This window comes from Macaca nemestrina, chromosome 3 (assembly GCF_043159975.1).
Source record: "Macaca nemestrina isolate mMacNem1 chromosome 3, mMacNem.hap1, whole genome shotgun sequence".
Classification (NCBI taxonomy): domain Eukaryota; kingdom Metazoa; phylum Chordata; class Mammalia; order Primates; family Cercopithecidae; genus Macaca; species Macaca nemestrina.
Window position 1 is genome coordinate 120397274 of NC_092127.1, and position 72089 is coordinate 120469362.

Below are 72089 nucleotides of genomic sequence, written 5' to 3' on the forward strand. Positions count from 1 at the left end.
GAAAGCACCTCTTCTTATGTGATTTTTAAAAAAATTTGTCTATCACTTTTGGCAGGTGCATTTTTCACAGACATGAGTAAAGATGGTTAAGACATATCAGTCAGTATATATTTTTGTAAATGCGTTTATTCAAAAAGATGCATTGTTTTCCCCCAATGCAACATCTCTGGCTTTGTATAAATCAAAGTTGACTTGTATGCTATTGACTTTGTTGGCTGCTGGAGATTTCAATGGACCTGTAAGCCCTGTTGGGTTCATCTTCTCATGTTTAAAAAAGGAGAGAGAAAGAAGGAAACCTGTTTGATCTCTACCTTACCTGGGGAGAGGAGAATGAAAGAGAAGTAGAAGTAGAGGGCTAAATTTGCCTTTCAAGAAATGTAAGCAATAGAAAACGTTAGATGTGGCTCCAAGCCTCGCAGAATCACTGGTTTCTACTGTGGATGGGCTAGGGAAAGAGAAAAAAATGGTTTACTCAGTTGCTTTCACAGGTCTGCTTTCCTTGGCACTCTTTCTCTGGGGATTCAAATGTTTTGTCACATATGGAAGTGCAAGTGCCATCCTGGGTGTGTGTTGAGGCAGAATTAGTCACACTCCTTGTCCAGTGGCCCCGGTCTCAACTAATCAGGCTGGATTCAGACCCAAGGGAAGTTACACAGAGCACACTTGAGGGTAAACATGGGAGGCTGCAGGAAGGAGAGCTCTGTCAATGTCAGACGGCATCAACCTAAAAACCCACTGGACTAAAATAAAGCATGAAAACTGGAGCTGATGTTCTTCCTTCAGGCATAATTGCTGTTCACCCAATTCTGAGCTGTCACTGTGTCTGCTGAGTGCATTTCCATTCCCTACTGTGTGGGGTGCTGGCTCATTCTCATTGCAAGTCCATTTTAAAGACAGGTCTTTGCATGACTCTATGTTTCTTGGCTAATTAATAATATTAAAAACATTAATAAGAAAAAAATAATAATGCTTTTAGACACATCACACAGCAGGACATTAACAAGAGGAAGGCTTCATTAGTTGAATTTTTATTTTCATAACATCCATGAATAACTGAACTCAGAATGAAACTACTTTTTCATTATACTCAGAGCTCTGAGGAGATGTAACATGTCCTCCGGGGGAATCTACTCACATTAAACTGCATTTAAAAAAATTCTACTGGTTCTTTTGATCTACATCTTTTGCAAGGAATTTTGAGCTCATTCTTTTCTTTCTTATTCTGGGTTGTGGAGATAGAACACAGTTCTCAAATTCCATCACATGTGACCAGCTCCCATTTTAACCACCTGGAAAATAGTTACTTTGTGGGAATATTCACTGGGACAAACAGGAAATGTAAGATTGACCTCCATTTGCCATAGGGGTGCTGCCACACTCTGTATTCTCTCTGCCATTGTGATTTATCTTCAAGGAAAATGTAAACTGATCTTAATATTAATTGAATAAAAATTATAAGCAGGAAAGTAAATTCTATGCAAATACTAAAATGAATTCCTAAGGGTATATATACAAATTGCATATTTTCAGGAGTTTGGATTAACTAAACCATGATTGCTCTTCCATAGCGCTGAAAAACAGGACACAATTCAATCAATATATATTTAAAATTGAAATGTTTCCAATTTCTTTCCTCAATGACCTAAGTGAGTTGGTATCCTAGCTAGAAGTGCACATTTTAACAAGAGTTAATAAAGTCTGTTGCACTGACACTTTGCATACAGAATTATTGACCCCATTTACTCCCAATGTGTTACTTCAATTTAATTAATTATCTTAGGAAAATTATCCAAACTGAAAAGCTATTTAGAAATCTCTTCACTTGCTGAATTGGTGAGACAACAAAACAAGATAAGATGTGTTTTTATTACGTAAAAAATGACCAAGACAAGAAGACTTCCCTGGATTTCATAGGATCACAATTGTAACTGGTGTTTAATTTTGTGAGTGTGTGAAAACTCACTTGGTCTGATAACTTTGTCATTCTATGCTTAAATTGTTGCAATGGCTCCCATTGCCTGGGATAGGCTGAACTTCCCCTTTTTCATCTGACCCTTGGGCACTGACTTTTTATCATCCTCCTTCTTGCACTTGATATCTTAGCCTCAAGGACCATGTAACATTTGCTAAGTTTACCATTTTTGTTTTGCTCTTGGAGTGTTTTTTTCATCTTAATCCTTTCCTCTAGCCCTAGAATTCCCCGTTTTCTCATTCTATCCACTGAAATTTTACTATATGACCCACCTCAAGTATATACAAAAAAAAAAAAGATCAATTTTCGTACTTGAATTGAATTGTTTTCTTTTCTTCACTCTTTTAGCACAGTGGTTCTCTATCTTGGATGCACGTGAGTATCAATAGGAAGTTGAAAAAAATACTGATGCTTGGGTCTTTCCTCCACACCTCCATTCTGTGCACAGAATTTTCACTTTAATCTGAACAATGACCAGCAATAACTTTCCAAACTCTTTCCAGACACATATGGCTAATATCTCCTTTCAAGCACATCGACGAAGGAACTTGCTGATATATCAAAGGGAGTTTGGATGTAATTGAATGGGGGCAGAACACACCCTTGGATCCAGTGGTGGTGGGAGAAGTCTTCAGTGCAGCTGCCCTCCCTGCCACTGTGGTACCAGCCAGGTGGACTATCCTTGTGTTGTCATCTGTGAGGTGCATGAAATATTCAGGCCACCAGGCAGTAGGATAAGTGGGAAACATGGGAATTAATAGGTAGTTATACATGACAGGTGTGGGAAATCAAGCCTGAGCAGCCCTGCACTAGAGCCTATGGAAATTAGTCTGAAAGCTCTTGCTACAGTGATTTTTGTCATTCACCACCTGTAAGTTAGTGTCTGCGATTATTTTATTTACATTATAATAAGCTCGCTCATGTTTTCTTGTTCATATACAGTGAAGCTCACAATTCTACCACATTGCTTTAGTTGATTTACTCTCCCACTGTTGCTGGTGATTGTTTTACAACATTTCCTTTCTCTTCAAATTTTCATTACTTCCTCCACTCTTCTCACTCATGGTTGATGGTTTTGCTTTCTACTTTCTTGAGAAAGTTTAAGGCAACAGAAAAGGACAACTTCAATCTTTCACCACGTAATTTACCAATCCACTGAATCTGTACTGTGGACTTTGTTTTCTGTCCTGAACCCCTGTCCCATTGAAGGTAAAATCCTTCACTCGTGTGGCTGATTCTGTCCCTCTTTCACCTTTTTAAAGACCCTGCATCTGCCATGGGCCCTCTCTACAGCTTCATATTTATGATCCTCTCTCTAGGTCACCCCAACATTCCACAGACAGGCTGTGTCATCTTTCATCCTACGTAAAAATATTCTCCCTTGACCCTTCATTTTTTCCATTAACATGTTGTGGTGGCCTTCCTGCTAAGGAAAACATCCTACTAAAGGGAGCATTCTTCACCCAGGGCTCCAGCTGCTGTGCTTTGGAATCTATTCTCCCTTTGTACTGAGGCAATGCTTTCCTCGGACTACTCCCTGCCAGTGGCTGAGTTAGGTGGTAATACTAAGACAGAGCCCTTCTTGGGAGACACAGGACTCCTTTGTTGGCTGACTCTGGCTCGAGAACTGATGACTTTGTCAAACTTTCCATGAACTGCATGGCAGTCTAGCCTGCTTCCACTCATTCCTGTCTTCCTTTCTCCTCCACTAAGCCCACTCAGCCTCAGACTTGCATTAGCGTCCGACAGCTCCCCCACCTCTTTTTACATAGGCATTTCCCCGTAATAAAATCTTTACATGTTTAATCCAGGCTTGGAATCTGCTTTGTGAAAGACCTAGACAAACATACCTCTCCAATTTCTTTGCTTTCTTTCATAGCACAATTCCTCTTAGGAGTTGTCTGCCCTTTCTCTACTGCCAAATCTCTCTTAACCCTCTGTCATCAAGCTTTTACCCTCACCACTCAGCAGAACTGCTCTTGTTGAGTCATCAACAACTTCCATGTTTCCAAACCCAACTGTTGGTCCTCACTCTTCATTTTTCTCATGTACCAGCAACTGCTGACATTCCCCTTTTGAAGTACCTTTTCCAGTTTGTTTTCAGGATGCCACCCTTTCCTCCTTTTCCTTCAATCTCATTCTAAAACTCCTTTAATGGCTTCTTCTAATTTCTACCCCTAAGTGCCACAGTGTCCTTCAATAAAGCCTCAGATCTCCCCTCTGTTTACTCTCCCTTGGTGATCCTCACTGAACAGGATAAATGATATGTAAATATCATTTATACATAATTCCAAAATGAATATCTCTAGCTTTAATATTTTCCCTGAAATTCTGGTTTGTGTACCCATCTTCTTTCAGTTGTCTAATATGTGCTTTCAATTTAACATGCATATCTTAAGGTGGCCCTCTGGAAAGTAGAGCTTGAAGCCAGCATAAGATGCTACTGCTTTATTTTAAATGTGCAAGTCCAGGTTGTAGAGGCAAAGATGCAAGGGAAGTGAAACAAGGAAGATGCAGGGCTGGCCATGAGATGCATTTCTGCTTGGTCCTAGTGGTGAACCAAGCTATGAAGAAACACAGCATGTGGCCCTCAGGCTTGTTTACTTCGCACATAGGTTTCCTATAGGATTGTAAGGAAGAGCTGCCCTTTAGAGTAGTCTTAAAGAAAGATAAAGGGAGGGAACTTTATTTGTCCATTTCCCTCCCATTGTGCATTTCTTATTGATCAAGTTTCACCCATGGAGAGCTAACTTCTCCGGCACTTCTGGGTTGTCCTACAGCCTCAGTCATGCCATTTGGGAAAATAGATTTTATTACCCTTAGTGCTGAATTTTACCTAAGTTCTAAAGTGGAGGAACTGCCTGGCATAGGTGGGTTCCAAAGTAGAGAAAAAGAAATAGGCAGTGATGGGGATCTGAGTTGGTATACAGGGGGTGTGATCCCATACATCATCCAAAAGAGAACTTGGATTTCTTTTCCCATCCCCAATTAGTCTCCTTGCTCCCACTTTGCCTTCTGATACTATTCTCCAAATAGCAGCCAGAATGAACTTTAAAAAATCAGATTGTATATTCACTCGCTCTAATCCTCCAATAGTTTCCCATCAATAGCTGTAGATAGAACAAAATCCAAAGTCCTTCAAGTGGTCTACTAGACTCTCTGGCTTCATTTCATGTAGCTCCCCCCACATCCTGCAGTTCCAGTCACCTTCCCACCTGCGCCATCCCTCCAATACACCAAGCTTGCCTCCACCTTAAGGGCAGTGCACATGCTGTTCTCTCTGCCTGGAACTCTCATCCTAGATTTTCCCATGGGTCATTCCCTCACTTCACTTCTTTGTCTCTTTCAGATCACCTCTTTAGTGAGGCTTTTCCTAGCTAACCTATTGAAAGTCAGAGCCATTTCTGTGTCCGTTCTTTCTGCTCTGTGTTTTCTTCTAAACATGTATATACCCAGTATTGTGTTATATATCTTTCTTTGAAGTCTGTCTCTCACTAGAGTGTTAGCTCCGTGGGAGCTGGAACTTTGTCTATTTCATTGCTGTTTCCTCAGTGACCAGAAAAATGCCCAGCATATAGTTAGTATTTGGTATTTATTGAGGGGTTTAATTGTGGAATATGAAGTTTAGGTGCCAGAGGATTAGAGAAAGGGGGAAAGGAAATGGCATTTACCATTTATCAAAATATGTCACCACTTAACTTTCTTCTTTTTCTCTCTTTTGGATTACAAAGATCTACTCACCATAAACAGAAGAATGTTCCACTATACAAAAATGAACTGTATAGTTCTAGCCACATGCTTACAGGGCCATTTTCCCCAGTTCCTCATTAAGCAGCTTTGTGCAGCTCTAGCCTCCTAGGTGCAAAAGGACACCATGAAATTTACTTTGAATAATGTGCAGGAGGGGCTGGGTACTGAGCTTACCTGGCAGTCCAGTTCTTGGATCTTGGTGGGCTGCTTCTGGTCTGGCTTTTTGTGTTGTGTCAGTGACTCAAACCAGAACTCCTTGGTCACCCACAGGTCCTGTAGAATATGGCACACCCAGCCCGAGGTTTCTTAGGCAGTCCTGCTATGTGAGACTGGAGTGTGAGGAACACAGCTTTCTGCTGGCGAATGAAAAGAAAACATTCTAATAAGGACTCACATTTGCAACATCTGTTTCATTTGGGTAATTTTAGATGGCTAAAATCCACATCTCAGAATGATGAGGGCTCTTATCATCTTACAAATGATTGCTTCGACATCTCTAAGCACCCACCGCAGTAATTAATAGACTGTAAGGGCTGAAAAGAAATAGGGCCCTTATTAAGCTCAGGAAACAGCATCCCTCTGGGCAAACTGACATAGAAGAAAACAGCATCATGGTTTCTCTCTCCTAGAAAAGACAAAAAAAAAAAAAAAGTCTCTCTCTCTTTTTTAAAAACATGTAGTAGTGAGTTAAGGATTTTAATATTTTTGTTAACCTTTTCTTATCCAGATAGCATTGCTTAATCAATCCTACCAGCTCTTAAAAGAAAAACAACCTTATTCAAAGAACTTTACAAGGATAAAAATTGAATTTTAAAGGTACCTACCAAATTCTATTGTTACCAAAATATTTTTTTCAAAGATAATAGCAGAAATGATAGCACTTTTATTCATAGTATTTATGGGTGGAAACATGAGAGAGATTAGCAGCTGTTAATTGCATTGCACAGATGATGAAAATGAAGGCCTGTTTAAAAAATATGTTGTCTACTTTTCTATCTCTCACAGCACTTCCTATAGTACTTCCAGCAAGGGCATGACTATAAATGTAGACAGTAATGACAAAATAGGAAATGTACTTTCATTTTATAAGATGTGGATGTCCTTTAATCCAACACATTTTATTCTTTTTAAAATATCAAATAAAGCCCCTCCAACTGAAAGCAAGAAGGCAGAGTAATAACTTTAAAATTTATGTGAAATTAAGTACAATCTAACTGGGCTTTTTGTCGAGCCTAATTCCTATTTGTGTAGCTCTGTGTGCTAAACAGAACACTTTGGCATACATTATCCCATTTGATCTTCAGAATAGTCTCTTCTGAATTGGATCCCAAAAGCCTTCTCAGACTCAGAAAAGGCTTCAAAACACTTTATTACCATCTGGAGGCTGATACCACCCAGCACATTGAGATGAAACATTCTTTGGGAAGAAGCGGTTTGCTCATCATGACCTTCCTGTCAGGTATTGGTCTAGGGTATTCCGTTTGCTAAAATATGTTGAATATATGTCAATACATTGAAGTGTGATACTGCATTGTTATGTTAATCATGATTGGATAAGTTATGCTGTAGTGACAAACAACCCCCATATCTCAGTAGCTTCACAGAAGAAAGGTTTGTTTCTTGATGACAAAGTTGAATAAGTCCAAGTGACTTTCTGGGGATAATAAATGCTCTGTAATTGCTCCATTGGGAACCTGCAGCTCCTTGGTCATCACGCAGGGATGGACTGTGTTAGGGTGTTTATTCCAGCAATTAAATGCTTTGCCCTGGGAGTGACACATATCACTCAATTCTGCTCACTTGGGCATGAAAGTATAATCTTCATATGTGCCAGGAAGGAGAGGAAAACCAGATGTGGGTGACACAGGGATTTCTACTACATGAGATTTTTCTTTTATCAATCGACAAAGACATACTAAGTTTTGGTGATAACCCAGAGTAAACTTAGCCAAACTAGTCAAGGTCAGCGGCCTTCATCCACTAAAAGTATTACAAGTATTACTTTGTAATGGCAGAGGGGATACCTTTTTGGAAAAAATATGTTTGACCTCAAATTTTCCCTAATATAGGGCTATAGTGATCTTAATAGGATGCCAAAGCCATTGAATATGTTCAGTGAATTCAGGGGGAGAGGAAAATTGGCCTGCCAGTTTTGATAGTGTGTAGAATAAACAATGAGCTGATTGTCTGCAATATTCATTTTCCAGTGCATCAGTGAACACTGTGAGAAGTGCGTTTTGGTTACATCGTTTTCTTTCAGCAACTGTAGAAAACAGTTACAGGGATTAGGAAGAAGACAGAAAGGCCGAATGTTGTAGATCATACCGTTGAGGGTTATAACTTTGTGCTTGAGACCAACTAGCCATCTCTTGCAAATGTGATTTTGTCCTCCTCCAGGTTGATCTTACATGGGCTAGAAAACTTGGTTTAAAAAAAAATCACTGGTTACTAAAAGAGAGTGTGTTTTCTCTACCTAAGAGTGAACTCCCTCTTGATTGCCTTAGTCCAAAATACAGGGATGGGGTTTTAAATTTGGTGCTCATCATCATAGCTTGTAAAATTCAAATTCCAGGTCTCTACCCTCAACAATTTTGGATCAGTGTTGTGGAACTTAGGAAATCATGTTTTTAACAGGAATTTCAGTTGACTCTGATGTTTGCTGGCCCACAGACCATGTTTTGAGAAACACTGAACTAAAGAAAGGACATGGATGGCTTGGGAAATGGTCAGAATCTTGTGAATTCTGAGCAGACCTCAAAAATATCCATATTGTCAGGTAATTTGCTCAATATTCTATACAAAGGGCATGGGAAACAGTCTGCATAGTAAATGTACAACAGGCTTTTCAAGATTTGACTGCTAGAGACTGCTGTAAATTTTCCAAATAATCTGTACAATGGTTTTAGGCATTCCTTTTAGTTAATAGTGAGGGCTTTCCACCCACCCCATTTACTAGTGCCCTTTAGGACTGCAGAAAAGAACGCTTGGCCCTCGATGAGGACAATGGAAAGCAAGTTGAATGAATCCCTAAATGGCATATTTTACTTGAAAAACATGCATTATGCTCTTTTCCAAGTAAACTGCACAGAAAAATGTAAATGAAGCATAAAGCTCTTATGAATTAGACCCTAAGCGTTTTTCTTTTTAGCATATAAACTGCCACTAAGGATGTGATAGGAATGCATTTTCTACTATTTTTCAAACTGTAATTACATTTCCCTAGTAAAACTCAAATACTTGATATGGTCCTGTTGCAACTGTACCAGACAGGTAATAATTGGAAAATTTAACATAGAGCTTTATCTCTTAAATGCTAAAAGGTAGGGCTACTCACAGCATACAGAAGAGGTGGCATTAGATTCAAAAGCCGTGAACCTGATGATTCTCTATAATATTAATTTTGCATCTGGAAATATGTTCCAAAGCTGTAGCACCATTTTAAATACATAAGAATCAAAAACAAGTAATTCCTCCTTCAATCTTTACCTAAAATATCCTATAATCTCTATCTAGCTTTCAATAGTTCCACTTTTTGTTCACATCTCCTGTATTTCAGGTTGGAATGTGATGCATCTCAGAGCAGTAAATTAACTTATTTAAGTAGCAATGGAATAAAAGGAAGCAAAAAAGGGGGAAATTCTCTAAGGAGCATCGTTGAATTGTGTATCCAAAGATCATCAGAAAAGGGCACACAGTAAAACTTGTATAGAGAATTAAAGATTTGAGCAATGCTCTTCCCATCTATCAACACAGTAAACATTGTTAGTCAACATTTTAAAAAGTTATTCTTTTTTTTATTCAGCAGCTCTAAGACTTACACTACATTAAGCGTGCATACACCTACATGGAGAACAATGAAAAGCTCTTTCAGACATCTATGTGTTTTGATAATACTTTTCTGGGGACAATGCAAGTTAAATAGTTTCCACATAGGTACATCCTATGCAATTTCTATGGGAAAACTGTGGATTCGCAACTTTAGGACAAAGCCCATCATTGTCTATGATATGATCGTACATAGTAAGATGCTTTGAAGAGCAATGACGTAATTCCTTAGATCTCATGAAATCTTCATCCTGACTTTGCATTCTCAGCTGGGGAAACTTGGATGTTTTTGAATGCTTATGAAACCAAATTCCATGGGCCTTTGACTTACTTGAATTTTTTATAGGTTTCACCCAGACCTGATGCATCTCGTTTTTGTGTCTTTATCAAAAAAAAAATAATTTATTTCCACACGTTTGATTTCACTGTTTATTACTGTGCACATTTGATTACAAGAGATTTGCTGCAGCACAACTTTGCAAGTGTGAATTAAAGTTAAGATTTTTGGAAGGATTTATCAAGTTTGAATGCATAAAAATAGTATAACTAAAAATAGTACAACTTTAATCCCCAAACTAGAGATCACATTCAGTATCCTCCAGTAATTCAGATTGGAAATGGTCTCATACAGTGGAGACATGTAGCTTCTGACAGTTGGAGAAGCAATGGAGCATAAGGATCAATAGCTCAGGTTTTTGAATCAGACAAGTTCTAAATCTCTGCTCTACTATTTACCAGCAGGCTTGACCTTAGGATTACGCTCTCTGAGCTCAGTTTTCTCCATGTGTAAAATGGATAAGAGAATAGTTATAACATTTAGGGTGGGTTAACTGCTATATCAGACTCCTAAGTATATAATGGTTCAAACACAATAGAAATGAGATTTTTCATTAATAGTACTTGGTAGTGACCAAAACGTTTCTTCTCCAGTTAGTCATTCAGAGACTCAAGCTGAAAGAAGTTTTACTATCTTTAATATGTAGTTTTCAGGGTTGCTTTAGAGTAGTAGTTCTCAAATATTTTCTCATTATTTCTCCCCTAAGGAGAAAAATTAAATTAATTAAACCCAATTAATTTAAATTAATTAAACCCAATTAATTTAAATTAATTAAATTTAACTTCTCCCTAATAAGAGAAATTAAATGCTAAGAAATAAGATTTTACTAGGTAGATATGAGCTTTGAAAGGCCACATACCATTGCAATATCAAAGATGTTTTTGCTCCCCCAAGCAACAATGCTCAGTTATTGGGAGCCATATTACCCACACGGAGAATGCATGTGTTGTAAGTTATCTCCATTTTAGCATCTAGAAAGGAAAAAGAGAGTGAAGGAGTACACCTGGGAGATTTTTATGGGCCAGGCCTGGAAGTAGCACCTTTCACTTTTGTTTGTGCTCAATTGGCTAGAACTCAGTCACATGGTCACCCCTAAACGCAAGGAACATTGAGAAATGTGATCTAGTTGTGTTTCAGGAAAAAGAGAAGACGTATTCTTTGGTGAACAGTCAGTGGTTTCTTTTACTATTTTACCTGTTTGTGTGATGTGTGGTGAGAATTTAGTTAACACTTAATAGGAATTAAATGTTTAGCATTATACCTAGTACATTGTTAGTACTGAATAAAAGTTTTTGAATTTGCATAGGAAAAAAGGCAAAACTGAGAAATGTCCTCTCTCCATCATTTAATCTATCAGGAAATGAAAAGAAATAGAGTTGAAAGGAGCCTTAGAAACCATGCAGGCTGATCTTCCATTGACAGATTTCTGTTTGAGCATTTTTTAGTAAAACAGAGGGAGTGCATTTCCTGGTCATAGCTTGAGTTACTTGAAAGTTTTCATTCTAGGCAAAAATCTGTATCCTCAGACCTCCAACTGTCCCACTCTGCCCATTATTTGCTTTGCCCTCTGAAATTGTTTACTCAACAAATGTGTATTGAGTGCTTACTGTATGACTAGTAGCACGCCTGGCTTTGAGGAATCAAAAATAAATTTATGCTCCTTCCTTTTAAAGACTTGAAGCTTTCTATCCTTCAAAAGGCAGGAAATGTGGTCTTAGTCATTACTATGAAATATACCTTCAGCCCCTAGAACAGTGTGGACATTTAGCAGGTGCTCAATAAATAGTTGAAAAAGTGGGTGTGATGGTAAAAATAGATAAGAAAAACAGACAAGGTCAGTATAAGAAAGTGAATTATAATAAGGAGGCAAGGATCTTCTTCTGGGAGAACAGCCAAAAGCATATGAGCAAGGAAGCATATGAGAATTTACCATGTCAAAGAATGGGGGAGGGGGTTTTCTAGAAGAGGAAATAGCATGTTTGAGGCTATTTAAGCATGTAGAGGTGAGGGTTTGTCAAAGTGTGGTAGACCAGTTGAATAGTGCCTTTCAAAAATTCATGTCTACCAAGAACCTAAGAATGTGAGCTTATTTGGAAACAGGGTATTTGCAGATATGATGGTTGGGAACCCAGAAGTTAAAGGAGGCAGGGGAAGATTCTTTCCTGGAGCCTTCGGTGGGAACATAGTCCTGACACTTTGATTTTGGACTTCTGACCTCCAGAATTGTGGGAGAAAAAAAGAATTTGCTGTTTTAAACACCTAGTTTGTGATAAATTGTTATGAAAGTCCTCGGAAACTAATACAGGAGGTTTTTATCAAAGTATAGTCAATGGAGGTTTGGGGAGTGGGCAGTAACACTGTCCCACAAGACTCGTGGTGGCGCTGTTGTTGTAAATAAAGTAGGAACGCTTTAAACTGGTTTACCAGATGAACTGATATTCTTAATGTCCTCTGTACAGGATACTGATGGATACCCATGCTTGACTGAATACTTTGTGCTGGCAGATGACTCTGTGGTTTGCCCAAATCCTACTTTCAAGAGTTGAGCTGTATGCTTACCAACAATCAGTTGTGTTTGTTCCCAAATCTGTTTTTGTCAATTGCACTTGTAATTTTGCAATATTATAATAATATATATTTAATGAGTAAAGTATGAGTGTGGAAGAAGAGTTATTTATTTGCAAAATAACAAAATATTTTGCGAAGATTGGAGTTTGACTTAAAAACATAAAAATTAAGAAAGTTTATGCAGTCAGATTGCTTTTAAATTGTCCTAATGTTTTGCATATTAAAAAAATTGAAGCCACCAATTGTAAAGGAGGCATTTTGGGAGTGGTTTATGCAAAAATAAACTTTAAGGAAATTTAGATAGTGCCTGCTCCATTATATCTCAGAGATGGACACATGAATGTACACTTACATGTTTGACATTGAAATAAAATATTTAAGGTATGTATTTTAATAGTTTTTCACTTGAACCAACTTTTATACTTAATTTTTTCGATTGAATTGAAAAAGAAAGTTTTTTTATTGCACAATGCTAAGAAAGATTGGGTAGAAAGGCTAACAAGTTCTCTCTTCAGGGATAATAAGTTTTCTTTCAATCACAATGAGTGTGGAATAAATTTCCTTCTAACGTGACAGTGGCTTTATAACTTTAGAAGCTGGGATTTGTGTTCCTGGTGAAGGGGAACTCATGTTTCCTAAATAAACAGTATCTTAAATAGATCTTGTTTCACAGACCTGGGAATCTATTTATCTCAAGGTCATAGAGGCTGCTATAGAGAGAAGCAGAGATGGAAACAGGTTCTTCTTTTACTCTGTCATATTCTGTACAATGTGCTTCACCAACACAAAGGGAATTTTACACCAGCCACTTTTCTCTTTCTTTTTACTCCTCCTCTTCCTCCTCTTGTTACTTTTTCTCCTCCAGAATGTATCTTTCAAGTTCTAGTTCTTAGTGTGCATCTGCTCTGTCAGAATGTCATCTATTTGCAAGTTGGAATTGTCTTGTATGTATATTTTTAGTATATTTGAGTTTCAAAGTATGTGTTGCTTGGATAAACATTAGTATTTGTTTACATTCTTTGAACAATAACCAATTGATTATTGAGGATGTGGCCTTGACATAGGAAATAGGCCAAGAGATAGGGAAATTTAGCCTGATTTGAAATTTTGTCATGGATAATTTATTAATGAATAATTATAAAACTATTAATCTGTCAGCAAACATTTTTTAAATGACTATCATATGCCAGGCACTGTGCTAAGTGCTGTGTAAGATAAACGTGAATAAGAAAGACTCCATCAGTCTTTAAAACTCTGAAGATTTTATATTAGCATCTCTTTCTTCTGAGATCAAAACCAAGATTGCCAGGGACAGTAGTTGTAAGCCTTAAAACCTTGTTGGAATATTTAGTACCATATAAAATGCTCTCAATGGGAGAGAGAGTGCTAAAATTTAGGTCTGAAGATATAAGAACATGCTTTCCACGTTTGAAATCACCAGTTAACTATTCAGGAGCATATAAAGTGCCTGGGCATAATATTCACTTTGAGTTCGTGTGGTGTGTTGTAAAGAACATGAGAGAGAGAAAAAGAAGTGCTAATTTTAGCTAGTTTTAGCTCATCCAGTAACTGGCTCTGTGACCTTGGGCAATTCACTCTGATTCTCAGGTCCCCATATTCTCCTTAGTACTGATTGGGTGAGGTGGGATCTACAGTCTCTTCTGGTTGCAAAAATCTCATTTATTGTAGAATTTCAAGGTTGTTTGAAGGACCTAGAGCACCCTTTATAGACTTTCTGAACTACTTCATTACCCTCACCACATAGTGTGATATTTGAAAGTATAGTTTTTGTCACAGAGACATTATATGATTTAATCTGCCTCTTTCACTTCATTTGTGCTCTTGTTGGAGAAGGAGGTGAAAAGAGGCCAGTATCTGCCTGGTGATTTGACAAATAGTTGAAGGAATTAGAAATTCTTAGCCTGAACTAGCATGACTGATATGGTTTGGCTGTGTCTCCACCCAAAATCTCGTTTTGAGTTGTAATCCCCATAATCCCCATGTGTCAAGAGTGGGACCAGGTAGAGGTAATTGAATCATGATGGGGGGTCTCCCTCATGCTATTCTTGTGACAGTGAGTGAATCTCATGAGATCTGATGGTTTTATAAGTGTCTGGCATTTCTCCTCCTTGCACTCTCTCCATCCTGCCACCCTGTGAAGAAGGTGCCTGCTTCTCCCTTTCTTTCTACCATGATTGTAAGTTTCCTGAGGCCTCTCCAGCAATGCAGAACTGTGAGTCAGTGAAATCTTCTTCCTTTATAAATTACCCAGTCTTAGGTATTTCTTCATAGCAGTGTGAGAACAAACTAATACAGTAAATTGGTACCAAGGTAGTCGGGTACAGCACAAAGATACCTGAAAGTTGGAAACAACTTTGGAACTGGGTAACACACAGAGACTGCAACAGTTTGGGAGGCTCAAAAAATGTGAGAAAGTTCGGAATTTCCGAGAGACTTCTTGAGTGGCTTTGACCAAAATGCTAATAGTGATATAGACAATAAAGTCCAGGCTGAGGTGGTTTCAGATGGAGAAGAGGAATTTGTTGGTCACTCTTGCTTTGCTTTAGCAAAGAGACTGGTAGCATTTCATTCTTGCCCTGGAGATTTGTGGAACTTTGAACTTGAGAGAGATGACTTAGAGTATCTGGTGGAAGAAATTTTTAACCAGCAAAACATTCAAAAGGAAGCAGAGCAAAAAAGTTTGGAAAATGTGCAGCCCGATGATGCAGTAGAAAAGAAAATCCTATTTTCTGGGGAGAAATTCAAGCCCGCTCCAGAAATTTGCAAAAGTAATGAGGAACTGAGTGTTAATCACCAAGACAATAGGGAAAATGTCTCCAGGGCATGTCAGAGACCTTGGGGCAGCCCCTCCTGTCTCAGGCCCAGAGGCCTAGGAGGAAAAAATGGTTTTCTGGGCCCAGGGCCTATCGGGAGAACCCACCCCCGATAGCCAACGTGGGTTTTTTTTCTATTTCCCTACACATTGGCTGGTCTGAGAAATAAAGGGAAAGAGTACAAGAGAGAGAAATTTTAAAGCTGAGTGTCCGGGGGAGACATCACATGTTGGCAGGTTCCGTGATGTCCCCTGAGCTGTAAAATCAGCAAATTTTTATTAGCAATTTTCAAAAAGGGAGGGAGTGTACGAATAGGGTGTGGGTCACAGAGATCACATGCTTCACAAGGTAATAAAATATCACAAAGCAAATGGAGGCAGGGCGAGATCACAGGACTACAGGACGGGGTGAAATTAAAATTGCTAATGAAGTTTCAGGCACGCATTGTCATTGATAACATCTTATCGGGAGACAGGGTTTAAGAGCAGACTACTGGTCTGATCAAAATTTATTAGGCGGGAATTTCCTCATCCTAATAAGCCTGGGAGCGCTACAGGAGACTGGGGCTTATTACATCCCTTTGTCTTTGATAGTAAAAGACAGCTGCCCCTAAAGCGGCCATTTTAGAGGCCTACCCTCAGGGGTGCTTTCTCTTTCTCAGGGATGTTCCTTGCTGAGAAAAAGAATTCAGCGATATTTCTCCTATTTGCTTTTGAAAGAAGAGAAATATGGCTCTGTTCCACCCGGCTCACCGGCAGTCAGAGTTTAAGGTTATCTCCCTTGTTCCCTGAACATTGCTGTTATCCTGTTCTTTTTTCAAGGTGCCCAGATTTCATATTGTTCAAGCACACATGCTCTACAAACAGTTTGTGCAGTTAACGCAATCTTCACAGGGTCCTGAGGCAACATACATCCTCCTCAGTTTATGAAGATGATGGGATTAAGAGATTAAAGTAAAGACAAGCAGAGGAAATCACAAGGGTATTGATTGGGGAAGTGATAAGTGTCCCTGAAATCTTCACAGTTTATGTTCAGAGACTGCAGTAAAGACAGGTGTAAGAAATTATAAAAGTAATAATTTGGGGAACTAATAAATGTCCATGAAATCTTTACAATTTATGTTCTTCTGCCATGACTTCAGCCAGTTCCTCCATTTGGGGTCTCTGACTTTCTGCAACAAGGGCCCCTCTGCTCTGTGCAGCCTCAGGACATGATGCCCTGCATCCCAGCTGCTTCAGCTCTAGCTGTGGCTAAAAGGGGCCAAGATACAGCTCACACCATTGCTTCAGAGGGTGCAACTCCCAAGCCTTGGCAGCTTCCACATCGTGTTGAGCCTGTGGGTGCACAGAAGTCAACAATTGAGGTTTGGGAACCTCTGCCTAGATTTCAGAGGATGTATGGAAATGCCTGGATGTCCAGGCAGAAGTTTGCTGCAAGGGCCGAGCTCTCATGGAGAACCTCTGCTAGAGCAGTGTAGAAGGGAAATGTAGTGTAGGAGCCCCCACACAGTGTCTCCACTGGGGTAATGCTTAGTGGAGGTGTGAGAAGAGGGCCACTGTCCTCTAGACTTCAGCATGGTAGATCCACTGACAACTTGCAGCATGAGCCTGCAGAAGCCACAGACATTCAACGCCAGCCTGTAAAAGCAGCCAGGAGAGGGGCTGTACCCTGCAAAGCCACAGGGGCAGAGCTGCCCAAGGTCATGGGAGCTCACCTCTTGCATCAGCGTGACCTGGATGTGAGACATGGAGTCAAAAAAGATCATTCTGGAACTTTAAGGTTTAATGACTGCCTTATTGGATTTTGGACTTGCAAGGGGCCTGTAGCCCCTTAGTTTTGGCCAATCTCTCCCATTTGGAATGGGTGTATTTACCCAATGCCTGTATCCTCCTTGTATCTAGGAAGTAACTAACTTGCTTTTGATTTTACAGGCTCATAGGCAGAAGGGACATGCTTTGTCTCAGAGATTTTGGGCTTGGACTTTTAGGTCAATGCTGGAATGAGTTAAAACTTTGGGGACTATTGGAAAGGTATGATTGTGTTTTGAAATGTGAGGACATGAGACTTGATAGGGGTTGTGGTGGAATGATATGATTTGGCTCTGTGTGCCCACCCAAAATCTCATCTTGGGTTGTAATCCCCATAATCCCCTTGTGTCAAGGGCTGGACCAGATGAAGGTAATCAAATCATGAGGGCAGTTTCCCCCATACTGTTCTCATGATAGTGAGTGAGTCTCATAAGATCTGATGGTTTTATAAACATCTGGCATTTACATTGCTTGCACTCACTCTGTCCTGCTGCCCTGTGAAGAAGGTGCCCACTTCTTCGCTTTCCTTTACAAATTATCCAGTCTTGGCCATTTCTTCATAGCAGTGTGAGAACAGACTAATACAATGACCAGGGGAGAAAGACAAAGTAGCATGGAGTATTTGAAGGTGTGTCATTAAACATAAGCACTCATGATTCAAAGAATGTGACATGTGTTTTGTCTTCCAGAAGCTACATTTGGTGAAGGAGACAGATACATGAAAAACAGGTGATGAGTCTCATGTGATGAGGCAGGAAGGATTGGGTACTAGATGACCCCAGTAGAGATAAAATGGGAGTACAGGAGAGAAAGTATTTTTTTTTTTTATTCCTTAGAGAGCAGAATGCTAATAGATGGATCAAAGTTACAGGGGGCAGATTTTTACTCATTGTAAGAAAGGATTCTCTAATAATTTGTGATCCAGCATTAGAGGGCACACTTCTTGAAAATAACTGGGAGACTATCTTTGCTTTCCACTAATCAAAAAGATGCTGGATGCATTTATTAGAACCTGTACCAGGTGGGAGGTTGGATTCAGTGATCTCTAGCTTATCTTTAGCAACTCAAACTTTGTAAGACAATTTTTGATTGATCAAACAGCTTTCTTTCATTGGATTCATCCTATAGGAGGCCACAGGGTAGATTTCATGTTATTAAATGAAAACCATTGCCACTACCATCACAACAACAATAGAAAAATTAGAATATCTTATTGAAAAGGAAAGCCATTATTTCCATGGGCATTGCTATTCCCATTAAATAGTTCCTACTGTCTATGGGCAGAATGCATGATCCCAAATCAGGGTAAGAGATACAGAAAAAGTCCAAGAAAATGTAATTCCTGAGCAAATAGTGGACTCCATGACTTCTGAAAGGGGGGATGCTGGAATGCAGCTTGCAGAGAAGGTGGCTGTGATAGGATTTACTCCAAAGTGCTAAGCTAAGATTTCCTTTGAGGCTGTTGCCTTTAAGCTGCATGACTCACAGGCAAAATTCACAAAACAAAAATATGATCACTGAGGATTATGCTGCCGTTGCTGGTAACATGCTGGCAATGATCGTAATAGGACTTGCCAAGTACACATTGACCCTCTGAGTCACATTAGTTCCCATGGAGATTAACACCATCAGCAGTGGGGGCAACAGCCCAGAAGTGCGATTGGTGTTAGACAGAGAAGAGAAAAATGGCAGTATGATCCTCTAGAAATGCAGCAATTGGAATGAAAAAGGAGCATGGGCTGGCGTAGCTCAGGAGAGAAAATGACTTGTAATGGCATAGCAACCTACTTCTCTAGCTCTTCCTGCAAATGGCTGGAGAAAAAGTGTGCTTCCCGGCAGATAGGCTACAATCTACTGTTACTTATCTGGCTATTTCCAGCAAGTTCTCTTCTTATCCTAGATAGTTTATCTCTTCAAAGGAGTCTGTCCAAGTTGAACTCACCATGGGCCAAGAGGTCCTGACTCTGGGACTATACATCTGATTAACATTTTGGGGCTTAGGGGTGGGAAGGGCACAGTTTACTTAGATATATATCTTGGTTTAAATTTTCTTTCTGGATACAAATATCTTTCACTTCTTTAAAAAAAAAAACCCCATTACTTCAATTTCACAATTTATGTAGTTATTTCATGTATTTTAATAGGGCAATTGCGTTTCTAATAATTATAATCTATTTTTCCTTTGGAAGTTGTCATGGGAGCATGTGCTGGACTGATGCCCCACCCTCTCTTGTCCTTGGCAGCCAGGTCTACTTGTACATTTTTATGCAGGCTGCAGCAGTCTTGTGTATAAGTTCATCCCTCTGTTGCTTGAATTTCCAGTCCTGTCCCATACAGAGAGGGGAAAAAGTCTGAAGACACACATATTTCCCAAATTCAATATCATGAGTAGCTGAATCATGCCCAGCTCAGATGAATCAGGGTATGTAAGGTGAGCTGTACTTTTTCTTGTCTCTTTTGTATCTGCAGTTGTGGAAAATGCCTGTTAGTTGCTGAATGACCAGATGTAAGAAGAATAACTGGTTCCTACCAAAATCAGATTAAATTGCCTCAAAAGTAACCAAGCTAAAATGACATGTCACCCCGGAAAAGAAGGAAAATAATGGCTTTCAAAGGAATGAGAAAGCACTTTTGGAGAAAATTAGAGTTAATAAGATATCTGAAGATGGAAAACATGCCATCATCCTTCCAAATGTTTGTTGTTGATGACTGTTCCATCTAGTGGGAGATGCCACTTGGCATAGAGAAAAATGCCCTGGGTTGTTCATAACCATGGTCTCACTTGTACCACTGACTGTTGGTGAGGTGTTGGGTACATGTTCCAAATTCACTGAGCCTCGGTTTACTCATCTGTGAAATAAGCACTTTTACACACACAGTCTCAGAGCACCGAACACTGTACCTGCAAGGGGGGACACTCAGTGTGAGGTAGAGAAGATGATGATGATGATGTTGAGGGTGACCACAATGATGATGGCAATGTGATGATGACACAATGAGCATCACATTAGTAAGGATTTTCTAGAGAAACAGAGCCAATAGAATGTCCGAAGATACGCAGTTGGCAAGCTGGAGACCGAAGAAGAGTCAATATTTCAGTTTGAGTCTGAAGGCAGGAAAAGACTGATGTCCCATCTCAAAGCAGTCAGGAAGAGGGAGTTTCCTCTTGTTCTTACTCAAGCAAGGGTGAGTCTCTGGGTCCTACTCAGTTTTTTGACCTATTGGACGAGGCCTGCCACATTTAGGAATGCCATCTGCTTCACTCAGTCTCTCAATTCAAACATTAATTTCATCCAGAAACACTCTTATGGACACACTTAGAATAATGTTTGACCAAGTATCTGAGAATTTCATGGCCCAGTAAGTCAACACATACAATTAACTACCACAATTATGATCATCAAGGGATCTTGCTCTTTAGTTCCAAATTTGGTGATTCTAAAAAGTGTACTTTTTTTTGTAAAGCAGTTTTCAAAAACTTGCTTTTTATAAAGGTTCTGCCTTATAGGAAGCTCAGAGTTTTGTATTCTTTTGCTTGGGGAAGCAATTTGAAAACAGAATCTTATGCTTTCGGAACACGCTTTTCAAAATCCTGTTTTCTGACCTCTGTCTTAATGACACCCAATCTCACTGTGCTACATTGTGTATATCGGAGAAGCAGCCTAGCCTAGTGCCTAAGAGCTCAAGAACATTGTTATATTCTTGCTCTGCCACATACCAGCTTGTGCAATTTTGGGCAAGGTACTGAACCTCTCTGTTTCAGTTTCCTCACCTGTAAAATGGGATGGAAATAGTACCTATCTTATAGGATTGCTGTGAGGATGACATATGTTAACACGTGTAAAGTACATAGACTAGCACCTACCTGGCACAGGGTACACACCCATTAACAGATAATATATATCCTACTGAAAAATTAAAGATTTACAGTGGTACCACATTTCAATCCTTTTCATTTATAAATTAATCTGTTGTGAAACTTACCAAAGAATAGCTTTAATTGATGATATTTTGTAGTTGTCAGCTCAGCTTCTGCATTTGTTCTTGAGTCTTCCTTGAAAAGCATGTGTGTGTGTGTGTGTGTGTGTGTGTGTGTGTGTAAAAAGCCTCTGCTAATGAACGTTGATGCAGTGCATCTGCCCACCAGATGGCGCAGTGCTCCTGCCATTCCGAGGCTCAGCGACCCTGAGAGAGGCAGGGAATTTTGATCAGCGTCTGAAGAATCACCTCATCTCTTCCTGCAGAAGCACAGAGCACAAGATTTCACATTATGTCAAGTACATGTCTCTAGTTCTTGCTTGTGATTTTGTAGGAACTCGTAGACTATAACATTTTTTGCAAGATATTTGTGTTATAGCAAAATGATTTATAAATTAAATAAATTAAAATGGTCATATATATGTATGTATGTATATATACACACACAGACATAAACATGTACACAGGTCTAACATAGGTTTTCTCTCTGCAGCATCTCTTGCAAAAGCCCAGCTCATAGAGAGCAGGAGCCTTCTCAGACTGTATCAAATTACCTCGGGGATGGAGAGACTTACATGGCACTAAAAGAAATCAAATGGCAGAGCTCAGCTTTCTGGTAAGAGCAGGTCCTGGCTCCTTCCTTACATGAAGACCTGTCCAACACTGCTTGCTATCTCCTCCTGTGCCATCTGAAATCTGTGCCTCAAGCCGACCAGCAGCCTTCTAAATCTCTTTATTCTAAATTTGGCGCAACCTTCTTTCATCTGTGACTTTTGGAGTCTTCTGCTGCAATAGCCCATGATCCAACTTCGAGTTGGGAGCCGTTTCACTGACTTACCAGCTCTCACCATAAAGAACCTTTTTTAGCCTCCAATGAGTCTGAACAACAGACCTTCTCCACACGGAAATGGTGAATTGATTGCACTGAAAACTATTTTGAAGTCAAGCAAGGCCAGCTTATGTCGCTCTCCTGCAGCAGAGAATGACTTTCGCTTGCTCACTTTCACACTTGCAACTTTCCATTTTCCACAAACTGTCTCTGTGATCTGTTAGAAATATAAATTATATCATTTCACTCTTCTCCCCATAAAACTCTTCATAGATTGCACATTATTTATTCCTACCATGTTTTGTACACTCATTTCAGAGTACTAATGGCATTTATAATACTATTACTCGTTTATGTATTTTATATCTTCTCACCTACAGTGTAGGCTCTAAGAGTGGGAGCTTTGTTGCTCTTGTTCTCCATTGTATCCCTCTGAGCTAATGCAAAGTTAAATACAGGAGACATTCAATAAATAATTATGGAGCAGCACTGTTCTTTCAGCTGCCTGTCACTTTTCATGATTTAGAGCCCCCAAAGTCCATATCCAAAGAAAATTACAAAGTGATGATAATGAAAAAAAAAGAATGATCATTTATTGAGCACATACGATACACCAGGCATTTCATGCACAATAACTCTATTTCTTGAATTTCCAAGTGTGCTATTATCATTTCAATTTTATAAATAAGAAAGTTAAGGTGAAGTAATTGACTGGAAGGTACATGGAGCTGGGATAAAACCCACATCTATTTGGTCTCAGAATTGTTACTTTTTCTATTATTCTAGGCTCTGTCTCTATCACACTCTCCTTACATTTCCCCCTGACTCTGAAGTTGTTATTAATGTTTACAACATGGGATATAGTGACATTAGATAAATGTAGCATATATCCGCATATTTTCTATCTTGACTCTAGACACAGATATATCAGAAAAAAGCTCTTTTTAAAAAATTAGTAAAGCAACTATGTCACTCTCAAAAAATCTTTCAAACTCTACAATAGCTTGTAGGCTGGTCTAGTGGCAAGCCCCTGGGGTCCAGAAGGAAGTTTTGGGCAGTGTAAAGCTTCAGATATATCCCTGACATCGCCCTCGTTTCATCTGGGTTCTGGATATAGAGAAGATTGAATGTAAAACAAATCCAAATTTATTTATTTATTTATTTGTTTATTTTTTGAGACTGAGTTTCTCTCTTATTGCCCAGACTGGAGTGCAATGGTGAAACCTTGGCTCACTACAATCTTCGCCTCCCAAGTTCAAGCGATTCTTTTGCTTCAGCCTCCCAAGTAGCTGGGATTACAGGTGCCCACCACCACGCCTGGCTAATTTTTTTTTTTTTTGTATTTTTTAGTAGAGACAGGGTTTCACCTGTTGTTGAAACCTGATCTCAAGGTTGGCCAGGCTGATCTCAAACTCCTGACCTCAGGTGATCCACTTGCCTTGGCCTCCCAAAGTGCTGGGATTACAGGCATGAGCCACTGCACCCGGCCAAATTGATGGTTTTTTTTTTTCTTTTTCTTTCTTTCTTTTTTTCGAGATGGAGTCTCACTGTGTTGCTCAGGCTGGAGTGCAGTGGCATGACCTCAGCTCACTGCAACCTCTGCCTCCCCAGTTCAAGCTGTTCTCTTGCCTCAGCCTCCCGAGTAGCTGGGACTACAGGCACGTGCCACCATGTCTGGCTAATTTTTGTATTTTTTTTAGTACAGAAGGGGTTTCACCATGTTGGCCTGGCTGGTCTCAAACTCCTGACCTTGTGATTTGCCCACTTCAGCCTCCCGAAGTGCTGGGATTACAAGAGTGAGCCACAGCTCCTGTCCTGATGTTTTCTTAAGAAATGAGAGACACCAAGGCACAAGCATTCCTGTTTTGATGACCTGTTGGAAAGGTACAAGTGCCCCAAGTGGAGAGAGTGACTTTCCTCCTACAATCTCTACTAGTACTTCAATAATGCAAAATGCAGGGGGAGCAGCACAGTAGCTGAAGAGCAACTAGAGGCCAGGAGGAAATGCAAGGGAGACTGCCAACAGTGATGATGCCCAGCCTATGTGGCAGCACGCAATGAAAGTCTAGTGCCCAGCAAAGGTGGCAATACTGGGCAGATACAGAAGCTGCCAGCAGATCTGGCAGCTGTCTCTTCAGGATCCATGCCTAGCAGAAGGGACAGTGATATCTGGCAGATGCAAGAGGCATCTGACCAATGGGCTTTGTACATGTGCAATCTCTTGGTATATGTTTCAGTGAGCTGATTTTCCATTTGGTCTCATGTACCTTTCTTTTATGTTTGCTGTGATTTCTTCGATTTATTTACATTTTTATATATAACTGCATTCATTCTTGCTGGTTGATTCAAATCTTTGGAAGTGGAGTGGAGTGAGTGAGTTTGGAGTTACAACCCCTCTGAGAGGCATGGAGATAGCCTTGGAGACCCAGAGGCAAAGATGGAGAGATTTTGTCAGGGCTGGGTTCTGTATTAACTGATGATGGCGGGATGCTTACTGAGGATGTAACACAATTTGCACTCACAGACTGGTTAAGCTTGTTTTAGGGCACACATAATACTTCTACCTTATCAGATAGTTGTGAGGACTGAATAAGACCACATACATGAAGTGTTTGCTCAGTGCCTGGCATACCATAGGTGATCAAAAGGGCTAATCTCCTTCCTCTTCCTTATTGTATTCTCTTGGAATTGTAGACTTCCTTAATGCATTGTACCATTGCAACATTCCTATCTAAAAGGTACTTTTAAGAAGGAGCACAATTATTTGAATAGCCCATTAAGAACACTAAAATAGAAATCCACCTGTATATTTTCTACACCAGAATAAACCGGAATAATACTAATGCAGAATCTTTGTGCCAGGCACTGTTCTGAGCTCTTTACATACATAAAGTACTTAATCCTATTAGGTGTGCACTTTTACTATCTTCGTTTTATAGATGAGAAATACATGTGCCAAAAGGTTAGGTAACTTTTCCAAGGTCACACAGTTGGCAAGTGGCAGAGCTAGAATTCACATCCAGGCAGGGACAGACATGCATAACCCCTGTGTTTACTGCAGAGGTATGTTTACGTAATAAAGCAAATATTGACTGAATGCTTTCTACAAGGAAGATACTATGTGGCATGCTGCAAACTGCATTGCTAAGCCCCAGAGGGGCATCACTCACCATAGTCTAGTTAAATGCAGTGCACAGGCTGCACAGCTGTACACAGCAACTCTAGAGTACGCCAAGATGTGACCCTTTGCCTGAAGTAGGTCACTCTGTAAAGCTTCCATTATAGAGAGCAAAACATGTAGGAGCAGAGAGGACCGAAAGATTAATTTTGAGTCTTTTATCTATTTAAAAAGCACAGAGTTATGGGATAAGTTTGTAGGTAAATAGTTTCAGACTCATAGATTTCCCTTTATGGGTGTCAGCAGGAGACATGTCTCTAAGAGTTTAGTGCCTGGAAGCATTGCTTTCTTGGGAAACAGGTATTATTTTATTTTATGGAGAATGTGTCTCCTGTAATAGATTAAATAATACTTTTTGGATGCATAGAAACTCAGAACCACATTAAGATTCCTATTTTTATAACTATGTGCAATCTCTTCACATATGTTTCAGTGAGCTGATTTTCCATTTGGTCTCACGTACCTTTCTTTTATCTTTGCTGTGATTTCTTTGACCTATTTACATTTTTATATATAACTGCATTCATTCTTGCTGGTTGATTCAAATCCTTGAAAGTGGAGTGGAGTGAGTGAGTTTGGAGTTACATCCCCTCCGAGAGGTATCAGGTAGGCTCTTGTGTACGGAATGACCAGGTACAACAAATTGTGCACCAGTCAGTGTTTGATGTACATGTTTCCTGGCTATTTTGGAAGGAAGAATATTTTTTCTGCTCTTTGTAGGGAAAGTGTTATTGTTCTTGTGGTTGATTGATTGGTTGTATGACGACAATCCAGCTGTAAAGACCATCACTTTGACACATTTAATATTACTTTTGGTCCACTGAGGGCTGGCTTGGTTTTGAAAACAAAGAGCTGAAAGGGAAAGTCTACTTTTGATAGGGCAGCCATGGAAGTTTTTTACAACAAGAAAGCAGGTGGTACTATTGGAGTAAAGATCAAGACAGCAGCATACAATTCCCCCAGGTCTAGTCTGTTCTCTTTATGTGCCATGAGATACCACATTTAACATCTGCCAGGCTTGGGACTTGGTATCTATTTCCACTGGAGAGGAAAGAAAAATACAGAAAAATGTTCCAGGAGATTTCCGTTTTGCTTAGTCTTTATTACAACCTCAAAAGATAATCATTTCTAAGATTTTAGTCAATAATAGAGATGGTAAAGCTTCGGTGAGATTAAGGAAGGTGCCCAAGGTCACAGAAAAGTTGGAATTAGAAATCGGATAGGTATGACCTCAAACAGGATCAGCAAACTCCTATTAACACGCAGTATAGTACTTGCCTTATAGCAAAACAAAATCATTTTCCACAATATCTTTGCTTATTGAAGCTATGAACAAAGAGGGGAATCACAGTACTTTTCGGGAGAAAAGTAGTCCTGTAGTCCTGTCTGCTGGTGAGATTCGTGTACAAAAATACATCAAATCTCCTTGAATCCTGAACTGCTTGTCAGTCTCCAAAGGGTCTTTGAGGTGGCTTGTATATTGATTGACTGAAGTTGCACGTATGGTATGTTGTTGTCAAAAGGCAAGGTACCAACAGGCCACAGCTGCCATTAGTGCTGCCAGAGGATAGCCTACTCAGACAAGGAAAATAATCCATTGCTTGTTGCAGAGGAAAATGCTTTTGTTCTGTGCTGCCTTCTTCTGACTGGGTTAGGAAGCTATCAGTCCAGAAGATAATATAACGTGACTTTGTTTTTCTGATTTGGTGTTATTATTTCAGTCATTTAGGGCATTGTACATTTAAAAAAATCCACAGTGTTCAAAAAGTATATAGTTTTATTTTCTAAAGATGAATCACAGATACTGCTATTCCTCTGAGAAAGCAGAGGGCTTAACTGCTATCATTGACCTTGGCCTTTCAGAATCCTCTGTGGCCATTGTGGAGAAAAGAGAGCCAGCATCATCTGTTCTAGATTAGAATAGTGTCTGCAAGTCTTAGAGGGCACCTTGATGCTTTGGCAGTCTCAATTCGCCACACGGGGTGAGAAAAACCTCTGTATGTCATGGGGACAGGGACTAGATAAACAATGCAAACAGTGTGTTTACAGATATGCAAATAAGCATGCAAATTAGACTCCTGTCGGCTTCATTTAGAATGTAATTTAAAATTAATTAAAAATTAAGAGGTAAATTAGACGCTAACATTCAACACCATATGGGAAAATATACATATTTATCAGAATGGCATATATGTATACTGCACGGGTGGGAGCTAATTGTGATGTGTGCAAAACTCCTCCATTTTGATATTGCATAAAATCAATGTGGGGAAGCCCAATATGTTGCAAGAATTATTTTTGTAGTACTCTATGAATTAAAATTCACTCTAATTTAAGGATTAAATGAATATATTTTATGTATATTAAATTCTCTGCAAACTTACACTAGCAGACATAGAGTTTCACAATTGGAAAGTGAAATGATAAATCAGGTACAGTTTACCTCCAGATGCTATAAAATATTTGTGAAACTCATTTTTCTCAAATGGGGTCATTGAGCACATTCACCCTGGCAGGCCTTTTGCATATTGTTAATATGCGATCTATACTTGGAAAGTAATGATTTCCCTCTCTCAGCCACTGAGGAGTTCTGGGTGATTAATGAGTTAATGGCTGCATCCACACAAGGCCAAAACAACTCATTGAAAAGTGAAAAATTCAATCACTCTTCTGACTGTTTTGTCTACAAAGCAACCAAACTACCTCTGTGATTGATTTTCTTTTCACTGAATTGATTGCTATTTTTTGGCAACTTTGTTGAATTAACCAATTGTTTGATCCAACCAGAGTGCAGACCTTCTGTGAAGGTAGCAAAACATTTTCATACTAACCTTTCTCCCATCCCTGAAGATACACATTAGCAAGTAATCAACATATATATGCAGTACCTGTGTAAGAAAATTAGAATTATTCCATACTTTCACTATCTTGTATAAAATATTTAATTTTATTCAGATGGACATAGTTCTTTTGAAATAATGACAAGTAATGCGAAGGATCTTTTCTCATTTGATTTCAAAATCTTCAGAGACAGGCTCTGAAATAAACCCAAATAAAGTGACCACAGAGTAGGCGTATTATAGAGACAAAGGAAAACCAGCAACAATAATGAGACAAAAATAAAACCAAACACCTGAAAAGACTGAAAGAGGTTTCAGAAAACAATGCAATGAATGAGCAAATTAGGAATTTTGAAAAACATTCTGAGAGCTAGAATGGCCAGTGTTAAAATTACGAAATAGGTGTGGGAAGTAAATAAAAGATGTAAGAAAAAATGTGTGTTCTTGGCTGATATATAGATGTACATACTGCCCTAATATAATTGAACACTCTGGACAAAAGTAGCTTCTTGTGTTCATTTACCTCTGTTAAATGTGATTGCTTTATTTTTAATAATGCTGGCACACTCTGGCTAATGTGATGAAAAATATTATTATTTAAAATGTTGGAGTGGAGAGCAGGTTAAAGCACACCTGTTAAAGAGCCAATTAAAATTTGGAAAGGAAAGAAAGCAACCTGTATTGTTAGAAGCTTTGCTTTTAATTCATCCTAATTTGGTGGTACAGCAGGTGTACAAAGAGGAGAGGAAAGTTCTCACTACTGTTTGCCTCAATTGAAAACAAAGAGTCGTGTTTAAAAAGGATAGAAATTTATTGAAACAAATGGTATTAGAGTAGAAATGAGTTCTGCCATCACTTACTTCAAACCTTCTTAATTTATAGATGAGTCTTCTGAGGTTCAGAAGAGTGAGATGACACCTTCAAGGTCACGTGGCTTATTTGTGTTGGAGTCAGAGGTTTCCAGATTTCTTGACTTTTAGTCCAAGGAGCAGTCCCTGTGCACGTGTCAGAGATGAACAAGCCAGGTAAAAATTTTACAGCTGAGAGAAAAAAGTATGAATTCATTTCAAGAATTGCATTTGAATAGAGACTGCAGTAGCCAGAGGTTCTGATACTAAGACCTAAGAAAGTTGAGGCCAGGTGGGAGTCCCCTTTTTGAGTTGCAAAATTGTGTATAAAAGGGGCTCCCAGGTTCCAGGAGAGCAGATGGTCCTGGAGAAGGTCTTCCTGGCTGGTGTAAGAAGTGACACAGAGGAATAAAGAGGGGAAGGATGAGATGAGCTTCTGAGTTTGGAAACTGCATTGATGTTGAAGATGGTCTCAAAGTTGTGTAAGCAAATTTCCATTTTTTTGAGAAAAAAGAATTATAGTAGAGGAATTTTTAAAAAGCTAGCGCTACAAGTACTATAGTGCTGAGGGTAAAGGTGAAGGCAGAGAAGAATTGAGCTCAGGTGAAGCCAGGTGATGTGGGAAACCACAGACTGGGAATGGTTATGGTTGAATTTGTGATAGACAGAAGAGGAAAGGTCAGATGTGCATTTGACTAAATGCCTTTTGACAAAGCATCCGTATAACTCTGATGCTTCTCTTAGGAAAATTGACAGCTTGTCACTAGGCATTGAAATTCCATTGTGGCATGATGCATTCATATTCAGGAGACACAACAGAGGTGTTTGCCTACCATCAGCCTGAACCAATGGCAAATAAAACAAGGCAGGCATAGTTTTATTTAAAAGGAAGAGCTGCTTTTAATTAGAGAATTGAAAGAATAATATTTTTCATCAGAGAATTTTCACAAGATCACAACATGGCTTATATATTGACAGGATAAAGAATCATTTAGTAAAGGCACAGTCAGCTGGGGAGGGGGCTAAAGATGGGTGCTGGTTTAGCGCTTCAGTTGAGCTTTCTGTTCCAAAAAAGAGTGGGAAGACGTAGGACAGAAGAGAGAAAGAAGTGAGGTGGTCAGTGTGTATTTTTCCTGTTCTCTTTTTTGCCTGAGGGTAGGGAGTAGGAAGACATATAAGATATCCTGTGAAGATAATGGGTTTTTGTTTTGAGATTCTGGGAGGGGCCAACACTAACCATCATGGGATAGGCCCACATAGTTAAGAAGGGAGAGCAGTTGGTTGGAGAAGAAGAGAATCTAGCTGGCACACTGAGGGTCTCTGGTTTCCTCTTAATGGGGATGCCTAGTCAAAAACCAACAGGTCTGATGTTGCAGCTGCGGGACACCTAAGCCCCCTTCCCCCTCCCCCCCCCACACTCACTGCCATCATCGTGAGAGAAGCAGGGTAAGAGGAAGGCTGTTCGAAAGAGCATTTTATTCAAGAGAGACTGGGTATTCCCTAAAGCGGCTGTTTAAATTATTGGATCAAGCTAAAGTTAAACCAGGTTAGACATTTAGTTAATTTATTTTTCTCTAACCAGCAGGTGGAAGTTCACAGAAAGACAAGATTATAGACAAAATAAAGGCAGTACATTTTCTCTGATAAAAAGTCTCTTAACATTTTCATATCCTGTTGGTTTTCCAGGAAACATAGAAATACTCTGTAAGAAATAATCTCAAAATTGATGTGATGGATTAAAGATGAAAAAACATGCCTTGGAATACCTAATGGGAACATTAGTCTATGTCTACACCCAGATCAATGTGACTGAATATAGCTTTCTTCAAAAAGCAGTTGAATTTAACAAGGCAATTATTTTATTGCTCAATAAGACTTAATATTTGGATTGATTGAGTTTCCTTTGCTTTTTATTTTGGAGTCTATGTTCATAGCCTCAATACAAGAGTGGAAATTTTCACGCAGAAACAATAGTAATCTGAAAAAGAGCCAGATACAAGACATTATTTTATTTGGAAATATTCAAGGGAGTGTTTAAGCAAGGGATGTCTCGTGATAGAGACGAGTACAGTCTAACTTGACAAATGTTGACAGTGCCCCATTAAGTGTGGGCCCTTGATAGGCACTGAGAGCCAGAGGCCATGAGGGATGGAGGGGAGCACCCTGAGGAAACAGAAGTCATGGAGAATAATTCTGATTGAGGAAGTCAGGAGGCCTTCACAGAGGAGGAGACCTTTGAGCTGGGCCTTGAAGAAAGACTATGATTTACATAGGGGGAGATTTTTCACAGGAAGGGCATTTGAGCTGAAGAAATATGGACAAAGGAATATAAATGAATCAGTGCCCTTTGGGCTTATAGTCAGCCCAACAGTCTGATGTACCTGGAGTGTAGGATGGGTATAAGGTGGGGTAGGGGAGGGGTGGTCAGGAAATAAAATTAGAAAGAATGGTTGGGGCTGAGGAATAGAGGGACTCAAATGGCTTGTCATTTAAAAACAACTCTTTGGCTGGGCGTGGTGTCTCATGCCTGTAATACCAGCACTTTGGGAGGCTGAGGAGGGTGGATCAGGAGGTCAGGGGTTTGAGACCAGGCTGACCAACATGATGAAACCTCATCTCTACTAAAAATACAAAAATTAGCCGGACGTGATGGCATGCACCTGTAATCCCAGCTACTCAGGAGGCTGAGGCAAGACAATCACTTGAATCCGGGCGGCGGATGTTGCAGTGAGCTGAGATCATGCCATTGCACTCCAGCCTCGGTAACAGAGCAAGACTCCGTCTCAGAAAACAAAACAAAACAAAATAAAAAACTCTTTGTCCGGGGGGATTTAGAAAGAAGGCCAGCACAACCCACTTCATCTGACACTGCCTGGACTTGGGAGATGCTGGTATCTCTGTGACTGGGGCCAAATGCAAAGATTCAGAGCCTGTGATTCTTGTTCTGGGGCCTGCAGTGTAGAATAAGTAGCCCCAGGTTTGTGTTGCTTGTGTGACTGTTTTGATGGGATCCATTGCCTTGGACTGACTGGATCTCCTATGCGTTATCAAATTTGCCCAGGAGACACCTGTGAGTTGCCACTCAGGGACCATGGACAGCAGCCACTGGCTGGCGGATCAAAGGAAACAGAGGAAGACTCAGTAAAGAGAAATGCAGTCACCAGCACGCCCTCCAATGCCCATATTGGATAGAGGTGGCAAAACCGCAAAATAACCATAAACCCTGTTTTATGCATGAGGTTCACAAAAAGCAACAAACTCTTGCGGGTATATTGCAAAATCTCTCTGAGGGCGGGTGTGTTTAATTTGTTATTTGAGTGTAGCACCTGTGTTGGTTCATTCTTACACAAATTCCTGAGGTAATTAGTTTCACAGAATATTGCCAGGTTGGCACATCTCCCCTGCTCCCATCACTATTGGGAATATTGGAACTAGAAGACAGGTATTCTTATCGCAGAGTTATATTAATAAATTTAATTAACATAAAACAACATTAATTCAGCGGCTGGTACCTGAGGCTGGAGAGCTCCCCCTTCTTCCACACCACCAAATTGCTGATCTTGTGAGGGTCTGCCAGCTAGCAGTTTTTTTAAAGTCAGAGTTATTGAGGTATAATTTACATCTAATAAAATTTCCTTGTTTAGGAGTACAGTTCCAAGAATGTTGACAAATATATAGAGTTGTGTGATCACCACAGTAAGGACAAAGACTATTTTCATTATCCAAAAAGCCCCTCATGCTCTTTTACAGTCAATCCCCTCCACTCCCGTCAGCTCCTGGAAGCCACTGATTCCTGTCAGCATAGTTTTGCCTTTTCCTTAATGTCATATGAATGAAAGCATGCCATATGCAGTCTTTTGATTGTGGTTTCTTCCACTAGGCATAATCTGCTTTTTGGATTCATTCATGTTGTGGAATGGATCATTTTGTTTCTTTTTATTGTTAAGTAGTTTCCCATTGTACAGCATAATGTGCTTGGGTTTGTTTATTCACTTGCCATTTGACAAACTTTTGGCTTGTTTCCAGTATCTGGTGATTAGGATTAAAGTTGCTCTAAAAATTCACCTACAGGCTTTTATGTGTACATATGTGTCAAATTCTCTTGATGACCTAGAAGTCAGTCATATGAAAAAGGGTATGCTTAATTTAATAAGAACTTTCCAGTTCTTTCTGAAAGCGGCTGCACCACTTTGTACTTGTACTAGCAATGTATAAGAGTTCCACTTGTTCCTCATTTTCACCATTGCTTTTTATTTTCAACATTTTTTGTTTGAGACAGAGTCTTGCTCTGTCACCCATGCTGGACTGCTGTGGGCCATTTCAGCTCACTGCAAGCTCCGCCTCCCAGGTTCACACCATTCTTCTGCCTCAGCCTCCTGAGTAGCTGGGACTACAAGCACCCACCACCACGCCTGGCTAATTTTTTGTATTTTTAGTAGAGATGGGGTTTCACTGTGTTAGCCAGGATGGTCTCGATCTTCTGACCTCGTGATCAGACTCCCAAAGTGCTAGGATTATAGGCGTGAGCCACCGTGCCTGGCCTCAACATTTTTTATGTTATCCATGCTAACAGGTGTATAGTGGAATCTCATTGTGGATTTAATTTGTATTTCCCTAATGAGAAATGATGTTGGGCATATTTTCATGTGCTTATTTGGCATTCACATTTTTTCTATGGTGAGACATCTGTGGCACTGGTGAAAAAATAGGCATGTAGATTAATGGAACAGAAGAGAGTCCAGAAATAGTCTACTCATATATGGACAATTGATTTCCTACAAGGTACCATAGTAATTCAATAAAGAAAGGATAGTTTTCTCAACAAGTGTTGTGGAGAGCATTGGACATTGGTCTAAAAGAATGAACCCAGACCTATACCTAACACCATATACAACAAATTAACCCAAAATGTTTTATAGACCAAAAGGTAAAACCTAAAACTGTAAAAATTTGAGAAGAAAACCCAAGAGAACATGTTTGTAATGGTGGGTTAAACAAAGCATTCGTAGATAGGACGTAAGCAGCATGGACCCTAAACAAGAAAAATTGGTGAATTAGACTTCCACAAACTTAGGAACTCTGACCCTTTGAAAGACACTGTCAAGAAAATGAAAAGACAAACCAGACTGGGAAAATATATTTGTGAAATACATATCTTACCAGGACTTACATGTAGAATACATATAGCACTCTCAAAAGTCAGTAAGAGGATGGGAGTGGTGACTCACACCTGTAATCCCAGCACTTTGGGAGGCCGAGGTGGGCGGATCACGAGGTTAAGAGATCGAGACCAATCTGGGTAACACAGTAAAACCCTGTCTATACTAAAAATACAAAAAATTAGCCAGGCGTGGTGGCGGGCGCCCGTAGTCCCAGCTACTTGGGAGGCTGAGGCAGGAGAATCACTTGAACCCAGGAGGCGGAGGTTGCAGTGAGCTGAGATTGCACCACTGCACTCCAGTCTGGGGATAGAGCGAGACTCCATCTTAAAAAAAAAAAAAAAAAAAAAAAAAAGGAAAAAACAACCGGGTAAAAAATGGTCAATAGATTTGAACAGATCCTTCACCAACTAGCTTTTGAGGTTGAATGTGTGACTTTTTTTTCAAGCTTCCTGAGCATTGGTGCTGATGATCTTGAGCTGGATGTGTTCATTCTTACCTACTCTCTGCTCTTGCAGACCCTGTGCGTTGTCGCTGTCCACCTCTGCGTGCTGGCCCCGCCTCCTGTGTGTCCCCAGCAAAGCACCTCTGTGCCTCCAAACACCAACTTTCCTGGACTATGTAATACCTCATCTTCACACAAACCACCCTCTTTCTCTCTCCTTCCTCCTTCTACCTTTTTTTTCCTAACAGAAAGAGCATCAGTTTCGGTTCTGACAGCTTTGTCCTACTACATAAGAAAATCTTTTTTATACTGTGAAATTTTTAGTATAGTCAGGGAAATGTGGGGTCCAGCTTCAGTGTGGGGTGAGTTGAGTGTCATGTACTCTGTAAGAGAGTAAACCTCTTCTAAAGTGTTCCCTTATTTGGTTAGATCCAGAACCGACGGGGCTAGAACAGCAACTCTAACACCCTATCTTTCTGATTACTATACTTTCGGGGTTTATTTTTCTGTTGTGTCTCCAAGAGAAGAGTAAAGAGAAGAACTGAGAAAGAGTTGTGAGAGGCTTCACGCTGACACTCTGAGTGGCACAATGCTCAGCTTGTGGTTCACAGTGGGCTCCATCTTGGTGAAGGCACCTCCAGAACTGGGTGGGACCGTTCTTGTGGTCCTCCTGCAGCCGGCCGGTGCAGGGAAGCAAGAGAGGTCTGCTGGGCCCCAGGAGCAAGCTGCTGTCGAATATTTCCTGCTGCCATCTGCCTTTCTAAGGGCAGGAGAATGTTGGTTTTACACAGCTGGCAGATCTGACTCATAAAAATCACTTGACCTGGTATCTTAATTGCCCAGAATCCAGGTTGCTGCCTCAATTTTTTTTTTTTCCTAAGATGGGATTTTGCTCTTGTTGCCCAGGCTGGAATGCAATGGGCAATCTCGTCCCACTGCAACCTCTGCCTCCCAGGTTCAAGTGATTCTCCTGCTTTAGCCTCTTGAGTAGCTGGGATTACAGGTGCCCACCACCACACCTGGCTAATACTTGTACTTTTAGTAGAGACAGGGTTTAGCCATGTTGGCCAGGTTGGTCTTAAACTCCTGACCTCAGGTGATCAACCCGCCTCAGCTCCCAGAGTGCTGGGATTACAGGCGTGAGCCACTGTGCCCAGCCGCTGCCTCAATTTTTTTGTAAAGCAGAAGTAGTCTGGAGCTGTAATTCTCCTTCCTGGCAACTCCTCAGAGCAAAAGCCAAGAAAACAGCCTTAGGGTCGACTGAACCATATTATGGGCTGGCAGATTAAAATAAGAAAACTTGGCTTTTTAAAAATAAGTATTTCACACACATTAGAGATGAGTGTGAGGGAGAGAAGGGCGTTGTGTGGGGCCCAGGTAAGGAAACAGACTTCAAAAGGACAACTTCTAAATCATCCTTCTGTAGCTCATGAGCTTATCCATTGATAGTGGCTTATTGCAGTTATGGATTTTCCTCCTCCCCAATTAGAAATGCCCCAAAGATTCTGCTGGCTTGTCACTGACTGCAGCTCATTGTGAGGGCTCTTTGTTCTACGTTTAATTGTGATTGCTTTTAGCACTGAATTTCAGATGGAGTCTGTGTGTGTGTCTGTGTGTGTGTGTGTAAAAAGCTTTCATCTGAGAGCTTTATTTCTAGGGAACTTTGTGATTAAGCCCTGAGCTGTAAGATTTTAAACCCTTTTAGTAGAGGATCTTTCTTAAAAAATAAAAGCTTGTCTTCTGCTAACAATCACATTTCTGTTATCTGTTGAGTAATAAAATGCAAAAAGATTCCATGACTTCAGTATGTCAAATTAAAGAGAATCACACCAGCAATTAGAAGTGTGAGGCAGGACTGTAGACCCTTTCACCCTAACTCCAAGGACCCTCAAATGGGGTGAGCCCGTAGGTTGTAGAAAACGGATGGGCTGGCGTGACATTCTTATTTTATTTTATTCTTTTCTTTGCTCCATTTATTTCTTTTGGAGCACTTATACTGCTGGCTGAGAGTACAAAATGAAGGTCATGGATCATAGCATGTCGTGGCTGGAAGGAATCTCAGGCATCCTTTAGCCAAGGCACCTCATTTTACGGATGAAGAAATTGAGTCCAACAGCGGGCAAGTACCTTGCCCAATTTCAGGCAGCAAATCTTGTGATGGAGCCAGGAGTGTTCTTACGCCTCTCAACTGCCACTTTTTTATTTTTTCTTCTTTAGCTGTGTGGAGAATGGCTGCTTGTCTCCCTCGTCTGAAAATGCACTGGATTCAGCTAACAGTTTGTAACAGTCTAATGCACCTATTCACAGATTCTTGTAGTGTTAGAAATCTTGTTTCTCAAGTTCAGTTTATTTAAATTCATATTTCAAAGGCTTTGTTTATGTGAGGGGGCAGCTTAAACAAGACTCTTTCCTGATTCTTTGCTTCTTTCCTAATGTACTGGTGCCTGGAAGAATATTGCTCAAGGACAAGACCTTAGGCAGCGTCCACCTGAAAGCAGATGTGGCTTTTCATTCCTGATCTTTCATCCAAGGTCTGCCTCCAGAGTGCAACTTGCTGCCTTCCGAAGCAGCAGTTGTCATTCCCAGAGCACCCTGACGAGGGCAGCCTTTACTTTCTTGTGTTTTATTGTTGCTGGAAAAAGCTCTGGTCTTTACCTGGAATGGAATGGGCTTGTTTGTCACCTAAGTGCAAATGTCATTTTAGCACTTCGCTGGTCACAACACCCTTTCTGGCCTTTATAGAAAATGACATATTCCTGTGTTCTTTGTCTCCAACACATGCTTCAGAAAGGCCTGGTCAGTTATTATGCTTTAAAAGGTTGGAGAGAAAATGCAGAGACCTGTAGGCCAAATACCAGGGAGCACAGAGAACACAAATAGGCTGTGGTGTCACCTAGGTCTCCTGGAAAGTAGAGAAAAGAAAAGATTGGCTCTGTGTCCTGTTGCTATTAGCAAGCTTTCCACTGTCATTTCTCTTTCTGGGGTCAGAAGGATATGAAAACAAGATGGGGCACTCCCACAGCCACTGGCTTGCTTGCTTTCATCGCTCTCACTTCCCTTTCCCTGCTGCCCCCAGTCTCTCCTCCCCCTGCCCTCTTGTCAACCTGGGTTGTGTGGCCCTAGCACTTAGGTCTCTTTATCAGTCCCTTGAGCTGTTCTTGGCATGGGTGCAGCAGCAGAGAGGTGCTGCTGAAAGCGCGCCGAAATTACTAGCAACAGCAGGTGCCAGGGAGGCATCGATCCGGCAGCATGTGACAACTTAGGAACGGAAGGTTAGAGCAATTTTATGGCCTATTACAACGTTGCCTTCTCATAAGGCAAAACCTATGACAAGCGGCTCCATCCTACTTGGGTCTCTGAGACACTGAAACTTGCTTTTAATTACAATAATTACTGCTCCCAGCCAGGCCTGGCCCACGGTGGCCAGAAATAACAGGAACATTCTTCATTAGTTGGTTTTCCCTCTTGGCATTTCCCCTTATTCTCATCCTACAAGACTTCCATCCAACATCATACTTGGATAATACTGTTACTAAATAAACACCGACACAGCACATCGCAAGCCAAGCATGCCCTACGTGCTGTACTCATGTTACTTTATTCAATTCTCACCTCTCAACACTCCTTTGAGGGAGGTAATATTATAAGCCTTGTTTTTTAAGATCAAGAAACTGAGACACAGAGAGGTTAAACACTTTGCTCCTGGTCATGTAACTAGTGATTGGCAGAGCTGGACTGAGCTTGGAACCCAGGAAGTTTGGCTCTCCTCCCTGTCTCTAAGCACCATGTTCTGTTATCCCCATAGTCAGCCGCAAACTCCCTTTCTATGAGCAGAGAGGAAAGTTTACCTTTAAGAAAGTATAAGAATGTTGTGCTGCCTTAGTTTCTCCAAGATGTTCTGTCTTGAGAGGGAAAATGGATTAAATGCAACAGATGGCAGTAAGCATTGGCATTATTAGCCTCCCCTTCCAGCAGGACCACCCCGATTTGCTAGCTGTGTGCCATTGACTTGTGTGCCGTCAGTCACCATGCACATTGTGTTATTGGTTCCTCATCAGAAACAAAACTGCCCATCCTCATCTGCCTGTGGGGACTACTGAAATGCTTCCAAGAACAAAGACCTTACCTTCAAATCAATTTATTAAACAAATACTGATGGTGTGTCTACTACATGCCAGCACTAGACTTGGTTCTGGGGATATGGATATTCATAAGGCATGGTTTTGCCATCTGGCACCACATAGTTTGGAGCAGGAGACAGATAAGTAAGGAGTGAGGAGTAAGATGACCAGGAGTTTGTCTCTTTGCACCCCAAGGCCGGGTTCAAGGAGATGGATGCAAAGTTCTCGCAAGTTGGATGTGACCCAGAATCTTAGTAAACAGAACTGTAAGTTGTGGACTAGAGAAATTACCATATATGCCAAGGAAACTGTCCTGAGATGTACTAAACTATACTTCATTATAAACTCCCAACAGCAAGGAGAGGAAGTTATGACCCATATATGAACTGGCTGGACAAAGCTTTAATTTCAAAAGCATTTTCCACTGCTCCTTTATCCATACCACTGGCAAACATTTCCATGGAACATGTCTGCTATGCTTAGGTTTCATCAGGTTAACCTTGTAAATACAAATCTGTCCCTTGGTTTGGAATCCTGACATTTTGAGGAATATGCCTCTTATTTTCCCATCATAGCTCACATATGCCACCAAGAAAGAAGAGAAGAAAGAAGATGACATTGGATGTAAACATGGAGGTGAAAGTTATGATGATGGAAGAGAAGCAGAAGCCATGAGAGCTAAAATTCCAGAAAAGAGGAGCAGAGCAGGCAGGGCTGGCTGAGACTGTGACGGGAAACACTCCAGGGTGCCGTGTCTGCCCTTGCTGCTGCCTAAATACATATTGTTCTACCGTTTACACTGAAGCCTATCAGGAATGAGCTATTATTATGTCCACTTCATAGATGAGCAAACTGAAGCACACAGTGGATGACTTTTCTTACGGAACATAATAAGCAAGTGGTGGAACTAGGATTCAAACCTGGAAATCTGTTTTCAGATCCTGGGCTAATAGCCACCCAGCACCACATTGCCTCTGCAAGTAAAGATGAGCTTTACAAGCTGCATATTATGACAGTGACAGCAGTGAGATAAGCACAGGTAAACACGAGGATGCTTGGCTGAAAATCAACTGAAATCATGAAATGGTCATGCTCTGTAGGGCTGGCTTCGTTTTTCTATCTGGGCAGTGGCTGTGATTTAGCCTGCCCTTGGAAGGTTCAGCTTCAAATTCAACTGAGTGCCACAGATGGCCAACTGTTTGGGTGGCAGGCAGGAGGCTTGGATCCTGGTGAATGGGACTTGGCTGTGACCAGGTCCACTGGCCATGAGCATGTCAGCCGAGGATTACTCCCTCTTTTCAGGCCAGAGGAGTCCACTGACAAAAAGTCCTCATGCACAAATCCTGCCAGGGCTCTCTGTCCAGGCAGGAAATGGAATTCAGTCCAGAGTTTCACGGTGCTGACTGAGGAGGGAGGGCTCTAGGGGAACCACAGGCTGATCAACACAGGAGAGGGAGGGGATATTTTCTTTGTAAGTGATTCAGTGAAGCTTGTCCTGACTTCTACTCCATTCCACACTCCCCAGAGTATCTTTCCTCTATGGTATAATAAGGCGCTACAGTCATTTAGATGTCTTCCTCCTCCAACTGCCTGTGATTCTAAAGTAGCAGACTGTACTTTTTCACCTTAACATTTCTGGAGCCTGGGATGGTGTCTATCTAATCGCAGGGATTCGAAAGTACCAATTACATGAGTGGACAATTAAGGGATACATTTCTCTGTTAGTCCAAGAAGTGACATGTACAGCAAAACACCACTGTGTATTATGCAGATGAACTTTGTATTTTTTAGCAAACATTCTGCCTGGGTTCTTAGAGAGGAGAGAAGTAGGTGTGAGAAGAAGTGTAGACTGTTATACATGCAGCATGCATCCTACACGTGCACGTGCGCGCACACACACAGACACACACAATTGTATTCATAATGTTTATTCCTATGCTGTTTTGGAATCTGGGAGGGAGAATGTCACATCAGGTGATTGTGCTTTTGAATGTTCTCCAATTCAAGAAGGCTGCCATGCTTACAGTTTGCATAATACCTTGTTCATTAAGACCCATAAATTAGCACTGTTTTAATTGATTCCCTAGAGGCAGTAAATAAAATGACACAAACTGACATCAAAGGGGGAGAAATAACACTAAGTAAGTGTCTGTCTTCTTGCCCTTAATGCCTGCTTTCTCCCTCCCTATATTGTGTGAGGTCTGACAACGCTCGACTTCATGCACTCCTTGGCCTGGCCTTCATTCGTTGAAGAAAGGACCAATACCCCGAACAGTTTCTAGGGCTCAGAGGGAGCCTCACCTCCTGTGTTTGGTCTCATGAGTTGCCAGGGCAGGCTGGGCATGCAAAAGGAGTAGGTATAATCAGATCGCAAACTAGGGGTGGCAATTTTGTTAATTATGGAAACACCTCTAATTGTGAAGTCAAAGTCTCTATCCCTTATTAAAGCAACTTCAGCCATTATGTGCAGGTGTTATTAGAGTCACCCTAGCTCACTGGTCTCTGGCCATAAACCAGGATGCTTTGGGAATGACAAGGAAGCTCATGTTTACTGAGGCCTGACTGGGCACAATCATGCTCTAGGGGCTTACACATGCAATCTTGCTCTATAATCCTGATAAATTGATATTGATTCCTCTATTTCTCCAGAGGAAAACACAGAGATTCGGAGAAGTTAGTTATCTTACTCTAGGTCACAGAGTTTGCAAGTAAATGGAGTTATCTTTAAACCCCTGTATTTGTAGCTGCAATGTGCGTGTTCTTTCTAAAAAATTATGTTGTCATAATAACTTTTGTGATTTGACCACAGGAGAGTCAAAAGGGTTAGAGCTGCTCCTTAAATAGTTCCCCCTGTCTGCCTGCTGATGCATGACTTTCACAAAAAAATTGATGATATGCATGAATAATTCAATGTTTATGTAAATCTGTGTTACCTCTCAGCAATATTTGCATTCAAAGGAAGCCCTAATTGTGGAATAAAAATATTTGCCCCATATTTTAATGTTTTGTTTGCTGTTCTATCCCCAATGCCTAGAACTGTGCCTGTTGCATGGTAGAGGTTCAATACATCTTTACTGAATAAAGTAAAGCATTGTAAGTCATTATTGACATTTTGGAAAATAATTTTGGTAATAGAGGAATGTAGAATTTGGGTGTCTTGTTTCCTGGAATGCTTGAAATAATGTGCCTTAGGCTCAGTCTACTCATAGATAAAACTGAATTTGTGTCTTTAAGCAGTGCTGAGAGGAACTTCAACAGCAAGCCCAAGACATAGACAGAAATATGCAAAAATTGAAGTAATTAAACATAAAAGAAAGAGTAACAGGAGGGAAATATGTAAGAGAGAAAATGGGAAAAGGATGCAGAACTGTGAAGAGCAAGATTATGTCACAGTGTTTCCAGAGTCTGTCCATACTCTGCAAAGTTTATCATACTCTGCAAAATATCAGTCTTCTTTTGGGGCAGTGGAGGACCCTGAAGGGTTAATGGGATGAGGTAAGGAGGCTGTAGGGCTTCCAGGATGCTATACTTTTCAGGCAGTTGCTGCGTATGACCAGTAGAGGCCAAGAAGTCTCAGTCTCACAGGTGCCTTCCTCACCAGCTTCCTGGGGCAGCAACGGAGAGGGCTGTACCAGTGCTGGAATGGGTAAGAGATCTGAGAGAAGGGGATACTACTGATGATTTTGGAAGACAATAGAGATTGATGGGAATTTGCAGTTAAATTATTGTAGTTCTTAAAGGTGAGTTGGACAGAGTGTAGGCAAAAATATTTCATTGTTTAGATCCAGTAGACTGTGAGTCCAATGAGCACTGATTCTGATGGCAATTTTTATTTTTTTAAGTTTTAAAAAAATGTAGTAGTATTTTTTTACATTGACAGATAAAATTGTATGTATTTACCATGTACAACATGATGTTTTGAAGTATACGTACATTGTAGAATGACTAACTCTAGGTAATTAACACATGCATTATCTCACACAGTAATTTTTGTGGAGAGAATGCTTTATAACCACTCTTGCATTTTTCAAGAATACAATATATTATTAACTACAGTCACCATGTTATGCAGTAGATCTCTTGAACACACTCTTCCGGCTTAACTGAAAGTTGGATCCTTTGACAAAACATATTTTCAATTCCTCCTTCAACTCATAACCACCACAGCTTGTAACCACCAGTCTACTCTCTCTTTATATGAGATCAACTTTTTTAGCTCCCACACGCAAATGTGATATTTGTTTTCCTGTGTCCAGCCTATTTCACTTTACATAATGTCCTCCAGATTCATCCATGTTGCTGCAAATGACAAGATTTTCTTCTTTTTAAAGGCTGAATAGTATTCCATTATGTATATATATATCACATTTTCTTTATCAGTTCATTTATTGATGAACATTTAGGTTGATTCCATATCTTGGCTTTTATGAATAATCACAATCAATTAGCTATAAATGCATGAATTTATTTCTGGGCTGTTGGTTCCATTGATCAACGCATCTGTTTTTATGCCAGTACCATGCTTTCTGGTTAATACAGTTTATGGTGTATTTTGAAGTCAGATTGTGTGATGTCTCTAGCTTTGTTCTTTTTCTCAAGATTGCTTTGGCTATTTTGGATCTTTGGTTTTTCCATAGGAATTTTAGGATTGTTTTTTCTATTTATGTGATTAACATCATTGGTATTTCTATAGGGATTGCATTGAATCTGCAGATCACTTTGGGTAGTACGAACTTTTTTTAATTTAAAAACTTCTTTAATTATTAATTTTTGTATATACATAGTAGGTGTATTATTTATAGGATACATGAGATAGTTTGATACAGGCATACAATGTGTAATAAGCACATCAGGGTAAATGGGTTACCCAAAACCTCAAGCATTTATCCTTTCTTTGTGTTTCATACAATCTGATTATACTCTTAATTATTTTAAAGTGTGCAATAAATTATTGTTGACTGTAGTTGCCCTCTTGTGCTATCAAATACTAGATCTTATTTAGTCTAACTACATTTTTGTGTGCATTAATCATCCTCACTCTCTGCCCCCCTGCTTGGGTAGAATGAACATTAACAATATTAATATTATTTTTTTCAATCCACAAACACAGGACATCTTTCCATTTATTTGTGTCTTCCTCGATTTTTTCATTAATGTTTTGTAATTTTCAGTGTACAGATCTTTCACCTTCTTGGATAACTTTATTCCTAACTATTCTTTTAACTGTTATAAATGGGATTGTTTTCTTGATTTCTTTTTCAGATAGCTTGCTATTAATGCATAGAAATGCCACTGCTTTTTGTATGTTAATTTTGTATCCTGCAACTTTACTGAATTTATTAGTTCTAAAGTCTTTAAGGTTTTCTTTACATAAGAATATGCCATCTACAAACAGATATAGTTTAATTTCATCCAATTTACTTTTTCAATTTGGATGGCTTTTATTTTTTTCCTCTTGCCTAATTGCATTGGCTAGGACTTCTAGTACTATACTTTGGGTACTAGTAACAAGAATGGGCATCTTGGTCTTTTTCCAGATCTTAGAGAAAAATCTTCCCACTCTTCTCCATTGAGTATGATATTAGCTGTGGGTTTGTCATATATGACCTTTATTCTGTTGAGGTACATTATTTCTATACCTAATTTGCTGAGAGATTTTTAATCATGAAAGAAAGTTGAATTTTGTCAAATTTTTTCTTGAGACGGAGTCTCGCTCTGTCACCAGGCTGGAGTGCAGTGGCTTGATCTTGGCTCACTGCAACCTCCACCTCTCAGGTTCAAGTGATTCTTCTGCCTCAGCCTCTTGAGTAGCTGGGATTATAGGAGCCCACTACCATGCCCAGCTAATATTTTGTATTTTTAGCAGAGATGGGGTTTCACCATATTGGCCAGGTTGGTCTTGAACTCCTGACTTCAGGTAATCTGCCTGCCTCGGCCCCCCAAAGTGCTGGGATTACAGGTGTGAGCCACTGTGCCTGACCAGAATTTTGTCAAATGCTTTTTCTGCAGGTATTGAGATATTAATTTGGTTTTATCCATCATTCTGTTAATATAATGTATCACATTTATTGATTTACATGTGTTGAACCATCCTTGCATCCCTGGGATGAATCTCAATTGATGATGGTAAATGATATTTTTAATATTATGTTAAATTTGGTTTGCTAACACTTTATTGAGGATTATTGCAGCTATATTCATCAGGGATATTGGTCTGTAGTTTTTTTGTGGTGTCTTTGGCTTTGGTATCAGGGTTATGCTGTTCTTGTAAAATAAACATGGACATAGTTTTTCCTCTTCAGTTTTTTGGAAGAGTTTGAGAATAATTAGTATCAGTTCTTCATTAAATTTGATAGAATTCATCAGTGAAGCCACCAGGTCCTGGGCTTTTCTTTGATGGGAGAGTTTTGATTACTGATTTAATTGCTTTACTTGGTATTGGTGTGTTAAGGTTTTTCACTTTTTCATAACTCAGTCTTGATTTTTTGTGTGCTTCAGAATGTATCTATTTCTTATAAGTTATCTCATTTGTTGATATATACTTTTTCATAATAGTCTCTTATGATCCTTTGTATTTCTATTGTGCCAATTGTAATATCTACTTTTTATTTATGATTTTATTTATTTGAGTTTTCTCTCTTTATTTCTCAGCCTAGCTAAAAGGTTTGTTGATTGTGTTTCTTTTCTAAAAAACAATTCTTAGTTTTGTTGATTTTAAAAATTGTTTTTCTAGGCCGGGCGCGGTGGCTCAAGCCTGTAATCCCAGCACTTTGGGAGGCCAAGATGGGCGGATCACGAGGTCAGGAGATCGAGACCATCCTGGCTAACATGGTGAAACCCCGTCTCTACTAAAAAAAATACAAAAAACTAGCCGGGCGAGGTGGCGGGCGCCTGTAGTCCCAGCTACTCGGGAGGCTGAGGGAGGAGAATGGCGTGAACCTAGGAGGCGGAGCTTGCAGTGAGCTGAGATCCGGCCACTGCACTCCAGCCTGGGTGACAGAGCGAGACTCCGTCTCAAAAAAAAAAAAACAAAAAAACAAATAAAAATTGTTTTTCTAGTTTCAATTTTATTTATTTCCATTCTAATCTTTATTATTTTTTTCCTCCTTAAGTTTGGGTTTCGTTTGTTTTTGTTTTCCTAGCTCCTTGAAGTACAATATTAAATTGTTTATTTGAGATTTTTCTTCTTTATTATGTAGGCATTTATGGCTATAAACTTTTCGCTTAGTACTATTGTTGTTGTATCTCATAGGTTTTGGTACATTGTGTTTCCATTTTTGTTTGTCTCAAGAAGTTTTTTCTTTTCTCTTTTAATTTTTTTTATTGACCCATTGGTTGTTCAGAGGGTGTGCTGTTTAATTTCCACATATTGGATAATTTTCTGAAGTTCCTCCTGTTATTTAATTCTAGTTTTATATTATTGTGTTCTGAAAAAATACTTGATATAATTTCAATCTTCTTAAATTTGTTAAGGTTTTTTTTGGCTTAACATATAATCTATCCTGGAGAATGTTCTGTATGCACTTGAGAACAATATGTATTCTGCTGCTGTTGGATGGAATATTCTGTGTATGTATGTTAGGTCCATTTGATCTAGAATGTAATTTATTCCAACGTTTTCTTATGGATTTTCCATCTGGACGATCTGCACATTGCTGAAAGTGGGGAGTTGAAATTTTTTGCTATTATTGTATTGCAGTCTATATTTTTTCTTTAGATCTATAAATATTTGCATTGTGAGTTTAGAAACTCAGATGTCATGTCAGGTGCATGTATATTTATAATTGTTATATCCTCTTGCCAAATTGACTCTTCTTATCGTTATATAATGACCTTCTTTTTACAGTTTTGACTTAAAGTTTATTTTATCTCATGTAAGTATAGCTACATTTGCTCTCTTTTGGTTCTCATATGCATGGAACATCTTTTTCCATCTCTTCACTTTCAGTTTGTATGTGTTCTTATAGGGGAAGGTAAGTCTCTTGTCTCTTGTAAGCAGCATATAATTGTGTCCTTTTTTTCAACTCGTCAGCTATTCTGTGTTTTAGTTGGAGATTTTAATCCATTATGTTCAAAGTAATTCTTGATAAGTAAGAACTTACCACAATTTCGTCAATTGTGTTCTAATTGTTTAGTAGATCTTTGCTTCTTTCTTCCTCTTTGACTGTATTATTTTTTGGCTAAGTGATATTCTCTAGTGGTATGTTTTGTTTCTTTGATTTTAATGTTTTTGCCTATCTATTATGCTTTTGCTTTTGGTTATCATGAGAGTTACAAGAACTATCTTATAGATGTAATAGGATATTTTAAGCTGACACAAACATAACTTTGATCACACACAAAAAAGCTCTATACTTTGACACCATTTCCCACTCACATTTTCAAAATTTACATCCTTTTATATTGAATAACCCTTAAGAAATTCTTGTAGGTATTATTATTATTTTTTATGGCTTTGTTTTTTAACTTTCAAACTAAAGATACAAGGAATTTACATACCACCATTACAGTTTTAGGTGTTTTTTGGCATTTGATTGACTGTTTACTTTTACCAGTGAGTTTATACTTTCAGATCTTTTTGTATTACTTATTAGTATCCTTTTCTTTCAGCTTGAAGAACTCTCTTGAGCATTTCTTGCAAGACAGGTCAATTGGTAATGAACTCCCTCAGCTTTTGTTTGTCTGGGAAAGTCTTCATCTGTCTTTCATTTCTGAAGAACAGCCTTATAAGTACACTGTTCTTGGTTGCCAGTTTTTTTTCAAATCCTTCATAATATTGAATACATCATCACACTTTATCCTGGCCTGTAAAGCTTCTGCTAAGAAGCTTGCTGCAAGCTGTATTAGAACTTCTTACGAGCTATTTGCTTCTTTTGTTTTGCTGCTTTCAGTATCCTCTCTTTGTCTTTAATTTTTGACAGTTTGATTACAATATGTCTTCGTGTATTGATTGAATCTAATTAAAGACTTTTGACCTACCTGTACCTGGATATTTACTTCTTTCTCCAAGTTTGAAAAGTTTTCTGCTACTATTTCTATAAATAAGCTGTCTAACCCTTTATTTGTTTCTTCCCTTTCTTAAATTCCTATGACTTAAAAATTTGCTCTTTTGATACTGACTCATAAATCTCATAAGCTTTCTTCATTTCTTTTTATTCTTTTTTTCTCCTAAGATTGTATATTTTAAAATAAATGTCTTTTAGGTCACAGATTTTTCTTCTGTCTGATCAGTTCTATTGTTGATGCTCTCTGTTGCACTGTTTATTTCATTCATTGTATTTTCAGCTCTATATTTTCAGTTTGATTTTTTGAAAAATATTTAAATATCTCCATCAAAATGTAAGTCACTTATTGTTTTCCTCACATCATCAAATTGTTTCTCTGTATTTTCTTGAAGTTCATCAAGCTTCCTTATAAAGTTATTTTCATTCTTTGTTAAGCAGTCTATACATCTTTATTTCTTTATTGTCAGTCAGTAGCAAATATTGCATTCATTTGGTGATGTCATCCTACTCTGATTGTTCTTGATCCTTGTGGTTATGCATTGATATCTGTGCATGTGAAGAAGTAGGTACTTATTTCAGTTTTCACAGACTGGTTTTGACTGGAAAAGTTTGACTGGAAATTTAGTTAGCTGTGTTCCAGAAAAAGAACTAAGTCGTCTTGCATAACTGTAACTTTATAGGAATTGAACAATAAGTCCCCTTTTCTCCCTCATCTCAACCCCTGGTAACCGTAGATCTATTCTTTGCTTTTATGTGTTTGATTATTTAGGTACCTCATATAAGTGGAATCAAACTATATTTGCTCATATTTGACTGGTTTATTTCACTTAATGCAATATTATTTATGTTGTCACAAATGGCAGGATGGTTTTACTTTTTAAAGATTGAATAATATGACACTATATGTGTATATCACATTATCATATCCATTATCTATTGACTGACATTTATTGAGAGAATATGTCTCACATTAAGTGTTCTTGCTATATAAAAACACAAAATACAAACAAAAAAATAACAAAAACACTCAAACCACAAAGGAACATAAAGAAAATTTGGGAGAGATGGATGTATCTATTAACTTGATTGGGGTGGTGGTTTCATGAATATATTCATGTGTCCAAGCTCATCAAATTGTACAATTAAATATTTTTGTATGTCAAGTATACCTCAATGAAGCTGTTTTTTTCCCCCCAAAAAGTAATGTTTTCAATAGAAGGTGAGAAATTTAGTTAGCTGTGTTCCAGAAAAAGACAAAGTATTTTGGTGAATAGATAAAATCCCTATCACATCTTCTCCATCTGTAACCAAGTACTTTTGCAGAAACACTCTTCAGGTGGTAGTGCCAGAGCAAAATTCTCATGATTGATAGTCTGACTGTCTTGCTTTCTTAGGACCCAAGACAATTTTTAAAAACTTGATAATTATAAATAATGGTGCCTCCTGCTTCAAATAACTCTCAGCATCTCAGATGATTTTTACAGAGTTCCTGTTTACTTTGACAAAGTGGACTTTTCCTGGGTACAAGACAAAGTTTCAGACAATTCCTCATTCAAAGTGGTCCCAGAAGTCAAGAGATTGGTGGATATTTTGGGACAGTACCCAGGTTTTGCGAGTTTTCATTCTTTTATTAGTAGGCAGTAAGTATATCAGGTAAGAATTTACCTGACTTGGATTGGCCATGCAGTAAATGTTAGATATAGGTCAGCCAATATCCTTATTGTCTTTAATTGATTTGAAAAAATAATCACTTTTTGTCCCTTCTGCTGATAGCAAGGATAATATTAGGCTGAGTGTAAGCAGAATAGAAGCAATAGGTTTTTATGAGAAAGGGAGGTGTACTAGTCCATTTTCATGGTACTGATAAAGACATACCTGAGACTGGGAAGAAAAGGAGGTTTAATTGAACTTACAGTTCCACATGGCTGGGGAGGCCTCAGAATCATGGCAGGAGGTGAAAGGTACTTCTTTTATGGTGGTGGCAAGAGAAAATGAGGAAGATGCAAAAGTGGAAACCCCTGATAAAACCATCAGATCTTGTGAGACTTATCCACTACCACGAGAACAGTATGGGAGGAATTGCTCCCACGATTCAAATTATCTCCCAATGGGTCCCTCCCACAACACGTGGGAATTATGGGAGTATACTTCATGATGAGATTTTGGTGGGGCACAGAGCCAAACCACATCAGGAGGAGCTTTGAGAAAGAAGAAAACAATGTGTAAGCAAAGTGAAATAGAAGAGGAAGAAAAGGCTGAAAATGGAAGAAAAAACAATGAATGATGTAAGAGGAAGAGAACAGAGAAGTGATAAAAATTAGGTACAATACAAGACATTTCAATAACTGGAATGTTCCTAATAATGTGGGATCCTATGGGCTGTATATTTGTGCGCTACCTCTCCTTACCTTTATTGATATTCCTTTTTGCTTACTGCTGACTTATATATCATTTGGGAAATCTTGAAGGATTACTTTTATTTTTGTAATCTACCTGATGACTGAATGAGAGTATTAATATATACATAAATAGTAAATGAGCTGTCCTAGGAATCTACTTAATTACTACCTGCCTATTGAAGGAACAGGCCTCAAAATAATAAGAGCCTTTTATGACAAACCCATAGCCAATATCATAGTGAACAGGCAAAAGCTGAAAGCATTCCCTTTGAAAACTGGCACAAGACAAGGATGTCTTCTCTCACCACTCCTATTCAACATAGTATTGGAAGTTCTGACCAGGGCAATCAGGCAAGAGAAAGAAACAACGAGTATTCGAATAGGAACAGTGGAAGTCAAATTGACTTTGTTTGCAGATGATCTGATTCTACATCTATTGCCTCAGCCCCAAAGCTTCTTAAGCTGATAAACAATTTCAGCAAAGTCTCAGGATACAAAATCAATGTGCAAAAGCCATAAGCATTCCTATGCACCAAAAACAGACAAGCAGATAGCCAAATCATTAATGAACTCCCATTCACAATTCCTACAAAGGGAACAAAATACCTAGGAATAAAACTAACAAGAGGAGTGAAGGACCTTCTCAAGGAGAACTGCAAACCACTGTTCGAGGAAATCAGAGAGGACACAAACAAATGGAAAACATACCATGCTTATGATAGGAAGACTCAATATCGTGAGAATGGCCACACTGCCCAAAGTAATGCTTTAATGCTTTTCCCATAAAAAAACCATTGACACTCTTTACGGAATTAGAAAAAACTATTTTAAAATTTACGTGGAACCAAAAAATAGCACATATAGCCAAGATAATCCTAAGCAAAAAGAACAAAGCTGGAGGCATCACACTATCTGACTGCAAACTATACTACAAGTCTACAATAACCAAAACAGCATGGTACTGGTACAAAAACAGACACATAGACCAATGGAACAGAATAGAAAACACAGAAATAAGACTACACATCTACTACCACCCAATCTTTGACAAACCTGACAAAAATAAAATGGAGATACATGTACCATTCAGGACATAGGCATGGGCAAAAATTTCATGACCAAGACATCAAAAGCAATTGCAATGAAAGCAAAAATTGACAAATGGGATCTAATTAAACTAAAGAGCTTCTGCACAGCAAAAGAAACTATCTTCAGGTAGAAGAGATAACCTACAGAATGGGAGAACATTTTTGCAACCCATTTATCTGGCAAAGTTCTACTATCTGGAATCTATGAGGAATTTAAACAAATTTACAAGAAAATAGCAAACAACTCCATTAAAAAGTGGGCAAAGGAAATGAACAGACTCTTCTCAAAAGAAGACATTTATGCATCCAAGAAACATATGAAAAGAAGCTCAGCATGTGTATTAGTCTGTATTCATGCTGCTGATAAAGACATACCTGAGACTGGGAAGAAAAAGAGGTTTAATTGGACTTACTGTTCCACATGGCTGGGAGGTTTCAGAATCCTGTCAGAGGGCAAAGGGCACTTCTTACTAAAGAAAATGTGGTACATATACATCATGGAATACTATGCAACCATACAAAAGGATGAGATCATGTCCTTTGCAGGGACATGGATGGAGCTGGAAGCTGTTACCCTCAGAAAACTAAAGCAGGAACAGAAAACCAAACACCACATGTTCTTACTCATAAGTGGGAGCTGAACAATGAGAATACATATACACAGGGAGGGGAAGAGCATTCACTGGGGCCTGTTGGGAGGGTGGTGGGAGGAGGGAGAGCATCAGGAAAAATAGCTAATGCATGCTGGGCTTAATATTTAGATGACAGGTCGATAGGTGCAGCAAACCACTAGGACACACATTTACCTGTGTAACAAACCTGCACATCCTGCATGTGTACCCTGGAACTTAAAATAAAATTAAATTTAAAAAATTACTATCTATCATTTTTCAGCATGAGCAAATGATAGCACAAATTTATACAGGTCACTTATTTGAATATCACTCATTAATCTAATTAACACCCACTCCTTCTTGGTCAGGTAGATAAAATATGCATTGTTATTTTAGCAGGAAATGGAAGCCCAAAGAAGAACAATATAGTGATGAAACTCACCACTTGACTGAGAAGTGGAGCTATTTATTTATTTAACAAAAGTTTATTGAGGTACTATTGTGTGGGAGATAATAAAAGGGATACAGAGAATAAAAGATAATTATTTTCTTTAAGAGGGAGGTGACAAATGAATGTTCACTATATGCCAAGGGCTATGCTAGGTATGTCCCATGCTTTTAATTCTCACACCCACCCTGCAAGGCAGAACTCTCACAATTTCTCAGATAAGGAAGGTCAGGGAATTTGTATAATCTGTCTATGGAGACAAAAGTAGTTAAGTGGAGAAGCTGGAATTTGAGCTCAGATGTCACTGGGTTCTGAGTTCAACTTTCTTCCATCATGTTGTTGCTTTTTATTGCAAGGAGCTCATCTTATACCTATAAAAACAGAATGAACAAATCAAGACCACCATTTATTTCCTTAGACCCACATGTTAATCAAATTAAGTGTCATTCCCTAAGCATTCTACATTCTCTTGTCTCATTATCTTTGCTCATGTCTTTTCCCAAGCTTAAAACGCCCTCCAATCACCACTATTTATCACAGTGCTGCCCATTTATTAAGACTCAGTTTAAAACCTATCTCATGAGGCTGAAACCTTCTCTCATTTTTCCAGCAGGAATGATTTCTCCCTCCTTAAAACTTGTATTTATCATGCAAGATAATTTGCTTAGTTGTTTTTGCATGTCTTATTGTGTCTTTGTAGTAGGTAATCTCAAGGACATCCCCCAGTGATCCCCATCTTCTATTGTTACACCTAGTATACTTACTGCAATCCTCTCTCCTTAAATGTGGGCTGGATTTATTGATCTAGTCTAAAGAACAGTATATGACAGAGGTTTTGGGATGTCACTTCTGACATTAGCTAACAAAAATGTTGTGGCTCCTGTATTGAGCACTCACTTTTACTTTCTTTTGGATTTTTTGCTCTGGAGAAAGGAAGTTGTCACACAGAGAAGTTCACGTGGCAAGGATCATGGTGAGTGAGTGAGGAAGTAGATTCACCCTAATTGAGCTTTCAGATGAGACTTCAGCCTTTTGACAGCTTGAATGCTACCTCATGAGAGACCTTGATACAGAGGCAGTCAGCTAACATGTAGCCAGATCCTGACCTACAGAAATTGTACAATTATAATAAATATTTGTTGTATTATATGACTACATTTTGGGGCAACTTATTTTGAATCAACAGGTAGCCAATATAGTACTACTAGAGAGCAAATGTCTTATAAGTTGGAGTCTCTTTCTTCTTTTTTTTACCTGCATAATCAAGCAGGGCATTTTGCATTAGTGGCAGGAAGAAATACCCTCCCTCATGTTTATGATACTGGTGAGAAAAATTTGTAATAAAAAAAGATCTTATTAGAATTGATAACATCTCTCCTAGATAGCAAAGAAAGAGCTAGTCTCAATTACTATGGTGGCTCAGGGAAGGGCCAAAAACATCTAGTCCTGAAATACCAAGATTCTTGTTGCATAAAGGACAGCACCTCAAGACATGTTGATAGAAGAAATGCCTTTTCTTCACAAACAATTAGATTTGATTATCCTCAGGGAAAAATTCTTGGTTACCTTGGCATGTATTTGTTTATTAGATAAAGTAATGAGAAAGCCAGTTAAAGTTCTCCCTGAGAGGGTGGAGGAAACAGAATTGTGGAAATATCTTTGCTTTTGCTCTTGGCACCAGATTTCACCTTTTCCCTTCTCCCTCCTTTTCTGTGTTTGCAACTGAGCATCTCAATTAACACCTCAATAAAGCCTGGGGACTTTAGTGTTGAAGCCTCACGAGAAGCTACCAAGAATTCTCCTTTTTCCAGGGGGGTAGTGCAGTTTCCCAAGTGTGTTAGTTCATTTTGTGCTGCTATAACAGCATACCACAGACTGGATAATTTATAAACATTATAATAGAAATTTATTTCTTACAGTTCTGGAGGATGAGAGGTACATGATCCAGGTGCCAGCATATTTGGTGTCTGGTGAGGGCTTGGTTTCCACTTTCAAGATGGTGCCTTGAATGCTGCATCCTCTGGAGAAAAGGAATGATTTTCCTCACCTGGCAGAGGAACAGAAGAGAGCAAACCCACTCTTAGAAGCCCTCCTTATAGTGACATTAAATCCATGCATTAGGATGGAGTCCTCATAACCTAAACACCACTTATTAGATGGCACCCAACTCTGTTCCATTGGGGATTAAGTTTCAACATGAGTTTTGGAGGGAACAAACATTCAAACCATGGCACCATGGGAGGGAGTAAGATCACCAACCTAGCTTGATGAAGGGAGGGAATGCTTGAGATGAAAAAGTAGCTAAGAGATGGTAAATATCCCTGTAAGTCAGGGACTGCAAGCCCTCTTCCTCAGGGCACAAAGCAAAGGTGAATCTGAAGGAAAGTTACAACCACTGTTTCTTCTGGACCATCCCTCTTTTGAGAGTTACTTGGCCATTACACAAAGATTCTTCATATCTCCATTGAATCAGATAAACCTGGGCAGGTTAGGATAAAGGTACTCAGGAAGGTGTGACCACTATAATGGTTCCCCAGCATCTTGCAGGAGTCTTCAGGAGTAAGGTGGAAGGCAGACTGTATCTTTGCTCCTTTTATTCTTCAATCCCCAACTCTGGGAATTATTACAAGTCTTTTAGATTAGTGCTCAAATTCCTTATTTCATTGTAGACTTGTGGGTAACAGTTTCTGAACAGACTCCTTGCTGTCAGCACAGGAAGGACCTATGAGCTGACAGTGGCTCCAAACATTCCAAGGCACAAGGAACACTGTGATTAAATCCCCCAATTTCTCTCTTTGGGTCAGTTGTCCCAAACCAGAGGCATTAGCACTTTTGGAATGTGCACCTCTAGAATGAGTATGTGGCAAGAATGACTTAAAAAATCAATTTCTTTATAGGCTTTTGACTTAAGGTCTAAGTGTATCAGGGCATGTCAAGAAGAGGTAAGAAAATTTATCTTTAAAAATTAACCTTAAAACTGCATTGATGAAAACCCTTATTTTATTTTGCCTTGTGAGTTTATTACCACTGCTAGAGCTCAAGTTCTCACGTAGGGTAAAGAAATGTTCTGTTTTTTCCAATATGTTCTCATTTGTTTCCTGCCAATGTTTTTTACTAGTATGAACATATTTGTTGTGTGTGTGTGTTTTAATTAAATCTGGCTTTGTCAGGCTAACAAGTTTCTCATTATTGGCAAATACAGAAATACTAATGTAATGTGCTATTTATTGACCATGGAAAGGTAAAGGATTAGATGTTTTGTGCTGGCTTGTGGGGGGACCTCAATTCATAACCTTCTGCCCCTTATGAAAATTATCTTAAAATTATCTTAAAATTAATTTTAAGATATTTTAAATATTATCTTAATTATTGTTGAATATTATCTTAAAATTAATCACAGAAAAAAATTCAAAAAAAATGTTTAAAAAGAGAGTGAGAAAAAGAAAAAATGCTACTCAACACACGTATTTAACCTAAATAAACACAGATTGAAGGAACAATCCAAAAGAATTATCTTCATTATTCTACAGCCAACAGTAAAGGCTTATATCCCATTATGGTAATGAGCAAACCTTTGAACTTTGCATTGTTCACTGCCAGGCATCAGCACTTAAGGCTTAGGCAAACAATGTTGTACAATTGCTTTAGGGAGTTGCTAGGATAATACCTCGGCTTGTGTTTCTGAGCAGGCTTGATCCTTGCTTCCTAGTCTGCATTTCTCAAAGCAGAGGCTGGAAAGGCATAGCATCAAGATTCTCTCTGTGCTGTAGTAATTCCCCTTGTTGGTAAGCAGTGGATGGACATGGAGGCAGGTGATTTGTCCTGTCAAGTCTTGATAGTGCTATTAACTCTAAGTCTCTGCAAACCTTTTTGAGCTCATATTGAGAATATCCTGATACTGTGATGGAGTCTTAACTAAAACATGCAACTTATCTAAACGTTTGAAAGGACCAACTGGGAAAAGTGTACAACAGGGGAAACCATAGTACTTTGGAGTTAGATGGGCCTGGGTTTGAAACTTACCTAGAACAAATTATTCAACTTTCTGTTTTCCCCACTGCAATATGGGTGACATAATAGTATCATGCCCCATGTCTGTGTCTGATGAAGAGCAAAATGCTCAGTAAGTAGAAATTTCTAAGGAGTTTCTATAAGATTGTTCCAATGACTAATTGAATATGTTTAGTTTTAAGGCTGAACTTCCTAGAAAATTTAATTGAAAATCTGATTGGATATATGTGGGTGTGTAGTTTTAATGAAAAAAAAAATCAGCCAAAACCAATATTTGCCTTGATGGGTTGTAATGCTCTCTGCAAATACTTGATTTATTGCTTGGATTTGTTATTTATTAAATTACGACATTAGCTACATCTTTAATCTTAGAAATCCTTAGTTGGATTGAGAGGAGCAATGTGTCTCTCTGATTTTCTAATCATCTAATAATGGAAGAATTTGAGTACATAAATAAGATTTCATCAAAGCTATTATTTATTTATTGAATCCTGGGAGTTTTAAAAACATAATTTAGGTATATCATAGGGGCTAAGATAGATTCTATTCCACTCCAGTGGTATGTCCTGTTTTTCCTGGAAATTCAGCCAGATTTTGCCTCCCAGCATCCCTTTGCAGTTAGTTGAGGCCATGTGACTGAATTCTAGCCAATGGATTGTGAATGAAAATGTTATGCTCCACCGTCCTGCTTGCCTGGCTCATTGAAACTTCTATGTGCTTCTCCATGCTCCCTTTTTCCTTCTAGATGGCCTGAGTGTCCATGACTTCAGGTGCATCTTGAAAGCTATGTATAGAAGATGGAAAAGCCTCTGTCATCTCCATCAATGTAATCTCCAAATAACTACTTAGACAAAGGACAGCTTACTACCTCCTTCATTGCCCAGTACTATTAGGTGAGTAAGAAATAAACCTCTTTATATTAGACAAAATATGTATTTTGGGGATTTTCTTGTTCCAACAGTTAGCTTGACCTAACTATTATGTGTATTCTATTACCGTAGACTAGGGAGTGCCTTTAAATTTTATCTATTCAAACATTCTGCCTTTGTCAGTAACAGGATGTCTACTGGGTTTCATGAAGAAATTGAGATTGAGGAAAGGCAGAAAGAGGCTTCAAAGAATAGTTAATATATTTCATAGCCACATTTTCTCAGCTGATACTACTTCATAATGTTAAAACTTCTCAAGTTCTTTGAGATTGTTTCCCTTTGTGCCTGGTACGGAACTGTCCATATTACTCACGTGAGTGAAAATTACCACTGAGTTTGCTTCTGCCTGTTGTTTGGGATGATATAAAGAACAGTTACCAAGATCAAAGTAGAATTTCTGGCTGAGGGAAAAAAGTGATTTCGAGAAAGGGAGAGAGAGCAAGTGGGAGTTCACTAGGTATTGATTGTGTCCTAAGATGGTGACAGCTGAGTGAAAGCCCAAATGTTAAAAAAGTGCTTTCATGATACTGAATGCTGGGTGCATTGTCAAGGGAGAAGGGCGAAGCCTTGGCACAGATAAGATATGTGACTTTGGCAAATCACTAAAATTCTCTGGGCTGGGTTTTCTAATCATAAAGGGGATCTGACCAGATAATTTCTAAGATGCCTTACCTCTAAATATTTGACCCCAAGCCATATGAGTAAAAATTTAATGTGCTGATAGTCATATATTAGTGCTGTAGTATAATAAACAGGCGAATCCCCTGTCTTCTCCCTCTTCCTCCACAAATACTCCATGGCTCATTAATATATAGGCATAATATAATTTTTCAGGGCTTGGTGGTGATGCTCAGTGACATCTTCTGCAGATCCACATGGGCAGGGCATCTGGGGCAGCTACATTCAATTTTAAATAAAACAAAGCAAAGTAGCAGCTGTTTGGCATTAGAGGGAATTTTAAGCCTGTATTCCAATTCCACCAAGGGAAGGAGTAAACAAAAGTGAATAACATTTTAAGCCAGTGAGTCTGAAATATTTAATGCCATCTGCAGTCTCTCAATAAGTGGTCATCACCTGCAATGTACTCTCATTTTCCTTTAAAAGCAGAATTGACAATAATTTACGATAGGATAAAAGATGCATTGGCATTCAAAATACTAAATTCTTAGTTCGTCTTCAGTGCTCTTGCCATAATTATGAGTTATTCGTCTAAGTCTGTTTTCCATTATAGCTAAAAACATCAGACAGGAAATTCAAATTCTACATGGTAGGATCAAAAGTGGATCTTGTTTTTCTATAGCAACATGGTTGAACTTCATAGTGAAGTTTGAACCTGACAGCATTCATGTTCAAATGTCCAAGCACTGCATTTCTGATACTGTGGAAGCACAGGCACGCTGTGTGATATTGTGCAGCATTTGATCCTGCCTGACTTCTGTGTCTCAGGCTATCACCAAAGATATTTATAGTTGCCTTATGCCAATGTACTTGTTAAAGCTAGGTAATACTAATGTAAGATGGTCACATTTATCTTGAATGCTGCGGCAGGGTACCATGTGTGCTCCCTGCACTACGGTCTCCTTGTTCCTTTTGTTTTTTCCTAACTCATTCATTCATTTTTGAACAAATATTTCTTAAGAGGCCGCCATATGCTAGATATTTTAATAAGTATTGGAGATACACGGGCAAATAGGATAGACCTATTCCCTCTCTTTACCATCTAGTACAGAAAATAGACACTGAGCAATTAGTTACAAGGATAATAAGTGAAGAGTTTGCAAAGCAAGAGAGAGTGGCTGAGCCTTAAGGGCTGGGTGGAAATGAACCAGGCAAAGAGGGTAGAGAGGGCATTTGAAGAGGTGAGGGCAGCTCCAGCAAGTAAATTTATGCTGAATGTATTCAGTAAACATATGTGTGATCCCTTGAGGGGCTTTGGTGTCTGTGTCTTGTAGGAGTTTGAGAACAAGTCAGTAGGTTCAGGACATGAGCCTGGGGGGACCGGCAGCAGTCTGATCCCAGATGCTCTGATGTGCCGTTTTGGGGAGTTTAGACTATTTCTGGTAGATAATCGTCATTGAGGGTTAAACAAGAAAGTCAGATGATCTTTTTACGTTTTATAAGACTCAGTGGTAGGGAAATTGGATTTGAGGGAACGGACAAGAAAGCAGGATTTCATAAGAAGCTTTCTCTCTTCTGTGGAAGCAGTCACAGATCTACACACGCTTCTCTCTGATGGAAAGGCTGCCTGTGAGCCTCTTCTAATTTGTGCTGGGAGGTATCCACCCATATTTCAATGCCCATCCTAAGTACCACTCCCTTGGTGGACCTTCACTCTCAGAATTTGCCTCTTCATTTGAAAAAAAAATTTTTTTTTTAATCCCTCACCCACCTCCTGCCCCTTTTCCCGGAGTCCCCAGACTACATTATATCATCATTCTGTCTTTTTTTTTTTTTTTTTTTTTTTTTGAGACAGAGTCTCGCTCTGTCAGCCAGGCAGGAGTGCAGTGGCATGATCTCCGCTCACAGCAACTTTTGCCACCCAGGCTCAAGCAATTCTCTTGCCTCAGTCTCCCAAGTAGCTAGGATTACAGGCATGTGCCACTATGCCCAGCTAATTTCTTTTTGTATTTTTAGTAGAGACGGAGTTTCACCATGTTGGCCAGGCCAGTCTCGAACTCCTGACCTCAGGTGATCCACCCACCTTGGCCCCCACCAAAGTGCTGGGTTTACAGGCGTGAGCCACCACGCCTGGCCCATTATGTGATTCTTACACCTTCGCTTCCTCATCGCTTATCTCTCACTTACATGTGAGAACATATGATATTTGGTCTTCCATTCCTGAGTTAGTTCACTTAGAATGATGGTCTCCAGGGCGACAGAGCAAGACTTCGTCTCCAAAAAAAAAAAAAAAAAAAAAAAAAGAATGATGATCTCCAATTCCATCCAGGTTGCTGCAAATTGCAATATTTGAGTCCCTTTTATGGCTGAGTAGTATTTCATGGTGTATATGTACCACAGTTTTTAAAATTATACTTTAAGTTCTGGGGTACATGTGCAGAACGTGTGGTTTTCTTACAGAGGTATACATGTACCATGGTGGTTTGCAGCACCCATCAACCTGTCACCCACGTTAGGTATTTCTCTTAATGCTATCCCTCCCGTAGTCCCCCAACCCCCATCAGGCCCTGGTGTGTGATGTTCCCCTCCCTGTCCATGTGTTCTCCTTGTTCAACTTCCACTTATGAGTGAGAACATGAGGTATTTAGTTTTCTGTTCTTGTGATAGTTTGCTGAGAATGATGGTTTCCAGCTTCATCCATGTCCCTGTAGAGAACATGAACTCATCCTTTTTAATGGCTGCATAGTATTCCATTGTGTATATGTGCCACATTTTCTTTATCCAGTCTATCATTGATGGACTTTTGGATTAGTTCCAAGTCTTTGCTATTGGGAATAGTGCCACAATAAACATACATGTACATGTGTCTTTATAGTAGAATGATTTATAATCCTTTAGGTAAATACCCAATAATGGGATTGCTGGGTCAAATGGTATTTCCAGTTCTAGATCTTTGAGGAATTGCTACACTATCTTCCACAATGGTTGAACTAATTTACACTCCCACCAACACTGTGAAAGCGTTGCTATTTCTCCACATCCTCTCCAGCATCTGTTGTTTCCCGACGTTTTAATGATCGCCATTCTAACTGGTGTGAGATGGTATCTCGTTGCAGTTTTGATTTGCATTTCTCTAATGACCATTGATGATGAGCATTTTTTTCATATGTTTGTTGGCCACATAAATGTCTTCTCTGGAGAAGTGTCTGTGTATATCCTTCACCCACTTTTTGATGGGGTCGTTTATTTTTTTCTTGTAAATTTGCTTAAGCTCTTTGTAAATTCTGGATATTAGCCCTTTGTCAGATGGATAGATTGTACAATTTTCTCCCATTCTGTAGGTTGCCTGTTCATTCTGATGATAGTTGCTTTTGCTGTGCAGAAGCTCTTTAGTTTAATTAGATCTTATTTGTCAATTTTCGCTTTTGTTGCCATTGCTTTTGGTGTTTTAGACACGAAGTCTTTGCACATACCCATGTACTGAATGGTATTTCCCAGGTTTTCTTCTACAATTTTTATGGCTTTAGGTCTTACGTTTAAGTCTTTAATCCATCTTGAGTTGACATTTGTTAAAGGTGTAAAGAAGAGGTGCAGTTTCAGTTTTCTGCATATGGCTAGCCAGTTTTCCAAACACCATTTATTAAATAGAGAATCTTTTCCCCATTGCTTGTTTGTGTCCGGTTTGTCAAAGATCAGATTGTTGTAGATGTGTGGTGTTATTTCTGAGGCCTCTGTTTGTTCCATTGGTCTATATATCTGTTTTGGTACCAGTATCACGCGTTTTTGTTACAGGGCCTTATAGTATAGTTTGAAGTCAGGTAGCATGATGCCTCCAGCTTTGTTTTTTTTGCTTAGGATTGACTTGGCTATGCAGGCTCGTTTATGGTTCCATATGAAGTTTAAAGTAGTTTTTTAAATTCTGTGACCAAAGTCAGTGATAGCTTGATGGGGATAGCATTGAATCTATAAATTACTTTGGTCAGTATGGCCATTTTCACGATATTGATTGTTCCTATCCATGAGCATGGAATATTTTTCCATTTGTTTGGGTCCTCTCTTATTTCCTTGAACAGTGGTTTGTAGTTCTCCTTGAAGAGATCCTTCATATCCCTTGTAAATTGTATTTCTAGGTATTTTATTCTCTTAGTAGCAATTGCGAATGGGAGTTCACTCATGATTTTGCTCTCTGTTTGTCTGTTATTGGTGTATAGGAATGCTTGTGATTTTTGCATATTGATTTTGTATCCTGAGACTTTGCTGAATTTGCTTATTAGCTTAAGGAGATTTTGGGCTGAGACGATGGGGTTTTCTAAATATACAATCATGTCATCTGCAAACAGGGACAATTTGACTTCCTCTCCTCCTATTTGAATAGCCTTTATTTCTTTCTCTTGCCTGATTGCCCTGGCCAGAACTTCCAACACTATGTTGAATAGGAATGGTGAGAGAGGGCAACTTTGTCTTGTGCCAATTTTCAAAGGGAATGCTTCCCGTTTTTGCCCATTCAGTATGACGTTGGCTGTGCATTTGTCATAAATAGCTCTTACTATTTTGAGGTACGTTCCACAGATTCCTAGTTTATTGAGAGTTTTTAGCATGAAGGGGTGTTGAATTTTGTCGAAGGCCTTTTCTGCATCTATTGAGATAGTCATGTGGTTTTTGTTGTTGGTTCTGTTTATGTGATGGATTAAATTTATTGATTTGCGAAGATGGCCGAATAGGAGCAGCTCCAGTCTCCAACTCCCAGCGCGAGCGCCACAGAAGACCGGTGATTTCTGCATTTTCAACTGAGGTACTGGGTTCATCTCACTGGGGAGTGCCGGTCGATCGGTGCTGGTCAGCTGCTGCAGCCCGACCAGCGAGAGCTGAAGCAGGGCGAGGCATTGCCTCACCTGGGAAGCGCAAGGGGGAAGGGAGTCCCTTTTCCTAGCCAGGGGAACTGAGACACACAACACCTGGAAAATCGGGTAACTCCCACCCCAATACTGCGCTTTAAGCAAACAGGCACACCAGGAGATCATATCCCACACCTGGCCGGGAGGGTCCCACGCCCACGGAGCCTCCCTCATTGCTAGCACAGCAGTCTGTGATCTACCGGCAAGGCAGCAGCGAGGCTGGGGGAGGGGCGCCCGCCATTGCTGAGGCTTAAGTAGGTAAACAAAGCTGCTGGGAAGCTCGAACTGGGTGGAGCTCACAGCAGCTCAAGGAAACCTGCCTGTCTCTGTAGACTCCACCTCTGGGGACAGGGCACAGTAAACTGAACAAACTTAGCAGACACCTCTGCAGACGCAAACGACTCTGTCTGACAGCTTTGAAGAGAGCAGTGGATCTCCCAACACGGAGGTTGAGATCTGAGAAGGGACAGACTCCCTGCTCAAGTGGGTCCCTGACCCCTGAGTAGCCTAACTGGGAGACATCCCCCACTAGGGGCAGTCTGACACCCCACACCTCACAGGGAGGAGTACACCCCTGAGAGGAAGCTTCCAAAGCAAGAATCAGACAGGTACACTCGCTGTTCAGAAATATTCTATCTTCTGCAGCCTCTGCTGCTGATACCCAGGCAAACAGGGTCTGGAGTGGACCTCAAGCAATCTCCAACAGACCTACAGCTGAGGGTCCTGACTGTTAGAAGGAAAACTATCAAACAGGAAGGACACCTACACCAAAACCCCATCAGTACATCACCATCATCAAAGACCAGAGGCAGATAAAACCACAAAGATGGGGAAAAAGCAGGGCAGAAAAGCTGGAAATTCAAAAAATAAGAGTGCATCTCCCCCGGCAAAGGAGCGCAGCTCATCGCCAGCAACGGATCAAAGCTGGACGGAGAATGACTTTGACGAGATGAGAGAAGAAGGCTTCAGTCCATCAAATTTCTCAGAGCTAAAGGAGGAATTACGTACCCAGCGCAAAGAAACTAAAAATCTTGAAAAAAAAAGTGGAAGAATTGATGACTAGAGTAATTAATGCAGAGAAGGTCCTAAACGAAATGAAAGAGATGAAAACCATGACACGAGAAATACGTGACAAATGCACAAGCTTCAGTAACCGACTCGATCAACTGGAAGAAAGAGTATCAGCGATTGAGGATCAAATGAATGAAATGAAGAGAGAAGAGAAACCAAAAGAAAAACGAAGAAAAAGAAATGAACAAAGCCTGCAAGAAGTATGGGATTATGTAAAAAGACCAAATCTACGTCTGATTGGGGTGCCTGAAAGTGAGGGGGAAAATGGAACCAAGTTGGAAAACACTCTTCAGGATATCATCCAGGAGAACTTCCCCAACCTAGTAGGGCAGGCCAACATTCAAATCCAGGAAATACAGAGAACGCCACAAAGATACTCCTCGAGAAGGGCAACTCCAAGACACATAATTGCCAGATTCACCAAAGTTGAAATGAAGGAAAAAATCTTAAGGGCAGCCAGAGAGAAAGGTCGGGTTACCCACAAAGGGAAGCCCATCAGACTAACAGCAGATCTCTCAGCAGAAACTCTACAAGCCAGAAGAGAGTGGGGGCCAATATTCAACGTTCTTAAAGAAAAGAATTTTAAACCCAGAATTTCATATCCAGCCAAACTAAGTTTCATAAGTGAAGGAGAAATAAAATCCTTTACAGATAAGCAAATGCTTAGAGATTTTGTCACCACTAGGCCTGCCTTACAAGAGATCCTGAAGGAAGCACTAAACATGGAAAGGAACAACCAGTACCAGCCATTGCAAAAACATGCCAAAATGTAAAGACCATCGAGGCTAGGAAGAAACTGCATCAACTAACGAGCAAAATAACCAGTTAATATCATAATGGCAGGATCAAGTTCACACATAACAATCTTAACCTTAAATGTAAATGGACTAAATGCTCCAATTAAAAGACACAGACTGGCAAACTGGATAAAGAGTCAAGACCCATCAGTCTGCTGTATTCAGGAGACCCATCTCACACGCAGAGACATACATAGGCTCAAAATAAAGGGATGGAGGAAGATTTACCAAGCAAATGGAGAACAAAAAAAAGCAGGGGTTGCAATACTAGTCTCTGATAAAACAGACTTTAAACCATCAAAGATCAAAAGAGACAAAGAAGGCCATTACATAATGGTAAAGGGATCAATTCAACAGGAAGAGCTAACTATCCTAAATATATATGCACCCAATACAGGAGCACCTAGATTCATAAAGCAAGTCCTTAGAGACTTACAAAGAGACTTAGACTCCCATACAATAATAATGGGAGACTTCAACACTCCACTGTCAACATTAGACAGATCAACGAGACAGAAAGTTAACAAGGATATCCAGGAATTGAACTCATCTCTGCAGCAAGCAGACCTAATAGACATCTATAGAACTCTCCACCCCAAATCAACAGAATATACATTCTTCTCAGCACCACATCATACTTACTCCAAAATCGACCACGTAATTGGAAGTAAAGCACTCCTCAGCAAATGTACAAGAACAGAAATTATAACAAACTGTCTCTCAGACCACAGTGCAATCAAACTAGAACTCAGGACTAAGAAACTCAATCAAAACCACTCAACTACATGGAAACTGAACAACCTGCTCCTGAATGACTACTGGGTACATAACGAAATGAAGGCAGAAATAAAGATGTTCTTTGAAACCAATGAGAACAAAGATACAACATACCAGAATCTCTGGGACACATTTAAAGCAGTGTGTAGAGGGAAATTTATAGCACTAACTGCCCACAAGAGAAAGCAGGAAAGATCTAAAATTGACACTCTAACATCGCAATTAAAAGAACTAGAGAAGCAAGAGCAAACACATTCGAAAGCTAGCAGAAGGCAAGAAATAACTAAGATCAGAGCAGAACTGAAGGAGATAGAGACACAAAAAACCCTCCAAAAAATCAATGAATCCAGGAGTTGGTTTTTTGAAAAGATCAACAAAATTGACAGACCACTAGCCAGACTAATAAAGAAGAAAAGAGAGAAGAATCAAATCGACGCAATTAAAAATGATAAAGGGGATATCACCACCGACCCCACAGAAATACAAACTACCATGAGAGAATACTATAAACACCTCTACGCAAATAAACTGGAAAATCTAGAAGAAATGGATAATTTCCTGGACACTTACACTCTTCCAAGACTAAACCAGGAACAAGTTGAATCCCTGAATAGACCAATAGCAGGCTCTGAAATTGAGGCAACAATTAATAGCCTACCAACCAAAAAAAGTCCAGGACCAGATGGATTCACAGCTGAATTCTACCAGAGGTACAAGGAGGAGTTGGTACCATTCCTTCTGAAACTATTCCAATCAATAGAAAAAGAGGGAATCCTCCCTAACTCATTTTATGAGGCCAACATCATCCTGATACCAAAGCCTGGCAGAGACACAACAAAAAAAGAGAATTTTAGACCAATATCCCTGATGAACATCGATGCAAAAATCCTCAATAAAATACTGGCAAACCGGATTCAGCAACACATCAAAAAGCTTATCCACCATGATCAAGTGGGCTTCATCCCTGGGATGCAAGGCTGGTTCAACATTCGCAAATCAATAAACATAATCCAGCATATAAACAGAACCAAAGACAAGAACCACATGATTATCTCAATAGATGCAGAAAAGGCTTTTGACAAAATTCAACAGCCCTTCATGCTAAAAACGCTCAATAAATTCGGTATTGATGGAACGTACCTCAAAATCATAAGAGCTATTTATGACAAACCCACAGCCAATATCATACTGAATGGGCAAAAACTGGAAAAATTCCCTTTGAAAACTGGCACAAGACAGGGATGCCCTCTCTCACCACTCCTATTCAACATAGTGTTGGAAGTTCTAGCTAGGGCAATCAGGCAAGAGAAAGAAATCAAGGGTATTCAGTTAGGAAAAGAAGAAGTCAAATTGTCCCTGTTTGCAGATGACATGATTGTATATTTAGAAAACCCCATTGTCTCAGCCCAAAATCTCCTTAAGCTGATAAGCAACTTCAGCAAAGTCTCAGGATACAAAATTAATGTGCAAAAATCACAAGCATTCTTATACACCAGTAACAGACAAACAGAGAGCCAAATCAGGAATGAACTTCCATTCACAATTGCTTCAAAGAGAATCAAATACCTAGGAATCCAACTTACAAGGGATGTAAAGGACCTCTTCAAGGAGAACTACAAAGCACTGCTCAGTGAAATAAAAGAGGACACAAACAAATGGAAGAACATACCATGCTCATGGATAGGAAGAATCAATATCGTGAAAATGGCCATACTGCCCAAGGTAATTTATAGATTCAATGCCATCCCCATCAAGCTACCAATGACTTTCTTCACAGAATTGGAAAAAACTACTTTAAAGTTCATATGGAACCAAAAAAGAGCCCGCATCTCCAAGGCAATCCTAAGTCAAAAGAACAAAGCTGGAGGCATCACGCTACCTGACTTCAAACTATACTACAAGGCTACAGTAACCAAAACAGCATGGTACTGGTACCAAAACAGAGATATAGACCAATAGAACAGAACAGAGTCCTCAGAAATAATACCACACATCTACAGCCATCTGATCTTTGACAAACCTGAGAGAAACAAGAAATGGGGAAAGGATTCCCTATTTAATAAATGGTGCTGGGAAAATTGGCTAGCCATAAGTAGAAAGCTGAAACTGGATCCTTTCCTTACTCCTTATACGAAAATTAATTCAAGATGGATTAGAGACTTAAATGTTAGACCTAATACCATAAAAATCCTAGAGGAAAACCTAGGTAGTACCATTCAGGACATAGGCATGGGCAAAGACTTCATGTCTAAAACACCAAAAGCAACGGCAGCAAAAGCCAAAATTGACAAATGGGATCTAATTAAACTAAAGAGCTTCTGCACAGCAAAAGAAACTACCATCAGAGTGAACAGGCAACCTACAGAATGGGAGAAAATTTTTGCAATCTACTCATCTGACAAAGGGCTAATATCCAGAACCTACAAAGAACTCAAACAAATTTACAAGAAAAAAACAAACAACCCCATCAAAAAGTGGGCAAAGGATATGAACAGACATTTCTCAAAAGAAGACATGCATACAGCCAACAGACACATGAAAAAATGCTCATCATCACTGGCCATCAGAGAAATGCAAATCAAAACCACAATGAGATACCATCTCACACCAGTTAGAATGGCAATCATTAAAAAGTCAGGAAACAACAGGTGCTGGAGAGGATGTGGAGAAATAGGAACACTTTTACACTGTTGGTGGGACTGTAAACTAGTTCAACCATTATGGAAAACAGTATGGTGATTCCTCAAGGATCTAGAACTAGATGTACCATATGACCCAGCCATCCCATTACTGGGTATATACCCAAAGGATTATAAATTATGCTGCTATAAAGACACATGCACACGTATGTTTATTGCAGCACTATTCACAATAGCAAAGACTTGGAATCAACCCAAATGTCCATCAGTGACAGATTGGATTAAGAAAATGTGGCACATATACACCATGGAATACTATGCAGCCATAAAAAAGGATGAGTTTGAGTCCTTTGTAGGGACATGGATGCAGCTGGAATCCATCATTCTTAGCAAACTATCACAAGAACAGAAAACCAAACACCGCATGTTCTCACTCATAGGTGGGAACTGAACAATGAGATCACTCGGACTCAGGAAGGGGAACATCACACACCGGGGCCTATCATGGGGAGGGGGGAGGGGGGAGGGGGGAGGGATTGCATTGGGAGTTATACCTGATGTAAATGACGCATTGATGGGTGCAGCACAGCAACATGGCACAAGTATACATATGTAACAAACCTGCATGTTATGCACATGTACCCTACAACTTAAAGTATAATAATAATAAATAAATTAAAAAAAAAATTATTGATTTGCATATGTTGAACCAGCTTTGCCTCTCAGGTATGAAGCCAACTTGATTGTGGTGGATAAGCTTATTGATGTGCTGCTTGATTCAGTTTGCCAGTATTTTATTGAGGATTTTCCCATTGATGTTCATCAGGGATACTAGCCTGAAATTTTCCTTTTTGGTTGTATCTCTGCCAGGTTTTGGTATCAGGATAAAGCTGGTCTCATAAAATGAGTTAGGGAGGATTCCCCCTTTTTCTATTGTTTGGAATAGTTTCAGAAGAAATGGTATCAGCTCCTCTTTGTACCTCTGGTAGAATTCAGCTGTTAATCCATCTGGTCCTGGACTTTTTTTTTGGTTGGTAGGCTATTAATTACTGCCTCAATTTCAGAACTTGTTTTTGGTTTATTCAGGGATTTGACTTCTTCCTGGTTTAGACTTGGGAGGGTGTATGTGCCCAGGTATTTATCCATTTCTTTTCTTTTTTTTTTTTTTTTTTTTTTTTTTGAGACGGAGCCTCGCTCTGCCGCCCAGGCTGGAGTGCAGTGGCCGGGTCTCAGCTCACTGCAAGCTCCGCCTCCCGGGTTCACGCCATTCTCCTGCCTCAGCCTCCCGAGCAGCTGGGACTACAGGCGCCCGCCACCACGCCCGGCTAGTTTTTTGTATTTTTAAAGTAGAGACGGGGTTTCACCGTGTCAGCCAGGATGGTCTCGATCTCCTGACCTCGTGATCCGCCCGTCTCGGCCTCCCAAAGTGCTGGGATTACAGGCTTGAGCCACCGCGCCCGGCCTATCCATTTCTTCTAGATTTTCTAGTTTATTTGCATAGAGGTGTTTATAGTATTCTCTGATGGTAGTTTGTATTTCTGTGGGATCAGTGGTGATATCCCCTATATCATTTTTTATTGCTTTTATTTGATTCTTCTCTCTTTTCTTCTGTGTTAGTCTGGCTAGCGGTCTACCTATTTTGTTGATCTTTTCAACCAACTATCTCCTGGATTCATTGATTTTTTGAAGGTGTTTCTTGTCTCTATTGCCTTCAGTTCTGCTCTGATCTTAGTTATTTCTTGTCCTTTGCCAGGCTTTGAATTTGTTTGCGGCATTTAGCCCATTTACATTTAAGGTTAATATAGTTATGTGTGAATTTGATCCTTTCATTATGATGCTAGCTGGTTGTTTTGCCCGTTAGTTGATTCAGTTTCTTGATAGTGTCGATGTTCTTTACAATTTGGTATGTATTTGCAGTGCCTGGTACCAGTTGTTCTTTTCCAATGTTTAGTGCCTCCTTCAGGAGCTCTTGTAAGGCAGGCCTAGTGGTTCCAAAATCTCTCAGCATTTGCTTGTCTGTAAAGGATTTTATTTCTCCTTCGCTTATGAAGCTTAGTTTGGCTGAATATGAAATTCTGGTTTGAAAATTCTTTTCTTTAAGAATGTTGAATATTGGCCCGCACTCTCTTCTAGCTTGTAGGGCTTCTGCAGACAGATCTTCTATTAGTCTGATGGAGTAACCTGACCTTTCTCTCTGGCTGCCCTTAACGTTTTTTCCTTCATTTCAACCTTGGTGTATCTGATGATTATGTGTCTTGGGGTTGTTCTTCTCAAGGAGTATCTTTATGGGGTTCTCTGTATTACCTGAATTTGAATGTTGGCCTATCTTGCTAGGTTGGGGAAGTTCTCCTGGATAATATCCTGAAGAGTGTTTTCCAACTTGGTTCCATTCTCCCTATCACTTTCAGGTACACCAGTCAAATGTAGGTTTGGTCTTTTCACATAGTCCCATATTTCTTGGAGGCTTTGTTCATTCCTTTTTATTTTTTTTTCTCTAATCTTGTCGTCTTGCTTTATTTCATTAGGTGATCTTCAATCACTGATATCCTTTCTTCCACTTGATCGATTCAGCTATTGATACTTGTGTATGCTTTACGAAGTTCTCGTGCTGTGATTTTCAGTTCCATCAGGTCATTATATTCTTCTCTACATTGGTTATTCTAGTTAGCAATTCGAATAACCTTTTTTCAAGGTTCTTAGCTTCCTTGCCTTGGGTTAGAACATGCTCCTTTAGCTTGGAGGAGTATGTTATTATCCACCTTCTGAAGCCCACCTCAGTGTACTCATCAGACTCATTCTCCATCCAGTTTTGTTCCCATGCTGGAGAGGAGTTGTGATCCTTTGGAGGAGGAGAAGCATTCTGGTTTTTGGAATTTTCAGCCTTTTTGTGCTGGTTTCTCCCCATCTTTGTGGATTTACCTACCTTTGGTCTTTGATGTTGGTGACCTTCCAATGGGGTCTTTGAGTGGACGTGCTATTCCTTTCTGTTTGTTAGTTTTCCTTCTAACAGTTAGGCCCCTCTGCTGCAGGGCTGCTGGAGTTTGCTGAAGGTCCAATCCAGAACCTGTTTGCCTGGAGATCACCAGTGGAGGCTGCAGGACAGCAAAGATTGCTGCCTATTCTTTCCTCTGGAAGTTTGGACACCTGCCAGATGCCAGCCAGAGCCCTCCTGTATGAGATGTCTGTTGGCCCCTACTGGGAGGTGTCTCTCAGTCAGGATACACGGGGGGCAGGGACCCACTTGAGGAGGCAGTCTGACCCTTAGCAGAGCTCGAACAGTGTGCTGGGAGGTCCTCTGCTCTCTTCAGAGTGGTCAGGCAGGGGCGTTTAAGTCTGCTGAAGCTGGGTCTGCAGCTGCCCCTTCCCCAGACGCTCCGTTCCAGGGAAATGGGAGTTTTATCTATAAGTCCCTGACTGGAGCTGCTGCCTTTTTTTCAGAGATGCCCAGCCCAGAGAGAATTCTGGCAGTCTGGCCACAACAGCCTTGCTGAACTTCAGTGGGTTTTGCCAAGTTTGAGCTTCCTGGCTGCTTTGTTTACACTGTGAGTGTAAAACCGCCTACTAAAGTCTCAGCAATGGTGGACGCCCCTCCCCCCACCAAGCTCCAGTGTCCCAGGTTGATCTCAGACTGCTGCTGTGCTGGCAGCGAGAATTTCAAGCCAGTGGATCTTAGTTTGCTGGGCTCTGTGGGGATGAGTCTTGCTGAGCTAGATCACTTGGCTCCCTGACTTCAGCACCCCTTTCCAAGGGAGTGGACGGTTCTGTCTCACTAGTGATTCAGGCACCACTGGGGTATGGAAAAAAAGAAAAAAAAGAAAAAAAGAAAAGAAAAAACTCTTGCAGCTAGCTTGGTGTCTGCCCAAATGGCTGCCCAGTTTTGTGTGGAAACCCAGGGCCCTGGTAGGGTAGGCACCAGAGGGAATCTCCTAGTCTGTGGGTTACGAAGATCATGGGACAAGCGGAATATCTGGGCTGGAGTGTGCACGGTTCCTCAGGTTCAGTCCCTCACAGCTTCCCTTGGGTAGGGGAGAAAATTCCCTGACTCCCTGTTCTTCCCAGGTGAGGTGATATCCCACCCTGCTTCTGCTTGCCGTCTGGGGGCTGCACCCACTGTTCAACTAGTCCCAGTGTTATGAACTGGGTACCTCAGTTGGAAATGCAGACATCGCCTGCTTTCTGCATCGATCTCGCTGGGAGCTGCAGACCAGAGCTGTTCCCATTCAGCCATCTTGCCAGAAATTCTGTATTTTTTGTCTGTTCTCTTATTGGGCATGGGGTACAACCAGCTGGAAAAGCTATTTGTTGT

At 39.8% G+C, this 72089-nt stretch overlaps 1 long non-coding RNA gene across 2 annotated transcripts; it reads left to right on the plus strand.

Annotated features, from left to right (window-relative positions):
* Positions 1 to 20133: 20133 nt before the first annotated feature.
* On the plus strand, positions 20134 to 58560 carry LOC105463572 (uncharacterized). Of its 2 annotated transcripts, XR_003013923.2 has the most exons (6): positions 20134 to 20280; positions 21242 to 21371; positions 21566 to 21688; positions 28802 to 28944; positions 56803 to 56950; positions 58218 to 58560. It is a non-coding gene; the product is annotated as an uncharacterized lncRNA (long non-coding RNA). The 2 variants fall into 2 exon arrangements; XR_011620577.1 differs by lacking the exons at positions 28802 to 28944; positions 56803 to 56950; positions 58218 to 58560 and having other exon boundaries at positions 20141 to 20280; positions 21566 to 22233.
* Positions 58561 to 72089: the final 13529 nt, after the last annotated feature.